The following is a 72,089-nucleotide window of genomic DNA, read 5'->3' as shown; positions in this document are numbered from 1 at the left end:
GATGGCTTGTGTATCAGAAAACAGGTTTTCATTGCAACACTCGTGCTATTGTCAGTTTTGTGTTTTCTGACAGGGCTTTGATCAAATAAACTGAGAACTGTTTCAAAAATGACTTAAACACTGAGTTCATGTTCCTGGATGGCTTCTGTTTCAGAAAAACTTTTTTCATTGCAACACTCATGTTCCTGTCAGTTTTGTGCTTTGTTACAGGTCTGTGATGAAGTAAACTGTCGCAAATATGACTTTACCATGGATTTCATGTCCCTGGGATGACTTCTGTATCAGAAAAACTCTTTTCATTGCAAAAATCATGTTCCTGTCAGTTTTGTGTTTTTTGACAGGTCTGTGATCAAATAAACTGACAACTGTTGCAAATTTGACTTTACCACTGATTTCGTGTCTCTGGGATGGCCTCTGTATCAGAAAACCTCTTTTCATTGCAAAACTCATGTTCCCGCCATTTTGTGCTTTTTAAGATGTCTGTGATCAAATAAATTGTTGCAAAAATGACTTAAACACTGATTTCATGTTCCTGGGATGGCCTCTGTATCAGAAAACGGCTTTTCATTTGCAACACTCATGTTCCTGTCAGTTTTGTGCTTTTTGACAGGTCTGTGATCAAATAAACTGTTGCAAATATGACTTAAACACTGATTTTATGTTCCTGGGATGGCTCCTGTATTAGAAAACAGTTTTTCACTGCAACACTCACATTCCTGTCAGTTTTGTGCTTTTTGATAAGTCTGTTATCAAATTAACTGAGAACTTTTACACATATGACTTAAACACTGATTTCATGTTCCTGGGACGGCTTGTGTATCAGAAAACAGGTTTTCATTGCAACAAGTCAAGTCAAGTCAAGTCAAGTCAGCTTTATTTATATAGCGCTTTTTACAATTTTCATTGTTACAAAGCAGCTGTACAAGAAAACATTGACTATAAGTAAAACATAAAAGGTTTTGGAAGTCAAAACACAGGTCAAATATCAGATAAATTCTTATATGCAGAGTTAATTAAATAAGACTATCAAATTCTAGCAGCCCCCCCGGCCAGGCAAACAGTATGCAAACGGTGGTGAGGAACCCAAAATTAATGGAGGAGAAAAAGAACCTCAGAGGGAGACCAGGCCTAACCAGGGGATTCCAGTTCCCCTCTGGCAAAAACTGCTGCCTCTGCACAAGCTCGACAGTGCTTGCACAACAAGGCAAAATAAAAAACAAAGTTAGATTTAAAATTATCATTAATAATCTAATAGCGATTGAAGTTTTGTAGAGTCGCCACGTCCTTCGTCCAGCATTTGTCAGGTCTGGGAATGGATTGCGCCCTGCCCGCTCCGGTAACCTTGGACTGCATCCTGCCCGCTCTGGTTACCTTGGAACAATGAGACAAGACTGACTGAGAGTAGAGTACTGTTCTGCACTCTTTGATGCAACAAATGCATCAGTTGTCCCTGGTTCCGGTTGATCTAACTAGTGCAGCCTAGATCTTTGAAATATATATATTATGATAGTGTAATGTATGCAAGATTAAAAAGATGCGTCTTTAGTCTAGATTTAAACTGACAGAGTGTGTCTGCCTCCCGGACAGTGCAGGGAAGACTGTTCCAAAGTTTAGGCGCTAGATAGGAAAAGGATCTGCCGCCTGCACTCGATTTTGAAATTCTAGGTATTACCAACTGACCTGACACCTGAGAGCGTAGTGCACGTGATGGACTATAATACGTTAGAAGTTCTCTCAAGTAGTGAGGAGCTAAACCATGCAAGGCTTTATAGGTAATAAGCAAGATTTTAAAGTTTATGCGATGCTTTACAGGTAACCAGTGCAAGGTTGACAGAACCGGGCTAATATGCTCATACTTTTTTGTTACGCGTAAGAACTCGAGCTGCCGCATTTTGGACCAGTTGGAGTTTTTGTAATAGGCCTGCAGGGCAACCCCCTAATAGTGCATTACAGTAATCTAGTCTTGATGTCATAAAGGCATGTATAAGCTTCTCTGCATCTGATGGTGACAGCATATGACTTAGTTTAGATATATTTTTAAGATGGAAAAACGCAATTTTACAGGTGTTGGCGACCTGGTTCTCAAATGACAGAGTACTATCGAATATAAAGCCAAGATTCTTAGCTAAAGATGAGTGTTTTATGAAAGATCCATCAATAGTTAAGCAGTTTTCTTGGTTGTTACGTAGGGCGGTTTTCGGTCCGATAAGTAACACTTCAGTTTTGTCCGAGTTCAATAATTAAAAATTGCTACTCATCCACTTTTTTATAGCGACTATGCATTCCACTATTCGATGGAATTGATGTGTTTCATGAGGCTTCGAGGAAATATAAAGTTGCGTATCATCAGCATAACAGTGAAAGCTTACTCCGTGTCGCTTATTATATCTCCTAGGGGTAGCATGTATAATGCGAAGAGCATAGGCCCTAAGACTGAGCCCTGTGGTACACCGTACTGGACTTTCGATTTGCGTGATACCTCATTGTTTATTGCTACATATTGAAAACGGTCGCATAAATAAATCTAAGCCATTTCAAAGCTATTTCCTTAATACCGACATCATTTTCGAGTAACTCTAATCAGAGCAGTCTCTGTACTGTGATGTGCTCTAAATCCAGACTGGAAATCTTCATTAATCTCATTCCTTTGGAGGAAGGAGCATATTTGAATTGAGACTACTTTTTCCAGAACTTTAGATAAGAAAGGTAGATTCGAAATAGGTCTGTAGTTAACTAGTTCTCCAGGGTCCAGATGGGAGCCTGAGATGGTGCGTGAGGTTGTGAGGTTCCGACTAGAGATAGTCGGATCACCTCTACGCATGGCTTGGGCTTTGGAACCACACTCCTCGAGAGAGGATGGACACTTCATCACTCTGGAGTTGCCCATGGGGAGAGGCGGCGGGCTGGTGTGGGTCTCATTATAGCCCCCCAGCTCTCCCGCCATGTGTTGGAGTTTACCTCGGTGAACGAGAGGGTCGTTTCCCTGCGCCTACGGGTCGGGTTAGGTCTCTCACTGTTGTTTGTGCCTACGGGCCGACCGGCAGTGCAGAGTACCCGACCTTCTTGGAGTCTCTGGGAGGGGTGCTGGAAAGTACTCCGACTGGGGACTCCGTCATCCTACTGGGGGACTTCAACGCCCATGTTGGCAACGACAGTGACACCTGGAGGGGCGTGATTGGGAGTAACGGCCCCCCTTCTGTGCTAGTCACAGTTTGTCTATAACGAACACCATGTTCAAGCATAAGGGTGTCCATCAGTGCCCGTGGCACCAGGACACCCTAGGCCGCAGGTCGATGATCGACTGTGTGGTCGCTTCATCTGACCTGCGACCATATGTTTTGGACACTCGGGTTAAGAGAGGGGCGGAGCTGTCAACTGATCACCACCTGGTGGTGAGTTGGATCCGATGGCAGGAGAGGAAGCTGGACAGACTCGGCAGACCCAAACGTACTGTAAGGGTCTGCTGGGAACGCCTGGCCGAGTCTCCTGTCAGAGAGATCTTTAACTCCCACCTCCGGCAGAGCTTCAACCAGATCCCGAGGGAGGCTGGAGACATTGAGTCCGAGTGGACCATGTTCTCCGCCTCCATTGTCGAAGCGGCCACTCGGAGCTGTGGCCGTAAGGTCTCCAGTGCCTGTCGAGGCGGGAATCCCCGAACCTGGTGGTGGACACCGGAAGTAAGGGAAACCGTCAAGCTGAAGAAGGAGTCTTATCGGGCCTGGTTGGCTTGTGGGACTCCTGAGGCAGCTGACAGGTACCGACAGGCCAAGCGGACTGCTCCCCGGGTGGTGGTGGAGGCAAAAACTCGGGCCTGGGAGGAGTTTGGTGAGGCCATGGAGACGGACTATCGACTGGCCTCGAAGAGATTCTGGCAAACTGTCCGGCGCCTCAGGAGAGGGAAACAGTGCCCTACCAACGCTGTTTACAGTGGCAGGGCTCTACAGTGCGAGTGTTTCACTCGCATTTGCGCCTAAAAATAGTTATGTGCGAACTTGAAAAATAATTTACGAGCACAGTGTGCGAGTGACGGGCTTTCCTCAAACTGAACAACAGCGCGATGAACTATGGAAGGCCATTTAGGCAGAAATGTCTTTAGACGTAACGTGTACACATGCTATAACGCGTGTACGCGTTATTGCGCCTAAAGACGTAATTACGCGTACAGACGTTAGACGCGTGGACGCGTAATTGCGTGTAGACGCGTAAACCCCAAACTTCCGCTGTCGAACTAAAAGTCACATTAAGAAATGTAGACCTTACCATATTTCATTTTAACTACACCTTCCTTTTGACTCTTTCGACCTTTATTTTGCTTAAAAGCATGGCGTAAAAGCATGGCGAAAATACAGTTTAATATTGTTATATAAATAATTTAATGTATAATTACTAAACATAGTATTTTGTGGAAAAAAACTTTGTTTTGCGTACTGGTTAACCAATATCATATGCTACATTTATTTTGCATTTCAAAACAAATATTTTAATAAAATATATTATTCACAATGCAAAACTCAGTATATACAGTACACTTATAAAACAGGAAGGGTCAAGCCCCAAGAGAACATGATCAAACACAAATAGGGCAAGACTCACAGACCAGCAACTAGGCCTGGCAATGTTTTTTTTGGACACTTTAGTCAATTAAAAAAAAGATAACAGCCTTTTTATACAAATAGATCCTAACAAATGTTTATGTTTAGGGAAATACCAGTAGATGTCCCACTATACAAGCGAGATGAGAATTACGCTAAGTGTGAACACTGTGAGGAGTAGCAGATCACTTGGTAGCATGATGACGCGCTTAACATTATGCAAATGAGAGCGACAATTCGCAACCAATGAGCCAATCACTGAATTAGTGTGGGAATGTGCGGGAACTGCTGGATTTTAAGCGGAAAGAGAGTCGAGTGAGGTAAAAACTGGAAAGATAAAATTGGAAAGAAAATGAAGAACATACGTTTTTATTTTAAGCAAAAAAGAGATGAGGAGAAAGAAGAATCAGGGGAGGGGGATATGGAAGGTTCAACTAACTTTAACGAGGTTTCTTCACAAGATTTACAAGAAGTTGAGAACAACTTTAGCGAACCTGTGGTGACTAGCGCTGTCACGTCAACATCCACTGGAGCCGGCAAAGGGAGATCATATACATTTAATGTCAATTGGCTTAAGATTTTCCCATGGCTGGACTTTGAGAACAACCTCATGTTCTGCAAATATTGTAGAGGGCAGAAACAGTATATGCATGAAGTATATGCATGAAATTTGTTCAGTTGTTTAATAAACTAATTAAAAAATAATAATTTTGTACTGTGCTCCTAAATTTCTTTGTGTGCTCCTAAATTTTTTCATTTAAGAGCACATGTACTCCTCGGGAAAAAAGTTAGCGTAGAGCCCTGAGTGGTACCGGTCCGTCGTGGTGAAGAAAGAGCTGAGCCGCAAGGCGAAGTCCTCAATTTACCGGTCAATCTACGTTCCTACTCTCACCTATGGTCATGAGCTTTGGGTCATGACCGAAAGGACAAGATCCCGGATACAGGCGGCTGAAATGAGCTTCCTCCGCAGGGTGGCCGGGCGATCCCTTAGAGATAGGGTGAGAAGCTCGGTCACCCGGGAGGAGCTCGGAGTAGAGCCGCTGCTCCTCCACATCGAGAGGGGTCAGCTGAGGTGGCTTGGGCATCTATTACGGATGCCTACTGGACGCCTTCCCCGGAAGGTGTTCCGGGCCCGTCCGATCGGGAGGAGACCCCGGGGAAGACCTAGGACACGCTGGTGGGACTATGTCTCCCGGCTGGCCTGGGAACGCCTCGGTGTCCCCCCGGAGGAGCTGGAGGAAGTGTCTAGGGTGAGGGATGTCTGGGCATCTCTGCTTAGACTGCTGCCCCCGCGACCCGGCCCCGGATAAAGCGGTAGAAAATGGATGGATGGAATAATGATTTTAGAGAGTTCATCGTGATCTATAGTAGACAATAAACGTAATTTCTCCTTAGAGGCGCTGTAGTTAGTCGTTTGTTTAGCGGGATTCACTTCTGGTTGCATAGTTATAATTTTTTCTCTAATATCTTGGATTTTATTTGTGAAATAGTTCATAAAATCATCACTGCTATGCTGGTATACAGAATCAGAAGTCGCTGACGATTTATTTTTGGTTAATTTAGCCACTGTATTAAATAAAAACCTAGGGTTATGCTGGTTTTCTTCTATTAGTGATGAAAGGTAGGCAGATGTAGACGTTTTTAGGGCTTTCCTGTATTTTTTAATACTAACCTTCCAGGCAGTACGAAATACCTCTAATTTAGTTTTCTTAAAGTTGCGCTCCATTTTTCGTGCCGCTTTCTTTAGAGCCTGAGTGAGTTCATTATTCCACAGTGTCGGTCTGTCATTTTTAATCTTCTTTAACCGCATAGGAGCTACTATGTCTAGCGTTTCCGAGAAGGTGGCATTAATATTTTCAATGGTAAAGTCAAGATCTTCAACGTTATTACTCTAGAGATTTGAGACAATTCAGGCAAAATATAAAGAAACGCATCTTTTGTAGTCAAAGTTATTGTTCTACAATATTTGTAACTTGGAGTTTGATTTGCCACCATTGGGTAGTGAAGGAAGCATGATACCAGATAATGATCCGAAATGTCTTCGCTCTGCTGAAGGATTTTTATGTCGCCCACGTTTATACATAAGACAATATTAAATCTAAAGTATGATTACGAAGGTGAGTAGGTCCCGACACATGTTGACTAACGCCCATGGAGTTAAGAGTGTCTTTAAAAGCCATTCAAAGCATCTGTATCATGAATCTACATGAATGTTAAAGTCACCAACAACAATGTCCTCCTCTGCCTTTTAGGCGAGGCTCGTGTTTATAATAATAATCTTGGGGGACAGACTCATTTAAAGCAATATAATCATCTGGCTTTAGCCATGTTTCTGTTAGACAGAGCATGTCTATTTTATGATCTGTTATCATATCGTTAATAAAAAGTGCTTTATTAGAGAGAGATCTAATATTTAGCAATCCGAGTCGAAACAGTTGATTATCTGTATTATGTTCATGTTTAGTTAGTTTAACGTTAATTAAATTACCTTCAGAGGTTTACGCATTATTTTATGTTTGTTAATCCGGGGGACAGACACAGTCTCTATTTTATGATGTTTGGGAGAAAGTATTATCGCATGTTGTGTATATAGTGTGTTCTGCAATTTGAGACGGCAAGCAGACCATTGGTTAAGCCATTCTGTCTGCTCCCTGACCTGGGCCCCAGTGAGTCAAGTTTTAGCATTAAGACTATGTGCCCTATTTCTAGACAGGAGGGGTGGAGACCATCACTTTTCAACAGGTCAGGTCTGCCCTCAAAACTCTTCCAGTTATTTATAAAAACTATATCATTCTGCAGGCACCACTTAGACAACCAGCCATTTAGAGATGATAGTCTGCTATGTATCTCATCACCACGATAAGCGGGGAGGGGGCCAGAGAATATTACAGTGTCTGACATCGTGCTTGCGAGCTCACACACCCCTTTAATATTATCTTTTGTGATCTCCGATTGACGGAGTCAAACATCATTTGTGCCGACGTGAATAACAATCTTACTAAATTTACGATTAGCCTTAGCCAGCACATTTAAATTTGACTTGATGTCAGGCGCTCTGTCTCCCGGTAAACATTTGACTATGGTGGCTGGTGCCTCCATGTTAACGTTCTGAACAATAGAATCACCGATAACTAGGGCACTTTCAGCAGGTTTCTCAGTCGGTGCGTCACTGAGCGGGGCAAACCTGTTCGAGACTGTAGTCGGAATGGTTGAGTGGTGTTTTGACCTGCGACTACACCGTCTCACAGTCACAAAGCTTCCCAGCTGCGGGGGTTGTTCAACCGGAACCGAACTGTGCGCGCTAATATTGCTCGCATCCAAAGTGTTTTCTATGCTCCTTACATTCTTACTATCCTCAGATAAAGATTGGTTGCGAGACTCTAATTCTGAGATCTTCTCTGTCAGCATAGCTATTTCCCTGCATTTATCGCATGTAAAGCCCTCGCCGCTGACAGAGAAGGCTGAGCTAAACATTTGACATGAGGTGCAAGTGACAATAATAAGAGAAGAAGCCATAACTCACCGGGTTTGAAGAGTAATTCCAACTTACCAAGGCTGCTCGGTGATTCTTAGTATATACGCTTAAGAGAGAAACCATTAGCACACAAGAAAACTAGAAGGCGAGATGATATTTAGCAGTGTAAACAGAAAGCCCGCTAGCACGCTTGTGCTATGCTAACGGCGCTGAGTGTTTTGGTTTAAGATCTTCAAGTCAATAACCAGGAGATGGTCATTGAGATATCAGGATAAGTTTAGCAACAGCAGTGATAAGTAACAATGTATGCTTTGAATAAAATACACTAATATGAAAGAAAGTACAAGTGCAGTGATACAACAAACCGATTCCCCTGCAGTGAGGTGAAACTCCGTGAACCGGAAGTTGCTCAACACTCGTGCTATGGTCAGTTTTGTGTTTTCTGACAGGGCTCTGATCAAATAAACTGAGAACTGTTTCAAAAATAACTTAAACACTGAGTTCATGTTCCTGGATGGCTTCTGTTTCAGAAAAACTCTTTTCATTGCAACACTCATGTTCCTGTCAGTTTTGTGCTTTGTTACAGGTCTGTGATGAAATAAACTGTCGCAAATATGACTTTACCACGGATTTCATGACTTCTGTGTCAGAAAAACTCTTTTCATTGCAAAAGTCATCCCACCAAGCAAAAAGTCGTCGAAAAGACGTTGAAAAGACGTCACTGCCAGACGTCCAAACCACGTCCAAATATGGTTGAAAAGTGAAAGGTGAAAAGACGTGCGTTTTAAGACTATATTTGGTCGAGGTAAAGTCCTGGTATTTTTTAGACTTGAATTAAGCGTAAATTCATTATTTCATTATTCATTATTATAATTCTAAAATAAGACAACTGACAAAAAAGTAAGCAACAACAAAAAATGTATTTTTATTACATACAGATGATTGAAAATCGAATATAAACCAAAATTAAATACAAAATTAATTTGCAGTGTTCCCACTACAGCCGGATTGTCCAGGGGCATGTTTAAGGTGGTCTCCCATGGCTTTGGTAATGGTGGGTTCGGTGGCCTTGCTGTCCCACTTTTTGACTGCATCTGTAATGACAAAGATACACTTGTGTTGTTTTCACTTTGTTGCATAAAATTTTTTAAAGTTGATACATGGTTTATTTCGCATGTAGTAGCCAATACATGAAATGTCTTTATCCGCTGTTTCAGTTAAAAGTAAGCCGCGACTTCCGTCAACTCACAATATAAGCTGTTTTGTTACTTTCCTGTTTTGTTATTTTGCGGAACACCGTCTCGTATTCTTAATAAATAGAGAAATTGAAACAATTAATGCCGTTTTGACTTCAGTATCTTCTGCATCTTTTAGGCATCTTAGAAACAAACTGGGGAGCAGCAGTGTTAGTGTAGATTTTTAGTTAGGCTATTTAAACCATGCGAAACAGACTGAGAGCTAATGTTTAGAATTAATATTTGGAGAAGTAAGGGGCCCGGTAAGGCCACAGGTTGCATGTTACTTTTAACATTGTTACTTAAAAAATTTTTTTTTCTACGACAGCTGAAGCTGAATGATGTAAACAGACTCGTGCCCACTGTGCGTTGAAATCCACATATTTGCCGCGGTTTGCAATCAAACTGCGTTCTGTGCAAGCAACATACAAACGATCAAAGAATGTTTTATAAATTATAAACGTCTTGATATGTTTATTGATGTATTAAATGTTTGTTAATGTTATTAATTTAGTTGTTCACTGTAAAGAAGCTGAAAAATATTACAAGCATGCTATTGGTACCTTCCACCATTGCATATTCAAAAGCACTTGGCTGTGTTTTGCGATAACGTTGTCTCTTTGCGCACCAAGAAGACTCCAAAGGCAACCTTAACTCCAGGTGTAGGCCACCTTTTGTAGGCGTGTTTCCCGAACTATACTTTAACAGTTTCCACATTACCATGTGCTGTCCTATTTTAACACAGTCTGCTTTTTTAAATTCTTAAAATTTCATTTCATTCTTGAAATAAAAACAGCAGTAAACTTAAACTGTTGATATCAGCAAGTTATATCTCACAAATGTTTACATATTAAAATGGCAATAAAATGTAATTAGAGAAATAAAAAATATACTACTTTAAACTCTGAATAGAGATGAGGGCTGAGTTTTTTTGAGATTCTATGAGTCCTTACAAATGAAATTTAAAGCATTTCTGTAGCCCTTCTTTCTGCTACCTTATATAACGCAGTGTCCAGCGATCGTTATTCAGCACCACCGCCATGGAAAGCACCTAATTAAGTGGCATGTAAGAACACATAGAAAAGGTTTACCTGGGGTTAAGGTGTAGCCTACATCTTCGTAGCATGCTAAGAGACAACGTTGTCAGGAAACACAACCTAATTTTTTATCTTTATCAACTAATAATGAGTGCCGTTTTCTCACTAGAGAAGCGTTAAGTCTTTGCTCTTGCAAAATATTTCATGGCGTCAGCACAACTGTCTCTTAAAGGGAATAAAAGATGAGACTCTGATTGGTTTGTTGCACATTTTGCTGAAAAAACACCAAGAGTTTTGAAAACTTTATTTTCCTGTTGTTAAAATAGCAAAAGTCGATTTGGAAACACCCCAAGCGCACTTGCGCCTTAGACCGTTAGATCATTAAAATAAGGCCCCTTAGTCAATTGTCTCAACATACAGTATGCAGGAATAATAATGCTTTATGACTATCTACAAATATACAAGACAAACTAGTTACTGTACATGGGCATTGGAAATACATTTATTCTGTGGCCAGTTGGAGCCCCTGGTGTTTCTAAAATAAACATTTAAAAGTCAATTCATACCAAAAAAAGATTTTAAATAACTGCAAAATTTTCAAGACAGGAACTAAAAACTTTACAGATGTAGGTTGCATCTTTAAATGAAGGCTACTATATCAAAACAGTTATACAGACATCTTTTTTAGTTTATTTGATTTACAAATTAATCTTAATCTAAAGTCAGATAACTTTGATAGAAAGGTATAATAAGGTATTAAAATTACAACTGTACGTATATCAATATTTACTATCAGCTGTTTAATATAAGTATAGGCTACAATTAGATAATACCAATTTAAGTCACCCAATTACCAATCAATGCTTAATTTTTTCTAAGGTGTAAAAAGGTTGAATTTGCTTTTAAAAGGAAAAGTTAATCAAAAAATGACACCATTTACTCATCCTCAAGTTTTTACAAAACTGTACACATTTCTTTAAGCAGAATTGTTTCTGGTTTGTTCAATTATCTGAAAGTTAATGCACACCTGAGGTGTAATTCACAGCACAATCAGGTATCCAACACATTTTATCTAACAAGTTGATTATCTTACCATGTCTAGAAGTAGAGGTGGAGTGCCTTCTGTCACTTCCATGGCCCGATCGCTGACTGGAAGTGTTGGAGCGCTCCCTTATTGGGCTAGACTGTCCTGTAATACCAACATTTGCCATATATAATGCAGCAGCATGTGTCTATGTATGCACCACACTATATTTGACTGTTTCTGTGACACTGCAGTGTATTTTAAAAGTGTTGTCTTTCTGTTTTCCCTTTCGGATAAATAGGAAACCTACACAACAGGCAGGAAGCCATACATTTTATCTATACATTTTAGTTGATTATCTTACCATGTCTAGGATTAGAGGTGGAGTGCCTTCTGTCACTTCCATGGCCCTATCGCTGACTGGAAGTGTTGGAGCGCTCCCTTATTGGGCTGTGATCATCTTCAGCATCTACAACCAATTCACACCATAATGAGCTTTAGAATAACATCACTACATCTTACATTATGTTGCTTAATTAACTTTAATAGCTTATTCTTATAGAACTGTGCAATGGTGTAAGGATACACACATATCCTAACATTACCTGGAAATTCACTTTCTAAATCTTCTGAGGACAAATCTTGTAGTCTTCTATTCCAGGCCATCTGGCCATTCTGATCCATGGGAAATTCTGGAAGAAAAAACATTAAATGAAAGGTTGTATTGAGACTAGATTTGAAATTCATTGGTTTTAATTTAACCTTTATATTACATTATATTATATTACCTTTAGAAGTGGTTTGAACGGTGGTGGCGAGGGTTTGGATATTTGGGAGTTCGGGAGGCTTTGGAAATGCATGCAATTCTGTATTCTTGTCTATTTAAAAACAGAAAAAGGCATTTATACATTGCTCTGCGCTCTATGTTGTGATACACCTGTTATTTTTGCAAAAAAACTTACAAAACTCTAATATCTAATAGGTGCAAGAAGTGTATTCTCCCTCACTTTGCTTTTTCTTGACTTTTAAGACATCGTCTTCTGAGGTACATGGCCCTGTAAATGTTACATTATTAAGCAACATACACATTTTGCAAGTAAAATAATGTACAAAATATTTCTAAGTATAATTAATGCACTTACACTCAATATAATGATTATATTTCCTTTTTTTTCAAATCTCTTCCTTTCCTTTTCTGGCACATTGGTGATCTTTTCATGGTCAGTTTGGGCTGATGATGTGTAGTCATAAAGCTCACAATCTTTCACATTCTCTATAAAATAAATAATCAAGATTAATAGAAATATAAAGTAATTGGATTGACAAACATGCAGGATGATGGATGTTTAACAGGTTTAATAACTGTAACTTCTCCAACAAGTCCCACAGGTAACTATCACAGGTAATACATCCCCACGTGAGTATTAGAGATAGGGCAACTGGGCTAGCATAACAACATGAAACAACTTGATCTGACCAAAAAATACAGAACAATGGTAAGTGTAGTCCTGGGGAATGAGCTGCAGGTGCAGTCAGTAGTCCGGTAAGTGTAATGTTGCATCCCTATTTGCCTACTAATACTATACATTAAAAGTATGTACAGGTTTAATTATGGAAAAGTATACATTTTAGGGCATAGCAAAACTGTACACACTCACAGGACACATTAAATAAGACATACTGTGAATAAGCTCATGCATATTTTTTGATTTTATAATTTTTGTTGTATTTTTAAAAAAAATCTGTAAAGCACTTAATAAACACTGTTTTTAAAATAATCCATATTGATAAGGATCGGCTAACTTATAAATTGAAAGGAAGCACAACTTAATAATAATTCTGGGATCCCCAAATATTAAGAGAGTTATCATGCCTGATGTCAATTTAATCTTCACCAGCTTGAAAGTGAGCCAGTCCTCCATTTGTTACGGACACACAAGACACGGAGATCAGAATATACAAAATGGAGGATTTATTGACAAGATACTTAAATTGGAGAAACCACTGGAGTCAGGAGACGATGGAGACGATGGAGACGATGGAGACGATGGAGACGATGGAGACGATGGAGACGATGGAGACGATGGAGACGATGGAGACGGAAGATAAACTTGCTTCAGGTAGGGAGATCGTGAGAGTCCTTGATGTCTGTGAAGTATTAACGAGACCGGACAGTGACTTTGCTTGGGGTATAAGTAGAGGTGGTGACGAGGTGACGATGATCTGCAGGTGTGGATGATTAATACTCCGGTGAAGTGGTGCGTGGTACTTGTGAGTGGGTGGAGACTGGCGTGCTTGTGACATTACCCCCTCCTCCAGGGCCCGCTCCTGAGGGCCGAGGACCCCGACAACGTGGTCGACCTCTACCTCGGGGTGCGGGTCGATCCGGACACGCAGCATGGAATTCCTCCAGCAGATTGGGGTCAAGTATGTCATCTCTAGGTACCCATGAACGCTCTTCGGGAAGTGCTCTAGTCGGCCACCACATCGCCGGGAGTCCAAGATCTCCTTGACCAGATAGGCAGTGCCGTCTTCTAGGATGAGTGGAAGGGGGGGCTCCTGGGTTGTGTCACACTCTGGGGAAACAGAAGGATGGTGAGGTTTTAATAGAGACACATGAAAAGTTGGGTGAATCCGGTAGTGTGGTGGGAGTTGTAGTTTATAGGTAACAGGATTGAACTGCTGGACGATGGGAAACGAGCCAATGAACCTGGGACTCAGCTTTTTACAGGGCTGACGCAAGCGGATGTCCCGGGTGGACAGCCAGACCTTCTGTCCTACTTGGAAAGATGGGGATTCTGATCGACGAAGGTCCGCTGTCGTCTTCCGTCGGCGAAGTGCACGTTGTAGTTGTTGGTGAGCTGAGTCCCAGACCCTCTCACTCTCCCGGAACCAGTAATCGACAGCTGGTACATCAGATGTCTCTCCATACCAGGGGGATAATGGAGGTTGGTACCCGAGTACGCACTGGAATGGAGTAAGCCCAATGGTAGGTTGATGAAGGGAATTCTGTGCGTACTCGGCCCATCCGAGAAACTGGTTCCAGGAGTTCTGGTTGCCATGACAGAATGTGCGAAGGAAACGACTGATTTCTTGGATCTTTCTTTCCGTCTGCCCGTTCGATTGGGGATGATACCCAGATGATAGGCTGACGGTCACACCTAGGAGTTGAAGAAAGGCCTTCCAAACTCTAGAAATGAATTGAGGACCCCGATCCGAGACGATGTCTTCTGGGATCCCGAAGTACCGGAAGACGTGGTTGAATGGAACTGGAATAAGAGGATGAAGATCCAATCTGAAAAATAAATAAACAAACAAATAGACTTGTTGCAGGGCATATCTTTAGGCATATAAACTTTAAATCTTCATTCTTTTAAAATATTGCCATGTTCACTACATTCTGATTAGTCTGTATTTATTGATGAAAGATAGTTTAATAATTAGTAAAAATCTGAATTTACAAAGCCAAAGGACAGACTTTGTTTTGGCTTTTAAAAAGCCTTTGGGGTGTATATAGCAGCTGCTGAGAAAGGAGAGAAAAGGTGGAAACAAGCCTAAATCCAAGTGTGATAGGCCTCTACTAATAAAAATCTTTCATTAATGATTACAGACTTATCAGAATGTAATAAACATGGCAAATCTAAGGAAAACCAACAAACAAATAGGCCTAATACTTTTCTGATAGTTTGTGAAAACCTGTACTTACAAAGCCAAAGGACGGACTGTGTATATAAATACATATACTGAAACTAAATAATTAAAATGACGAAAATTAAATGAATTAATATAACTGATAACAAATATATTTTGATATTCAAAAGGTTGCTGGTGGGCTGATGGAGATCAAAAAAATTGTTGCAAAAATTACTTAAACACTGATTTCATGTTCCTGGGATGGCTTCTGTATCAGAAAACTGCTTTTCATTTGCAAAACTCATGTTCCAGTCAGATTTGTGGTTTCTGAAAGGGACAAATAAACAGAACTGTGGCAAAAATGATGTAAACACTTATGACACAGAAAACTGCTCATGATTTCAGTGTTAAAGTCACATTTGCAACAGTTCGTAGTATGTCAGAAAACACAAAATGATCATGATTTGGCAAAGTGTTTTGATAGTATTTCGGTTCCCCAAAGGTCAAATTCTTTATCATAGTAAAATCTACTGAAAATAAAACATTCATTAAAAATATAGCAAAATTGGTTTATTCAGGTTAGTGAAGCTTCTCTTCTCTGAAAAGAAGCACGCTTTTCAAAACTGGTCTCTGAGGCGTTAGCATTTAGCCGTGACGCTTTGGCATGAGCCTCTATGGCTGCCGTACTCACACGTGTGCGCAACACGGATGTAATTTGAGTCGTTTTGGATGGATGTGGGGAAACAGCGCAAAAAGAAATAGTGGCTTTGGCCCGGCTTCAATTATAAACACAAGCGATCTCTGTAACCATACAATATAATAATATATATATATATATATATATATATATATTGATGGTTTAACTATTTGCAAAATGAGTCTCTATCAGATGTATTGCAGGACTGTGCGTTTATGTAAAGGGCTGATGATCCACATAGCACGCAAACACTCAGCAACAACAGCGCAGTTCTCAGAGAAGAAACTGGTGTGTCTCGCAACTCCTACTGCACATGTCTTATTTTTGTGTTTCTGACTCCCTTGTGTCTTCCCGCAGAGCCGGTATTTTGTGGACAATCGAAGGGTGAGGGTTGTGGCAGGTTCAGGGGGTAATGGAGCTTCCACTTTCCACAGTGAGCCCAGGAAAGAATGGGGTGGCCCCGATGGCGGTAATGGAGGTTCTGGAGGAGACATTATCATTAAAGGTATCCAAGTAAAGAGTGCGAGTCTAGCTGATGTTTCAAGATATATTTTCTATGGGTTCTATTTTCTATATGAAATAATGCTTTGGTTTTTGAAAGTTGTTGGATTTTCCCCCCACAATTGCTGAAAAACAATTTTTGAAACCATCACTCACTTTTCCAAACCCAGACCACAAAACCAAACCTTTAAACTACATTACCAAAACCTAATTTTTACCTGACAAAATTAAGCAATCTCCTCAAAACCATGTATCTGTGCCTAAAATCAAACACTTATTTCAGATGACTTACATAGCTGGTCAACATAAAAATAACACACTACATGAAATAATGGAAAACACAGCATCCAGGATGTAGTTACAGAATAACAACAGAAGCTTTTCCAATAGCCTAAATGTTTATTGTAGATGAAAAAACACACTACCCATCTAGTAATCACTATGAGTATGCAATATATTAACTCAAATAACTAAAGGTTTTGAAATTGTACATTTACAATTTGTAGCACTTTCATCCTGTAGGCCTACAACTGCAAAAGAACAAACATGAACTGTAAATGAAAAACAGGTTATTTTACTCAAAAGTGTTGTATAACTGCAAAATCAAAGTTAATCATTAAGTTAATCATGACTGATTTATTCTGTCCCAGTTTCATGTTTTCATGCTGGGCCTGAAAAAATGAGTTATTGCCCATCACAAGATGCTGCCCTGCCAGACAACAGAGGAAAAACCCTCTGGTGTGCCTGATTCACCCTAGACAAATCTCTACACGTGTCACTACAGGCAAATTTCATTGCCTGCATGGTCTTCCTCTTCTTTCTTATCCATCACCTCTTCATTATATTAATTCTTATCCACCACCTTTTTTACATACGTTTCCATCCATTCCAGCCTTATTTCCATCCATTGTTGGTGTTCACATACAACACACACCTACACAACCTGTCCACTATGAATTGGTTTATATTGTGTGAAAAAACATCATTAGATTAAAGCCTCATTAGAAACGAGTGTGAATATTTTTATTCTTTGGCGTTGTGTAAACAGAGGAACAACACAGAACACAGTTGTCAAAGTTATCACTGTCTGATCTCTCATTCACTCACATTGTTTAAGGTGCCAAATGAGTAATTGATTAAAAAAATATCTTTAGGCCAACTGGGCATTTGAGTCCGAATGGACTTTAGTGAGTTAGCAATTCCGAAAACCATAACAAAAAGGAAAAGAACATGTATGTTTATATATTTTCAAGTAAGCCCTGATTTAAATTAACATTTTCTGCAGTGGACCCACGTGTGAAATCCCTTGCCTCAGTATCAGCAGTGTATTATGGAAAAAACGGAGAAGCAGGGCGCAGTAAGGACCGCTGTGGACGCTGTGGCATTTCCACCCACATTTTTGTGAGTTTCACCTATCATTTACACCATATCTCAACAGCTTGAAACCAATTTAATTACCAAGCTGAACTTATTTTCAAAAACTCATAAATTTACCAAGGAGAGCCAGGGTAGATGTCAATAACTGAAGTCAGTTCTTAACAAAATAGCTATTGTATGCATTAAGCAGATTCCAATGACGTCGCCATGTGGTGATGATGACAATTTTCAAGGTCTTCCCTTTTGTGGTCCATGGTAGCAAAATAAAAAATATTTGGGCGAACTATTCTTTTACGGCTGTATTAGTGTTGTTTCTTATGAATTTTAACAGGTTCCCTTGGGTACCATTATAAAGGAAGAGGGTAAGACTGTAGCAGACCTCTTATGTCATGGCCAGATGTATACTGCTGCATATGGAGGAGCGGGAGGAAAGGGGAACCGCTTTTTCTTGTCGAATGAAAACAGAGCTCCTATTACTGCCACGCATGGAGACAGGGGACAGGAACGAGTCTTTCAACTGGAGCTGCGGACCATGGCCCATGCTGGACTGGTATGAGCAAATGCTTGCATTTGATATAAAATCAGTTTTATTTTGGCTGGATCATATATTAGTAAATCGTGAAAAAAAATGTCATGCCTTGAATATCAACTGAATATTCAACTCAATCTCAAAAAAATTTCTAACTATTTAATGAGACTGCTAATTCATTTATTCACACATTTTAGTATGCCTTTACGCTTGTGAAGGTTAGATTTGTAGAGGGGCTTTGGTATTGGTTTTCTTTGATAATTGTACATGTTTGTATGATTCACATCAAGAATTAGCAATCCTGTAAAATAGTTACAAATTCCTGCGGGATCAGGTTGGAATATTATACATGCGGTGGGCTCTTTTGTTGTATTTTACAGAAACCCCAAAATCTGATGTGCAATCTCGTAGTAAATAACTGTTTCTCTGAGCAGGTTGGTTTTCCAAATGCAGGCAAGTCCTCTCTGTTATGTGCCATATCTAATGCCCGGCCAGCTGTGGCAGCTTACCCCTTCACCACACTAAAACCTCATGTGGGCATTGTTAAATACAGAGACCACGAGCAGGTGGCAGGTGTGTGTTTCTTAAGTATAAAAGAGCCACAATTTATCTGCCAATGATGCCATTCAAATCTTGTTCTTATTGAATTGCAGTAGCTGACATTCCTGGGCTGACTCCAGACGCTCATTTGAATAGTGGCCTTGGCATTTCTTTCCTACGCCACATTGAGCGCTGTCGTATTTTGTTGTACATACTGGACATGTCTTCTGTTGAACCCTGGAAGCAGCTGGAGCAGCTGTGTTTTGAACTGGACCAATATAAAATGCATCTGTCACACAGACCTAGTGCTATCGTGGCCAACAAAATGGACTTGCCAGACGCCTGGAACAACCTTAGGGCTTTGAGGAATCATGTCCATCAGAGGGTCATTCCCGTTTCTGCACTGACAGGAGAGAACATAGAGCAGCTCATCTTACACTTGCGAGAGCTGTACGATGGCTACCCACTAGACAGTGATTAGTTGAGATTCATAACTTCATAAAAATTATTGTTTTTAAAATAGCAAGTTTCATGTTTCCTTTTATGAATTTCCTTTTAAGCTGCTTTGAATGATTGTCAATTAAAAAAATATGCCATTTTCCATTGCTCAAAGTTGAATCAATAGCACAAAAGTTTATTTTATGATGATGCTGTAACAAAGTCTTCTGTACGGCCAAATATCAGTGTACAGCAAAACCTTGAACTGATAATACGATCTGAATAGTATTCACAAGGCTACATAATAAGTGTAAAGCAAATCCCTGAGAACTTCTCTATAAATGCTTTGTACTGTTATACAAAATGGTATTGAAAAAAATAAAAGTATATAGTCTACAAAATCATATATGAGCTCCAGTGTACGAAGTCTTCTCACAGTAAAATGAATAGTCATAATACTTTTCAGGAAAATACGAGTATCATGATAATAAATGAAAAGTAAATAATAAAAGATATGTTGTAAAGGCAAAATGTAACACTTTGGGTGATCACTGAAACAATAAAACAATTGCAAAGGAGGACATGACGGTTCCCCCATTGTGGAGTGGATCAGTGTCAGATCTCCCCTTGCATTTAAATATAGGCAAAAGAGAACAACAGAGATGCTACGCTATAAATAAAAACATTTGAAACCTTTTATTCCCTTTAATATAAAGACTTCCTGAAAATTCTGAAGATTTGTGACCTACCATTTGTTTATATTTTTTATAGAATAGCATAATTCTTTAAACAAGAAAATGTTACATACATCAGAAAAACAGTAAAGCTGTTTAGAATGCAAAGTTTTCTCCCTAAGCTTGAAAAAGCTTGACTTTAACGTTACAACCAGTCTTTTTTGGCGTTTTATCTGAAATTTCAGGATCCTCATCTATCTCACTGTCTTCATCATCCCAGTCTTTTTTAAGGGGGGTGAGCTCTGGAGCAATAACATCTCCATCCTGGAACAAAAAGATATTTAAGTTATTTTCATTTAGCACACTTAGTTTTTTTTTCCCTGTGGTACCTTACACCTGTCAAGTTCCTGCATCTCTGTCAAGATGTCTTTTTTACAGCAGCTCGACTAAATTAAAACCCATTACACATTCATTTCTGTAAGATTTTGAGATGAATAAGGATGGACATCACAGCATTTATTTGCCTGTCTTACCTGTGGTTTGGTGAAGTTTTTGTCCATGCACCACTGGACGAAACACTTGCTGGCAGCTTTAAGGCTTTTGTCATCAGTCTTTTTACAGTAAACCCTGATCAGCTGTTCTGCAAACTGCTCAGGCAGGAGTTTGGACACCTGCCATAGATGTGAGCATTAAGATCAAATGAAACTTGGTCAGGGTTAATAAAGGTAATGCTAAAACAGAATGTACCTGTTTTTTCCGAATTTTGATGGCTTTGGTAGGATCGTTCTTGCAGTAGAAGTGGACGTTGTTGATGGGGTTTTTCTCCTTCATTCCATAATCCATGTGAATGACCTTATGAATAAATAAGGGTTATTGACAATTAATTAATTGTGTCAATTAAGACTGCATGAAATTGACAATGATTAAATGAAAAACTTGAAAAGCTAGTAAAAATTTATTAAAAATGAATGGGAACCAGTTACAGGTCTAAAGACATACATTTCCCCATATAAATCCACATAAATCTTGATCAATTTTATCAACATTTCCTATGGCAACTATCCATGATTGAATGATCAAAGCAAAAAAATAATCCACGTACGCTGACCACAAAGTCCTCAGCCATCAGGTTTTCATCTATGCCACTGGGTTTGGAACCAGCTACCTCTTTTGCCCAGTCAAGCAGTTTTTCCTGCAAGAGGGTGCAGAAGTTGATTCTTTACACAGCACTTAAATATAGTTGAATGTTATAATTAAGAAAAAAGATCAAAACTTTACAACATTGCATTTTACAATGCAGATTTAATAAAGTCGGGTATGGTATATTCCTGCCTTTAACTGCCTAAAAGTATATGTTTTCTAGAATATTTTAGTATTTTTAACACCTCAATTTATCAGAACTAAATTCTATGCACAATAAATATCCTTGCAAGGTTATTCTAAGCTTTTATCAGCAGCAATCTATAGTACACCAAAAGCAGAAACTAACAATGCAAAACTGCTTAAATCTGGTTAAAAACTGTGTTCATTTTGACAGATTTCTCACCTGTGACACATCCATATGTGTCTCTGGGGTGGTCTGACCCACACACTTATACAAACGTCTACATACAATGTTTTGTAAGATTCCTCGGGCATCAGACAGCTCCGGTGTGGATGAGTACAAAATCTGCTCAAAGATATGATCTAAAAACACAAGAACCCTAAAGTTATAAATCGGCAGACATTTGAGTCTGCAACAAACGCTCAACTAAAATCAATATGGAACGCAATTACAATGTTTTATGCATGCTTTTCTTGATATTGTTCATTTTTATTTCCTTTGATGATTAAATTACTGTGGCTTCATATAATGCTAATATTACAAATAAAACATCAATAAATACAATTACATTTGAGATTGAAAGACCTCACACAGCAGTCTGAATTAGCCTCCAAGCCAAAAATAAATCCCACACTTTGGAGAAAAACTACAAATAGGATATTGTGTCCAGCAGTTAAGACAACCACACAGTAGTAGGCAGACCAACAAATTAAAGGAGCACATCTTCTGGATTTCATGACAACTGGAACCCAAACAATTACATTACAAAACGGATATCAGGCTTATAATAAAATAGCAATTTATTGAGTAAAATTTTGCTTATTGCCTATAAAGCCCTACATGGTTTAGCTCCTCATTACTTGAGTGAACTTCTCTTGTAATACAGTCCTTCACGTGCACTACGCTCTCAGGCGTCCGGTCAGTGGATAATACCTAGAATTTCAAAATCAAGTGCAGATGGCAGATCCTTTTCCTATCTAGCACCTAAACTTTGTAACAGTCTTCCTGAAAACAATTATTAACGCACAAGTAAGATATACATGCCCTGGTCCTGATCCCACTGTATATGTTGATCGCGGTGTAAGCTTTGTCATTCAGAAACAGCTTTTGACCGCAAATTGATTCGCCGTATCCGAGAGACGGTTCATTTTCGGAGGACGGAATCGATCTGGCAAAAAGGATGGTGAAATACGGGTGGGGTGATCCGAATTGGGATTATACATACATGATTAAAGATATATGGAAAGATTATAAAAAGGTTTGGGATGAAGGTCCTGAGAAAAAAAATTCTTGCTTATGTGTAGCAAAGCAGGGTGCATCTTAAATGCCACCGTCATACAGCACTTTTTGCCAACCCGAAACTTTGCCGTCAGCCCCTGTGCATCAGAAAAATGGTCCCCAGAACATTCAACCCAGTGCACAGCGCAACGCAATTGAAAATGTGAAACCTGTTTAAAAGACAGGAAAAAAGTCAGAAGACGAAATTGTTGCGTGTGACGCACCTAAGAATTCAATGGTTTTGATCAGAGCTGGCAATACCGTAAATATAAGACCGCAAAAAATGTCTGATATGGAATTAATTTGTAAGAGTCAGCCATCCCCACAAGAAGTAGGGATTTATGTGACTGTTTTAAAGACGCATACAAAATATGCACATTTTGCAGGGAGCGATTTCAGGGCCGTTTTATTGAGAATGCTCGAGGGAGATGTAACTGAGCAAATGTTAGTACAAAAGTGCCCCACGTTATCATCCGACAACGATAAGATTACCGGCAGTGGTACGTCTCAAAACCCGCATGAATTCTTTTGGGAGAAGGTTGCTAATGTTGACACATTTTTCACAGAGTTGAGAGTTTTTCTTGATGAACGTCTAGGTAGCAGACCAGATTTATCGTTTGCTGCCAGCACTAAGCAAAGACGAAAGAATCTGTGTCTGAATTCTTTGTGCGTTTTCAGAGAGCGTGGACCGACGGTTCTAAACTTCCCTTAACCAATGAGTTAAAGCCTCTGGTCATGAACACAATGTTGAATAACATGAATGCGAAGCAAGCGCAATTAATCAGAATCACCACATCGAATTTGCACGAGATGTCCGTAGAGACTCTAGGAAAACGAATAAGGGAACTTGACGCATCAGGTGGTTTCACTGTTAAAATTGAAAATGCCATGTTCACATTTAACCGCAATCAAACTTCTTATCCCCAGACGAGCACACAATAAAGGGGGAAGTCAGATATGGTATGTTATCACTGTGGAAGGAGGGGCCATTTCAAACGTCACTGCAGGCAGTTGCAGAGGCACATGATGCCACAGCTGACCTCGGGTGATATTCGGCCCCATCACGTCTTGCAGAGTATGACTCTGCTGATAGGAGACGCTCACCACAGCGGAGTAACGAGAACTCGGGTGCAACCTTTCAAACCCAATGGCGCCCCAACCAAGCATAGGGGTGCCCACAGAGTGATGTCAGTTCCGAGTTATGTATTTCAAATAATGGAGAGGATTTGCCTTTACTCTTATGGTGAATGGGCAGCTTCTAACATTCCTGCTTGATAAAGGTGCTGATGTTTCATCGATGACAGTTTAAGAATATGAGGGTCCTTTAACTAACCAGATAATTCACTCTGTGGGAATTACAGGAACTGACATTGCATCATTCAAGGATGACACTGGTTTAATTGATATGGAACCTTATAAAGCAAAGCTTAAAACAAATAAGCCTGTGTACATTAAACAATACCCTTTGTCAAAGGATAAAGAGGAAGGTATTAGGCCTTTGATTGAAAATTTTGTCCAGCAGGGTGTCCTTGAACCAACACATCCACTATACAACACACTAATTAACCCTGTAGTGAAAGCCGATGAGAAAACTTGCCCGATTAACTCAGGATTTGTGTGCTATTAATCAGTTAATAATACCACTCGCACTGATTGTGCCTTATGTTCCGACTGTTATGAAATCTGTGCCTTACACAAGTATTTTACTGTCATTGATTTGTGTGCAGCTTTTTTCTCTGTGCCTGTTCATCCTGAGACTCAGCCATTGTTAGCTTTAACATATAGAGGGCAACAATATTCGTGGAAGCGCCTTTTACAAGGCGATGCGGACTCGCCCGCTGTCTTTTCGGCAGCAGTGCGCAAAACATTGGCCATAATGACTGATTTGCCATCAACAGTGTGAGCTTCAGTTTGCAGATGACATTCTGGTGTCGGGGGAGACGGAGGAGGACTGTGAAAAAGCATCTGTGATTGTTTGCAATGTGCTTGCGGATGCAGGTTTCAAGGATGCAGGGCCTCAGAGCAATATCCACAGACAGGATCCAACTGATAAGAAACATGAATTACCCACGAACAGTACAACGTTTTCTGGGACTAGTGAACTATTGCAGAGCGTGCATACCTGACTGCGCGTTTCATGATTGGGACCTGAGAGGTCTGATTGATCACAAAACTCCGCCCAACACACGTCTGGACTGGACTGCCGAGGCAGATGAACATTTTGATGCATTAAAAGCAGCCATCGTTAAAGCACCAGCATTGGGCCTACCAGATTATTCGAAGCCTTTTAACTTGCATGCTAGGGAGGCAGAGAGTGAGGCCGTTGGAGTCCTGTTGCAACTGCATGGTTCCACATATAGGCAATTTTAGAAGGTGCAATTTTACACAACATGCAGACACACCACATGAAAACGCAAAGACGATCAGGGTACGAGGCTATTTTGCTGGCTACGAAAAATCTTAATATACAAACGACAGCAAGCATTAATCCCGCTTTGCTGGGATTTTTGGGTATGATGGACATGGCAGATTTGACTGTTGATCATTATTGCATCTTTGAACTGACAACCTCTTGTTCTTCTAGGGTCGATCTGTTGGATACGCCCCTAGATGGGGGACCAAACATCTATGTTGATGGGTCTTTTTCAAAGCCCTGTGATGGTGTCTACCTTTGTGGCTATGCTGTGGTTTCAGACTCAGGCGAAGTAATTGAAGCTTTTGCTCTAGACTACAATTCGGCTCAAGCAGCAGAATTGGCAGCATTAATAACGGCCTGTGAGCTGATGACAGAAGCGAGCAACAACAGACTCAAAGTACGCGTGGAGTGTTCTTCACCATTATGCTAAAATGTGGGAAGCAAGAAGTTTCAAAACAGCTGATGGTAGCCCATAGCACATGATAGGACAGCTAACTGAAGCAGTTCAGCTATCGCTCGAAATGGCCATAGTGAAGGTCAAAAGTCATGCTTCAGGGGAGGATGAACAAACGTTAAGAAATCGCAGGACTGATGAAGCTGCAAAGGCAGCAACCAAAAGTCAGATTAAATCGGCGTTTCACCAAAAAGACAAAACACAGATAGCGATGACCTTGCATGTAACGAATATACCTGATATTGACATGAAAATCATACAAAGTAAGCAGACACAGGCAGATTTGGAGCATTGGAGCAAAAGTGGTTGTGCTCCAGATAAAGGAGGGATTATAAGGGACGAAAAGGGTACAATCGCTATACCAAAGTTATGATTAATTATTCTACTAAAGCACTATCATGGCTTGTCTCACACCAGCTGTGCAAAAGTGGTTCAGGCAATTAATTAATTAAAAATACCTAGATATGGCATAATTTCGACTATCGAAATGGATAATGGGACGCCGTTCACGTCAAAGGTGACACAGCTGCTAGCAAAAGCATCTATTGATTGGCATTTTAAAATTCCATATCATCCGCAGAGCTCAGCAGTCGTAGAATGCTGCAACAGAACGCTAAAAACTTGCCTAACAAAAGCCGCACTCGAGATGGGGAGAAAATGGGTAGATTTGTTGCCCGCCGTGTTGACCGAAATACGGATAACTCCATCTTCCACTACTAAGTTTTCACCTTTCGAGGTGCTAATGGGTAGGCCTTTCCCGACCCCATGGGTCAAAGGCCGGGCCGGCATTGCTTCCTTAGGTGACATGCAGGTGATACAGCAGGACTACGTAACTTCCCTAATCGAAAAGCTAAATATTATATGTTCTGATGTTTCTCTTTGTCTCCCTCTGCCATCAGAAAACCCTACTCATAGTTTTGTTCCAGGACAAAGAGTGTTTGTGAAGAGTCTAAAGCCTACCAAGGTTGGAGAACCAAAGTACCACGGACCAGCGACTGTGATTGCCATAACCAGGACAGGAGTTCTGACAGACTAGCAGCCGCAGTGGATACACGCTTCTAGGTTAAAGTCGTGTTATTCAGGAGAGCAGGCATGCTCCAATTTAAAATAGAATCTCAAAAGGGGATTCACCTTTCTGCATCTAAGCGTGGGTGAAGCACTGACTACGCTAAGGAAAGAACTACCTTTCGTGAGGTGGGGGCCACCCAAAGCAAGAAGATATATGACCCTCTAAAGTTCATGGTAAAGACAGGGGGACAGGCCAACTTCCTCTGTGAGTGTATAGAAGCAAGAAGCAGTTATGGCCACAGTTTATATTTCTGTAAATATTCTTGTAGTTGGTCAGAGGTAAAATATTACCAAGGCCGAGAAGCACAAATCCCAGAATCCAGATTTAGTATATTGATTGAGAAAAAGGAAAAAGAAACAGAGTAACCCCAGCATATACTGTAATAGGGACGATACCAAACCTGCTCTTTTTGGGAGAGAGGAAAATGGGAGGCATGCGTGGTTAATAAATGTTACCATAACAGACATGCAACCAGAGGAGGAGTGAACCTATTCCCATGGACCAGCCCGTGGGAAACTATAGGATGGTCTGTGGCGGGTTACTTTACAGGCATAGGGAGAGCCATTGCTTTAAACAAGATAAATGGTCTGGCATGGCAAGTGCTATCTTTGGAAAACGATACAGCACAGGCGTTGAACCTGATTAGTACTCAGTTAAGAACAATGAGAGAAGCAGTTGTCCAGAATAGACTCACTCTGGACATATTGACAGCCGAGAAAGGGGGAGTGTGTAAAATGTTAGGAGTCTCTTGTTGTTTCTCAATTCCAGACAACATCACAGACATTGACACACACATGAGGCAATCCATCCCGAGACCTGAAACAGCTAATTCCTCATGGGTTGAATGGCTGCACGGGCTAGCAGGAGGATGGGGTGGCTGGATTTTCAGCACAGTGATGCCATTAATTGTTTGTCTATTAATTTTCATACTGTTTGGGCACTGTATTCTACAGTAAAGGTGTAATGCAATCTTTTTCTCCCTTGACAAGGCAAGGAGCGTATCAGGGGATAGTATCACGCCACATGATAGAAATGAACCGGATTAGGATGGCTAGAGCCACACCTGAGGGTCTCGCTTTTGAGCATAACCCTAAAGTGTGGGGAACCGACTTTGATAGTGATAATGACGAAGACGATGATGATTATGGGCACCCCTGTGAAGAGGTACTTGAGCTTGAATATGCTAATTGCAAGTAAATGATACATTACGAACACATTTGAATATATATTTTGTTTATTACAGGGACACATGTTTGTTTGTAAGACTGTTGGTCTTAAAGTGGCCATTGTGAGAATCCAGAATTCTCTGTGTCCCAGCTGTTCCGACATGCAAGGACAGATATATGTTTAGTTTAAGGGATCTCCATTAGACGGCGTGCTCAGTACACGTTGACCTAACAAATGTCCGATTTATTGTGTTATCTTGTTATTGTGTGAGATGTTCAGAGATAAGTGATATGTTCGTCACGTCCTCATTTATGCATATATATATATATATATACACACACACCGAACCCATCTTTAGTAAACTTTGACTGAGTGAACTACACTTCTGTGTGTGTGTCATTCATGGTCCCCGGATCCGGTTCCTCTGTTTGCTCCGTTGACTAGAGCCTTCAACTCATAAAAGCTGTATACCTAGGCAAAGTAATAATCTTACAGAAATGTTCCCACAGAACTGTGTCCACTACCTGTAAGTTTGGTGTACGCATCCATGTCATCTATAGCTGAAGAGATTGTAAACATCCTGCCAGAGGAACCCTGGATCTGGATATAAGGATCAGCCTTTACAAAGGCCTCTGTGATCCTAACAAAAATTCCCAAGGATCATTTACATGAACCAATAAGCTTTAAAACTGAAAAACAACATTGTTTTGTAAATTGTATTATAAATTATGCTTTCTGGTAAAAGATACTAACATGGTCTCAATGATGTTGCCCACTTTATGCTGATACGCCCGTCGATGGAGGCAGTTCCGGGTGTGAAACATGTCATAGAGATTACCAACTTCCTGAAAAGAGGAATAAGGATTCAATAAAAACATTTCTCCACAACATTTTGTCATATTCTTGCCACTGTTGCTCACTTGGAGACTTACTGGAGTTTATACTCCATAAACATAAACATCCTATATTTGACTTTAATATATATTCTATTTGCATTATATAGTATTATCGCAAATGTTTCATTCTATTTGCATTATATGGTATTATCACAAATGTTTCATTCTATTTGCATTATATGGTATTATTGCACATTTTTCTAGTATATTGTGAAGTTTCCTGCGCTAATAAATGTTGGCTGCTTATTATATTATAATATTATAATAAACCAATGTCAGTAATCAGTAGTTTTTTTAAAAGTGATGGCACTATCATTATTAAGCAAATAATGTTTTATTATTATTAATGTACTATTAATGTACTATTTTGCTACTTTGCACTGTGGTCCTGTGAGGCACGAGATTTCGTTCCACTCATGTAGCGTGTCTTTTGTTGTCTATTATATATTATTATTTTCTTTGAATTATAATGTTGCAACAATTAAAATTGGGGGCTGTCCTTACATCATTGGTTGACAATTCATATAGGTGGTTGATTATAAAGTTACAAGAAACCATCTAATTAACCGTCCAATTAAAATCAATTTACAGTTTGCTTTGCGTCATGCTATCAGCTATAAAATGTCAAGAATAAGAAGTTTTCCGCTTGGCTCGCTGGTGTTCGAAAAAGTAATATTGGTGCGCAAAAAGGAGAACGTGAGGCCTATCTTACAGCTAAAGTTCCAACACTAACTACTTCAGATCACTTTAGGATAAAACATCCGTGACCGAGGAAATTCCCGGAAATACTGTAGCTTATTTAAAGCATAAAGAACACAAAAAATAAAAATATATTATATCTGTAAATAACATATATAAGACACCATCAATAATTTACAATTGTTTTTCAAAAGAGGGAGAAGAATTTACGAGTCAATAACCAGTAGAGTTCAAACAATATTTGTAAATATTCTGGCATACCTGTCAATTCATCAAGTCTCTTGATACATGACGTTTTTTTTGTCCACATTTTATACTGATTGAGGAAATACTGCAGTTGATTGACTTAAAATGCCCTTTTATACTATCATATGGCATGAATAATGTAGAAAAATGCCACACTAGTGTTCTATAGGTTAGCAAGTCCCACAAAATGATGCTGTTTATAAAGAGGAAGCAATCTTGATGAAGTGAAGAATTTAGGATGCATGACAGTTGCAGTCAAAATACAGAACCTTTTAATTGTGCAAATTTAGCAAACAACTTGTAACTACACAATGTTGACAATCCCCTTACCCTATAATAACTGCAAAGATTAGACTACATTAATAACTGAATAAGCATGCAAAGGTAAATTGTATACATTTTTAAGCAAATAAATAGAGATAAAAGCTCAAAATTAACTTTTTTCTTGGTAGCACCATATCTATGGGAAGCACTGGTTCTCCCAACTTCAAGAGAATGTGCAGCCACTCGAAAATTAATAACATCTGTCTGAATAGTTCTATACAAAATAGTAACAATTTTACCATTAAAACATGCATGTGATGTCTACTGTGTTTACATAGTCACAATGTCTTCATGATTTTCTGAAATTTTAAATTTCTTAAATTAGATATGTGAGAGGAAATCAATCACATCACACTGTCAATCCTCATCATAGCATACAGAGAAACAGGTTAAACTCATCAGAAACACATTATGTTATATGCTTATTGAGCAGGTACACGCTCGCTTTTTTTGTTTGCTCGTGAGTGAATTTAATATAACGTAATGCAAATTTGCAATTCCTACACATGTTACAGTCATATGCTATTCAGCAGAGCGGTGCACGCTCCCATTGCGACATGAACGGAATATGTAACGTTACCGCTCATGCGCGAGACGCATTTGAACCTCCAAACGAGTCCGTTTAGCGCAATCAAGAAGTTCCGTGACATAGAAAGACGCCTTGTGTTTGAATGGCCGGTCATAGTGCAACAGTGAAAAAGGGACCCCGCTGAAACTGAGTCGTGCTGCGCCGCGTTCCGCACAGCTTCATACAATAAGTAATGCGGTATATAAAAAATTCAGCTAAACCCATCTTTCATGAGAGTCAGTTGTAATTAAAGGCTTCATTGAGGAGGAGTGACTGTTCAAGGCCTACCTGGAGTCCAACATCCACAGCTAGTGGATTTGTGGTCTGGCCAAGACAAAAATGAAACTCACTCAAGGTTACAGAACTCCAATCACACGTATAGTTCAAAACAAAGCTGATTAACGAATGATGTAGGGAATATCCGAACACTGGTCCACTGTGCATCCAGAGAAACTCCTGTAACACGGTAATCTTAAATCGAGTTGTCTTTTTGTCGGAGGCTTAACTTCACAGCGCTTACTTTTATCAGAGGTCTATAAAATGCACTGTATACATTGGGGGTTGCACAAACTACTCAACATTAATGCTCTGACGCAACATATTAAAGCTTGATGTCGACTAGTCGCGGGTCATGTGATTTTCACATTGTAACTTTAAGAGAGTTGCACTCAGGACTGGTGTCATTTCAACACTCTTCAGCGGGATTCTGTCACATTCCCGGCAATAATATATGTTATCTTGTTCTGCCTCAAGTATCATTCACAATGTCCGGTTTTCGTCCCCAATATTCACGATTTGTTTTGACGCTGCAAAAGCTCACAGGTAATGTTTAATCATAACGTTAAAAAACTTGAAAGAACCAGAATAATATATCGCTGCAAGTAGCAATCTCGGGTTCGAGCGATTTAAGGCATCTAAAGCAGCTTTGCCTTCCACGAGTAGGCTCAGGACTCGCATCCTAAGTCTAGATGCCTTAATGGATGGAATTGTGGCCAGGTGACTGGCTGAGTAGCAATTTGATTAACAATTATACATTCATTATAGACATATATATAAAAAAACATTTAAAACTATATTTCACATTTTTGACAGTAATAAACTTATCTCTTCCATCAAAAACCATAAAATTTTCCATGCTTGTTTAGTGAAATGAGATGTATTGTTGTACTAAATGGCAAGTCAATTGGATTATTGGTTAAGGACTAGCGAGTTTTCAGGGACACTTTTTACGTTAATATAATAAATGTTATGGTCACGCAAATGAAAAAGTTAAACATGTTTTTGATAATTAACGTCTGCCTTGGATTGGTTCCGACCTAGGACTAGTTTGCAAAAGTAGGTTTCGCATAAAATGCTAATTTGCTGAAAAATGTGCATACCGGAAATGAAATTGGAGTTTTGAGCCAGTGCTTACATTGATATAAAACACTTGGGCGTGCGACAAACGGTATAGGGGTTACGAACGCAAACGCGTTCAGCGTCACTGTAGCACCCCCTATGGCCCGAAATGGCTGGCTCAGTGTATCGGAGTAGCGAGCAAGACTACAACCATGAGACTCCTCTCTGTCGGGCTTACGGTTAGTGGTGCCCGATCAGTTTTATGGCAGAATAATAAAATGATAAAACTGACAATTACAATGGGTTTCTAGCACTAAGCGCTTAAACCCAAATCAAAATGTTTCTCATATTTGCTGGCTGCTATAGAGATCCACCTGCTGCTCTTTTACTACATAGCCCCGCTACCACAGAATTTACACAGAAACAAGGGACTTCACTGAGATGGGGATCGAGGAGGAGCACGACTCACCACCGCGCACCGTAACCCCGGAAGCACCAAAACTGTACCTCTCTCTATTGTTTATCACCGGCCGTTGGCCTTCCCTTTTAATAAATTCCCCTCCGTGGCATTGAAAAGCAGAAAGAGTTGTGTGTATTGTTTCTCTACTCATGACACCCACAAAACCAGTTTTATGCAATTATGGTATACACTCACCTAAAGGATTATTAGGAAGACCTGTTCAATTTCTCATTAAGGCAATTATCTAATCAACCAATCACATGGCAGTTGCATCAATGCATTTAGAGGTGTGGTCCTGGTCAAGACAATCTCCTAAACTCCAAACTGAATGTCAGAATGGTAAAGAAAGGTGATTTAAGCAATTTTTAGTGTGGCATGGTTGTTGGTGCCAGACGGGCCGGTCTGAGTATTTCACAATCTGCTCAGTTACTGGGATTTTCACGCACAACCATTTCTAGGGTTTACAAAGAATGGTGTCAAAAGGGAAAAACATCCAGTATACGGCAGTCCTGTGGGCGAAAATGCCTTGTTGATGCTAGAGGTTGATGCGGATGGGCTACAACAGCAGAAGACCCCACCGGGTACCACTCATCTCCACTACAAATAGGAAAGAGAGGCTAGAATAGGGGTGACACAGAATCGTCAAATCACCGAATGGTGATCATGCCATTTATATTACAAATCAATCTGCTATATTCAGAAATGATGCTGTTAAAAACATTTTTGTAGACATTTTAAAATTTATTAGTTATAGATTATCTAATGGTCTGTTAATGGTGGAGGCCTCATGGTTTAGGTAAATTATCACACTGCATAATAAATACTTGTGTGTGTGATGAGAATAATGAGATAATAATGCTGTCTTTATTTCTTAAAATAAATAAAAAAACGAAATCGAGAGGTTTGTAGTAAAGTACCAAAAAAAGCTGCAAGCCGCAAATGAATGTGTACATCATTAACAAAACATTTGTCACTTAATGTTTGCGCATTTAAACATGAATTGACACTTTTAATGCACGTAGTCCGTAACTTAGACTGAACTTTTGCGTTGCATGATTCCAAAAAAATAAGTAAAATTACCCAAAGCAACGCATTTTAGCATGCACAGATTTTCGGAGCTTGTCATTCACTGCACTGAAAGCAAGTGTGGGTGTCAGGAGGATGGAGAAAGAGTGCACAGGAAAAAGGTGAAATTGACTTTTTGACTGATTAAATGGCAAGATGCTTTATTGCATTCCTCTTTAACATGCGGTAAAAAAAGTAACTTTACTGGTAGTTCATTGGTAATAAACGTGGTGTATTCCCATTTGTGAAAAATATTAAATAAAAGTAAAACAATTATTTGGTTTAGTAGTTTTAAAAAATAGTTTTGAGGCGAGATATGGTCTAGTATTCTGTGGCACAGCATTGTTAGGTGATGTTTAAGGAAAATGTCCATTCACTTTACTATGTGACTGTGTTTTGAAAATGAAGTTCCCTTGCATTTCAGGCATTTTACCTAAACACATTTATTTTGCACATTGTGACCTGATTCTTGCTTTTTTTATGAAAGGTATATTCTGTTCTAAACAAATTCTGTAAATGAATGTGTTTTTTTGGTGCATCATTTGGTGCATGTGTTTGGTTGCACTTTGCGCTGTACCCGTAACCACCTGGTGTCATCACCACAGTGTGCGACAGAATCACAGTGTCTGATTCAACTATCAGTCCACTTAAGGCAAGGCGTGACAAGTCTGATTCTACTATGTAAATCCTTAGTCGGGGACACCCCTAATATATAAACATAGATCAGGCATTTGATCATTAATTAATGAATGAATCACAACAGCTGTGTTTGGCATTCTGAATGAAGTGGCCGCTCTGCATTTATAACAAGCGCATGACAGAGAGCACAGAAAAGATCCTGCTGGCCAGGTGTATGAGGAATGCGCACATCAACAAACCCCCCACCCCAATCCTGTCATGAATAGAAATCAATCGAATGGAAACAGCGATCCCAGCGAGGTAAAAAAATACGGAAAAGCCATATCCCTGATATATTAACATATCAAATTAAACCAAATACATCATGAAAGAAATCCTTCTTATACAGTGGGTACGGAAAGTATTCAGACCCGCTGAATGTTTCACTCTGTTATATTTGTAACAATCACCAGCTGGAGTGCCATTGAGAACCACCAGAGGGCACTCCACATCAGACCATCACTCACTCACAAACTACATTTCCCAGAACTCACTTCCCGGACTCATCCTCACTGATTACCTTCATCTGTATCTCATCACCCTGTTAGTCTCACTCTATATATACCATGTTCACTTATTCACACAATGCGAAGTCTTGTTTAGCCAGTCTGACATTTCCGAGCGTTTCCCTGTATTTATTCCTTCCGTGTATTACCTTGGACTTTTGATATCGACTGTGATTCTCTGCTGCCTGCCCCGACCTCTGCTTGTGACCGTTGATGATTTTGGATATTCCCTAACATACCATACGCTGTTGTTGATCTCTGCCTGTTTGACCAATCTCCTAATAAATACTGCATTTGGATCCGTACGTCTCTGACTCCACGTTACAATATTGCAGCCATTTGCTAAAATCATTTAAGTTAAAAAAATCTCATTAATGTACACACAGCACCCCATATTGACATAAAAACACAGAATTGTTGACATTTTTGCAGATTTATTAAAAGAGAAAAACTGAAATAGCACAAGAAAAGACAGGTACATTTATTCCAGCATCAGCTCATCCAAACAATGGCACAACAAAACAGCAAGATTCTTCATCAAACAACGTTTTATATTCCGTTAAAAAACAGAAACTTTGTGAGAGTGTGACAACTGTTGGTGCGATTATTTGAAAATTGAAGAAATACATAAAAACTATCAATTGCCCTTGGTCTGGAGCTCCCTGCGAGATTTCCCCATTGGGGTAAAGATGATCATGAGAAAGGTTAATGAAAATTACATTTCATGCAGTGTGTTATGTTGCCTTGTTTGAAAGCAAGCAGACTGCCAAGTTCTAAGTCCGAAGGAAAATGAATAAAGTTATTGGCTTGTAAAAAGGGATTCGACTCTGACTAGGTCACGTCTCGTTTGCCGTCATTCTGAGTCTCTAACCGCCGTGTATCTACGTCACTAGAAAAAGTCCCCGCCTACGTTTTGCTGGGACTGCCGCGAAAACTGTTGCTTGTTTCGTGATGCGTATGCATCATGTCTAGAACCGGTGTTCTACGTTGTGAAATGAAGTCCATCTTATTTAAACTACCAAAGGAAGAACTTCTATGGAAACAAATGTTTACAATTCATTTATAAAACAACACCGAAGGAGTATAACCCCAGGGTTTTACTGTGTGCGCGTTATTTCACCGAAGATTGCTTTAATAATCTTGCCGCGTTGTTAAACAACTATCCTTGAAAGAGGGGAAAATACCAACTTTATTTAGAACTGTTAACTCCACCGAATCACAACCTGAAAGTGTGACTTAAATTAAGACAATACACAGTTAAGACAATAATTAAGTAAATATTTGTGTACCTTATGTCTGTGTTTAGCTAATGCATATAACACTACCATTAACATGTACCATTATTTCTGGGGTATTGCAGTTTGTTTATCTAGCTATGAACTCTGCCAATTTAACGACATAAGTGTTTTTACACCTTGTATGTACATAATCTTGTTGATGGACACTCCATAAACCAAAGTAGGACCTTAAAAATGCAATGTTACCCAATCTAACTATTGTTATGTTTCTTAAATGTCATAAAATGAAAAAACTGTACTTAAGGTGCGACAACAAAAGTTGTGATTAATATGGGATTTATGGACCATCCGACAATCGTCAGTATAGGCAGGTAGGACAGCTCCCTTCCAAAACATGAATCCACAGAAATATAGAACTGTATATAAACTGATCTAGCAAGATTGTTAACTCAAGTGTTCTGAATTAATAAACACATATTTTCAGTGCGTCTTTGATATTCTAAGTGGTAAAATGAGACAAATATACGTGGCTTGGCTTCCGCAGATGCCCCATGTTTTTCCAATTGTAAATCTGTGGTGAGAAATGGAAGTGCAGCCTGGTTGGATAGACAGCCATATGGGAAGAACTGAGGCTGCCCCAATAGTTTTTACGTTATGTGAATGATGTTCCAGACAAAGCTATATAAATCCTTGTTAATAACGTGTATGTAAGTCTGTACGAGTGCAGGAGTTCAGCAAATTAATCAGACCAACACAGCGAGTGATGCAAATCTTCTCGAAGCTAATAATAATTCATGTTTCTCCCTTTAAGAAATTATTGTGAAAGTGCATTAACCCTGTTTTTTTTCAGACTGATTGCCATTTATACACAGTTTAAATACACGTAAAGTTTAAACTATGCTTTCTGTGGAATAATGTCAAACTTAAATTTGCTAACATGAAGCTGCTAACATGAAGCAGCGACCAAATGCTTATGATTTGGGATTTATAATTTATAATGTGATGGGCGATTTATTTATATAATTCCTCTTGTGAAAAGCTTGTAAATAAATATAATGTTAAGCCTGTAGTAAATATACATAAGATCTACAAAAATAAACAATAAAAGACAATAACAAAATATAACAAAACTAAAAATTGTATATTAAATATTTAGTAAATATCTGTAAATGGCTCGTTTGTTTTTACCCAGTCCCCAATGGAGTCAGTTACAGTTAATTGTTCAGAGAACTTTTTTTCCAGTTATCAAACCCAATAATAAAACATTGTTAAATGTGTATTTTAAGATTTCATTAAACATGTGATATTCAAGCCAGCCAATCAACAATCAAGACACAAAATATTTGAAAAAACGGTCTGTATTTCATATATATCTCATTTGAATGTTAAATTTAGACTTCAAGCAGTTCAATTTATATATCCTACACTCTAAAAAACATGCGCAAAAATAGGTATTAATATGAAGATATTTTCGGAATAATTTTTTCAGTTGTTTTGGCTGTATTTTACATTTTGCACTGCATTAAATAACATTTTAGCATTAACGGAATTGTCCGTAAAATTAAGGAAAATGTACTGGTCATTTTCTGCCAGTACTTTATTCATTTTTTTACAGGATTCTTAATTCTTTTTTTTACAGGATTCTTTTACAGTGTATGATACGATCCAGAATCTCCCCCAACTAAATTTATATTCACGAGCCGTACTGATTTCACCACGCTTCCATGGTGAAAACGAAAACTAGGCAGGGGTGGGACCGAAAGGGAAAACCGGAATGACAGATAGACTGCAATGGTTTGGACAACCAACCTGGAATTATAAAAACAATTTAAGATTTTAAATGGGAAAATATAAGCATAGGATGCCTGTCACACAAGCTGTTATAATTTGACCACCAAAGCCGCACTAAAATGTCATCACATATTAGTGACTGTTTAAACTGCCATAAACGGGTTTCATTTGCACACACACAGCCAATCTTAGGTTATTTTTAAACGCATCATTTGTTTATTCATGTCCAAACCACTGCAGTGTAGCTGTCCTTACGGATGTCTCAACATAAGAAATGCAAAACATACCTTGTCTCTGGTACATATGTGTTTTTTTCCTCTGACTTCACACACTCGTGCAAACTTGAGGAAACGTTGATAGTCAAAGTTGTTTTGAATACCGAGATGGTAGCAGTCTCTGCATTAGAGTACAAACAAGCATTTCACTAAATGATCAACATGTCAAGATATTGGGAATATATTAAATTGTATTTTTAGTTGGTAGCAACTCATCTTACCGAGCAAAATAATCCCATTTGTCTACATCAATGCCATTCCTTTTATTAGCCACAATCTCATACAGGAATGATTTCTCCTTCGGCCTGCCCTTATATGGCCACTGCAGTTTTCAAATGAAAATAGGATGAATGTTACAATAAGCACACGCAAGGCTGGGACAGAGTTATACTTCAAAATATAGAGAATTTTGATCCACGTAATAGCCTCCAAACACTATCCAAGTTTTACACATAAATATTTGCATTTATAGTTTATAAATACCATGCAAATAATTGACCATAAAGGACACGCAGTTTCTTTTTTGTAAGCCTCTGTTTACTGCTGTGAGCTCTGGTGTTTAAGATTTAGCTACACCTAATGCTGGGGCTACACGAAAATATTTTTTAAAATCTTACAAGAGTTTTAAACGACGAGAGACCACAAACATGAGAAAAATCCTAGATTTAATCATTTTGCTCCTATAATGTGTGGTGAGCCTTGATGTGACGAATACAGCACACCACACACAAACAGATTTTCAAACAGAGTCCTGACTGTGAACACATGCAGGAAAACTCGCAAATCCTCTGGAGACTGAATTATTTATTATTGCACTGTCAGCTTTGTTTAATATATATGTGTTCAATATAAACAAATGTGTACATATAACCTTTTATAAAATGTAAAAAATATTATTCATTGTTGAGAAATTGCTCAAGCAGCGTCTTCTAAAGCATTTAAGGCACTAGATATAATTTTATTGCGACTCAAATATTGTTGTATTTATGTCTTCACAGTAATTTAAAAAGAATATTAAAACGTTATGTAAAAAAAATACAGTGGGGCAAAAAAGTATTTAGTCAGCCACCAATTGTGCAAGTTCTCCCACTTAAAAAGATGAGGCCTGTAATTTTCATCATAGGTACACTTCAACTATGAGTTATTATCCAGAAAATCACATTGTCTGATTTTTAAAGAATTTATTTGCAAAATATGGTGGAAAATAACCACACCTAGTGAATGACCTGCAGAGAGCTGGGACCAAAGTAACAAAGGCTACCATCAGTAACACACTACTCCACCAGGGACTCAAATCCTGCAGTGCCAGACGTGTCCCCCTGCTTAAGCCAGTACATGTCCGGGCCCGTCTGAAGTTTGCTAGAGAGCATTTGGATGATCGGGAGAATTTCATATGGTCAGATGAAACCAAAATAAAACTTTTTGGTAACTCCTCAACTTGTCGTGTTTGGAGGAGAAAGAATGCTGAGTTGCATCCAAAGAACGCCATACCTACTGTGGAGCATGGGGGGAAACATCATGCTTTGGGGCTGTTTTTCTGCAAAGGGACCAGGACGACTGATCCGTGTAACGGAAAGAATGATTGGGGCCATGTATCGTGAGACTGAGTAAAAACCTCCTTCCATTAGCAAGGGCATTGAAGATCTGGGTCTTTCAGCATGAAAATTATCCCAAACACGCCACCCGGGCAACGTAGGAGTAGCTTCGTAAGAAGCATTTCAAGGTCCTGGAGTGGCCTAGCCAGTCTCCAGATCTCAACCCCATAGAAATATCTTTGAAGGGAGTTGAAAATCTGTAATGCCCAGCGACAGCCCCAAAACATCACTGCTCTAGAAGAGATCTGCATGGAGGAATGGGCCAAACTACCAGCAACAGTGTGTAAAAACCTTGTAGAGACTTACAGAAAACGTTTGACCTCTGTCATTGCCTACAAGGGGTATATAAAGTATTGAGATGAACGTTTGTTTTTACCAAATACTTATTTTCCACCATAATTTGCAAATAAATTCTTTAAAAATCAGACAATGTGATTTTCTGGATTTTTTTCTCATTCTGTTTCTCATAGTTGAAGTGTACCTATGATGAAAATTACAGGCCTTTCTCATCTTTTTAAGTGGGAGAACTTGCACAATTGCCTGATTTTTATTGAAATTATTCATAATTCCAAGATAGAGTTTGTAATGCTTTTGACAGAAAATTGACAGAATAAAGAAAAGGGTTTGTTGAAGTAATAACTACAGTTGTTATACTTCCGTCAGCTGGCTTTCTGGTTGGGGATTGTTTTACTCCATTTGACAATCGAGTTCTTTTGATCAGGTTAATTCACTCTTAACACACATCACACAACAGCAGTTTAAGATCATTGGGACTCCAGTGGTTGCCTCTGGGAAATAAACATATGAGTGCAGCCAGCATTGCTGCAGAGGTTGAAGGGGTGGGGGGGGTCAGCCTGTCAGTGCACAGACCATTCGCCAAACACTGCATCAAATTGGTCTGAAAGAAAGCTTGCAAACAGTTTGTTGAACACAAGCAGACTTAGGGCATGGATTACTGGAACCATGTACTGTGGTCTGATGAGACCAAGATAAACTTATTGGTCCAGATGGTGTCAAGAAAGTGTGTCTTGCCTACAGTCAAGCATGGTGGTAAGAGTGTCATGGTCTGGGGCTGTATCAGCGCTACCGGGACTGGGGAGCTCAGTTCATTGAGGGAATCATGAATGCCAACATGTACTGTGACATACTGAAGCAGAGCATGATGCAGGGCAGTATTCCAACATGATAACGACCCCCAAAAACACCTCTAAGACGACTACTGCCTTGCTAAAGAAGATGAGGGTACAGGTGATGGACTTGCCTAGCATGTCTCCAGACCTAAACCCTATTGAGCATCTGTTGGGCATCCTCAAATGGAAGTTGGAGGAGCGCAAGGCCTCTAACATCCACCAGCTCCATGATGTGGAAGGGGACTCCAGTGGCAACCTGTGAAGCTCTGGTGAACTCCATGCCCAAAAGGCTTAAGGCAGTGCTGGAAAATAATGGTGGCCACACAAAATATTGACACTTGGGGTGTACTCACTTTTGTTGCCAGCCGTTTAGACATGGTTTAGGCTGCGTGTTGGGTTATTTTGAGAGGACAGCAAATTTAAACTGTTATACAAGCCGTACACTCACTGAACATTGTAGAAATTACACTTTGCTGCAATGTAATCATATGAAAAGATATAATAAAATATTTACTAAAATGTGAGGTGTGTACTCAGTTCTGTGAGATACTGTATATCATGAAATATCAGAAGTCAGGTGGTGGAGGGATGCCAGAACTTGAGAGATGTCATAAGAGTAAGGTGGGAAAAAGATTTGCAGGACCATACCTTCAGACTCCTTCAGAACCTACATTTACTTGAAAAAATACTTATGTATTTTATTCAGGTGTAATTTTTTCGCATTTTTAAACTTTCAATTTATTCATAACCTACTATGCAGAATGCCCAGTCTCATTGACAGAAAATCGAATCAGGATTTGTGGTTACAATGGCACATTTACATACCGTAGTGTCCAATATAGAGGTATCCAGAGGTCCGGCAATCTGCTCTTTAATGAAAATAAGATCATCGGGTAGAGTCATTCCATGTTGTTTCATCACCTCTTGAAGACCATTTTTTCTTACAAGGTGGTCAAACATCTGAACTGAGGCCATCTCGTGCTTTTGAGAAAACAAAAACGTGCATCAGACTACAAGCAGAAACCTTAACATTTTTAACAACATGTTTGAAAAACAGCAAGTCACATATTATTACATATCAGAATAAGCTTTACACACACACACACAAATAATTAGTTGTGGTCACAGGAGCTCTTACTAGTAAACATTCAGTACAGTGTGTACATAATTATTATGAACAATGATTTTCTGATCATATTTTTTTCCAGGCACATTGTACCAATTCCTAACCACATCAGTCTTAATAATTACAATTAATTTAGCTTATAATTACTTGTTAGTGATATATTATAAATAGTAAGTAAAGGCTTGAAGTGAAAAACGCTTTTTATTTAGGTGTGAAACTATTTGTTTTACAGGTATACAGGTTATAGTTCAAAGAAACATTTAACATACAGTACACAGAAAAGTAAAAAGTATCAAATGCCCATTATAAGAATGCAATACTAGCAATACCTGCCGCTTCCACGGACACGGCTCTGAGGCAGGCACCGCTGAAGACTTTTGAAATGTCCGAAAATCCTGATCTGGGTGTATACGTTTTTCCTCTGTCATGCCAGATCGTATGATTATGATACTGTCACCATTGGATAACAGTCCACAATTTTGAAAATTTTAAAATAACAATTATTCTTTTTTTTTAATCAAAATAAGTTTTGAATACTGATTCAGACTGAATACTGTACAATACCGTATAACATAGTGTCACCAAATTTGATACAAATGATTGAATAACTAACCCCAACGTATCTGTAAAGTTTTAAGACAGCGCCACCTAGTGCTTATAAGATATAACATTTTCTCTTTCTCATATTAACCTATTCTGACTGAATGTAATGTGTTGTGTAACACTATACATAATGATTTTCTTGAGTTGATTGTCACTTCTGATATCCGTTTCACTTGTACATTTTATTTCTGTTATGTGGACCTTCCTAAATCTTTCCTTATACAAAGGATGCGTGTCGCATGTGCGTCTGACAGTTTGGTATCGGTTTTAAAACAAGCAGGATTGAGAAAATATAGTGCGGGACTGATGTTTAAAGAGTTATTAAAAGAGATAGTGTAGGAGTGGATTGATGAGTTATAAGAGCTCAAAAAAAAAAGAGTTACTAATAGCTTTCATAAACAAAGTTAAAAAAGCAGATACAAGCAATATAAAAGTAATCGATGGCGCTCCTGACGACATAATGTATTAAGCAAAAATTTGGTACAAATTAACTTTACAACACGTTTTTCCTGCCATATCCACACCTGATGCTATGATGTTGCCTGTATCTGTGAATTGAATATAAGGCTCACTAAGAGAGTTCCAAAAAGTACCTTGCATTCTCAAGTAGAATCATATTTAATCAATTAAATATACAAGGTTAGATTGAGATTGAAGGATAATAGAATTTAAGTCTTAACTTCCTGATTAGTTTCCAAGAAAACTAAGTAGTTTAACCACATATATTTATCAATCCTATCAATCCTGTAATGCACCAGCTGGCCTCTATTACAGTTCAATGAAGTAATCAACTTTTTTTTAATTACAAAAAATGGTCCTATATCTGAAATTCTGAAACAAAATTCTCACAACACAAATTTGAGCCTTTGAATTAACATCATCATTAAACTGAACTTAAAAACAATCCTTTAAAACCCCTGTACTACATTGCACTGGTTATATAAGTGTCTTTATATATAGTAAATAAACAGTCTTGTGCTCTTCTGCATATTCGAGTTTAGCTATAATATATAGCTTTGGATGGTCTCAAGCAAGATGTGCTCATGTTGGTCAACACCAGTGCATGACCGAGTTGGCATCTGTCTGTGCGAAATGTCAATTTGTGATGAAAGATTAAAACACTTACCTTCCATTTCTCACCAGGCCGAACTTTAGGGATGAACATACCATCGTACATATGAGAGAATGGGCCATGACCTGAACAAAAGAAAATTAACAATCTCTCAACAAATGATCATAACTTTCTTGGCAAAAACAGATTAATTAATTTGCAAAATCTAAGATTCAGTCATTGGTTTTCTTCTCATGGTGATGGTAAAATTTGGTGATTTGAAAAGCTTAACTAAAATAGAAGCTGCTAGGGCTGGGACAATATCGTGAAAATCTTATGCTCAGTTTCTGAATGAATTTAGGGTTAAATGCCCCCACATCCAAAAGCCAGAGGGTTTCCTTATTCAGAAACTCAAAATATGGGCCACAGATAGAGAGATTTACACACGTATGGTGCGTCCCAAATCATGCACTCATGCATTATTCTATGGCATTTTGTAGTATAAATAGTGTGAGTGGTGCTTTTACATTGAAAATTCTCAAAAAGAAGTGCACTAAGTACCCGGATGATGCACATTTTAGGTATGTTCCACTGATTTATCTTTGTGAATGTAGTGGAAAGGAGGCCTACGTGTGGTTTTGGTAAAGGTCAAAGAACAAACAGGTTTCAAGAATGAATGATATCTTGTGTTATTGAGAAGGGAAGATGTGCAGTGGACAAGAATAAAAGATAGCATGGGATGATGTAAAATGAGACTGATGATTGGTGGAGAAAGGAGGAGTAGAGGGTATCAATAATGATGGCAAGTAAATAACAGTGTTCCGCTCTCTGCAGACTGATGATTGTCACTCTGTTTTGAGTTGATCCTGCTTGCAAGCAAATCAATATGTTCAAAGACTAATCTTGGTCTCATCTTTCCACAACTTGCAGGTTGATGTTTATTCACACGCAATGTGAAGTGCGATTAACATAATTTGCGCTCGTCTGGGAAACCAGTATACTTCCTGTTAGTATAAAACCGTTTAGTATCCCATTTGGGACTAGGGATGCTCCCATCCATCTTTTTTGCTTCCGATACCGATTCTGATACCTGAGATTCAGTAGTGGCCGATACCGAGTACCGATCCAATACTAAGGTAACATTTTTAAAGTGCACAATTTTACTTAATAAACTGTGTGCATTGCTGTGCAAAGACATCAGTCTCGACTTAACATAAATTTCCTGACCCCGTAAAACAAAATAACAAACTAATGATTCACAAATGTAGTTAATAGTTTATTAAACCAGCACTGGTGCAAAACAAATGAAAAATAAAAAGTGTTCACTATCTTAAACTTTCAAAATTTAAGATATAAGCTGAATAAAACAACAGCTTCACTGGCTTGATAAAGGGGTATAAATAAATGGAAACAAAATCTCTTAATTTTTAAGAAAGTACAAAAAAGTTTTAAAAATCCATTCGCAATAAACAATAAAGCAGCTGATATTGAGCAAAAAAAAGCAATAGCTTTAGATATTCAAAATAACATGAATCAGATCTTTTTAATGCTTAAGTCACTAAAGCAAAGTCCACTTAACTAAACTAAAGTTTAGTGAAAATAAAATTTAACATCCAACACAGAAACAGATAAATAAAACATTAGCTTCCCTAGCTTGGTAAAACTGCACATGTTTGTTGCATATAACATGGCATTTTGTGGCACAAAATTCTCATCCAACCAGTATGCGGTTAAACTTAAAAGCGACACAGGGGACACGTCGCAGCTCCAGATATATGTTGTAAAACTCACCACATTGACATCTTTAATTTTTTCGGATATGTGTTTGCAAACTTTTCGGTACAGTTCAGGTAGAGCAGTCTCGGATAAATATTTACGCTTCGGTGTGTCGTACCGCGGCTCCAGGTGGTTTATAAGGAGTCTGAAGCCATTATTCGCAACGACGGACAGCGGTTGCCCATCCATAACAATGAAATTCAGTATGCTTTCAGTGATTTTCGCTGCTTTCACACTACCAGATGGAAATTTCTGAATTCTTTCCGCTGTCTGCTCCAAGGTTAGCTGCTTCGTACAGTCTCGTTTTAGTTTCTTTCGCTTATTGAACTCTGCGTGCTTTTGGAGATGACATCTCTGTAAATGTTTGATTAAATTAGTAGTACTGTAATTAAAAGCTTTATCACCACCCCTCGGAACATTTACTTGCATGTATAGCAAACAGCGGTGTAACTTGTTGGCGTAGCTGTTGTAAAATAACTCTATGTTCACTTGTTCACGTGCACTACGTACAGAGCACGTTGCTAGCGTATGATGTCACACGTTGCGCAAAGCACAGCCACGAGAGAGTTTAAGCGCCGGTGTCTCCATGAACTTTTACATCGCCTAGCTCAAATTTTATGTCAGATCGGGTATCTGTGACAAATTGCACGATACCCGATCTAGAATTAAATTCAGTATCGACGCAGATACCCGATACAAACATCGGATCGGAGCATCCCTATTTGGGACAATGCAACCCGTTTAAATGTCCTACACTAAATTGTTGAGTACATAGGTATAAGTGCATAGTGTACATTATGTGATGTGGGACACAACTGTAGTTCCAGGAAATTCCAATGGTCATATTCTATAGCTGTTCTTGTACCTTTTCAGGTACTTTCATGATAATAAGGGTATATTTATAATGATGAAGTTTGACAAGCGATGCTTTTCATCGTGGCTTTGAGGAAGGCGAAAGGAGGCACACACGACCCCATCCACATTAACGGGATGGCTGTGGAACGTGTTTCCAGTTTTAAGTTCCTGGGGACTCATATTTCGGGGGACCTGTCCTGGACCCCCAACACCTCATGCCTGGTCAAGGCGGCTCACCAGCGTCTCTTCTTTCTGAGGACACTGAAGAACCAACTGTCTTCAACTATCCTGGTGAACTTAAATCGCTGCACGATAGAGAGCATCCTGACCAACTGTGTCACAGTCTGGTACGGGATCTGTTCTGTTGCTGAGCGCAAGGCACTGCAGCGGGTGGTGAAAACAGCCCAGCGCATCACAGGGACTACACTTTCTGCCATTGAGGACATCCAGAAGAAACGCTGTCTGCGTCGAGCTCGCAGCATTCTCAAGGACTCCTCTCACCCCGCTCATAGACTGTTTACTCTCCTGCCTTCCGGTAGGCGCTTCCGGTGCCTCCGGACAAGAACCAGCAGACTAAGAAACAGCTTTTTTCCCAGAGCTGTTTCATTATTGAACTCTGCCCCCCACTGATTCCACTACCTCTCTTACCTCTCTTTTGTTCACTAATCTAATCTTGAACTCCAAGCTGCTATAACATTGTTTACATTGCACTACAGGACTGCATGCATTACTGAACTGTACACACCAGTACTTCATGTTATCTGCTCTACTGGACTGTTTACACACGCACAGCATCATTTGCACTCTATACTGCTCACTTGCACATCTGAAATATTTAACTGAATGCTCATTTGCACTAATGGACCACTTTCATAACTGCACTAACTTATCTACTGCACTGTAACTCTATTAACTGCATTTACTCATCTATTGCACTGTAACCTCAATAACTGCATTAACTAATCTACTGCACGGTAACTCTATTAACTACATCACTCATCTATTGCACTGTAACTTCAATAACTGCATTAACTCATCTTCTGGACTGCAACCTATTATTAACTTGTATACTGCACCGTAACTTTAATAACCGTATTAACTCATCCACTGCATTGTTACTTCAACAACTGCATTAACTCACCTATTGCATTGCAACTTTAATAGCTAATGTCAATAATCTATGCACATTTAAATCACTTGCACTATTGTTTACTCTGAATTATTATCTGCTCATATCCACCTGTACATTAATGTTCATAGTGTTAATGTTCATAGTATATAGTCATCTGTATATATTGTTCATAGTATATACCTACTGTCATATTTTCATAGAACATACCTACTGTGAAATATATTCATAATCCATGCCCACTGTATAATATTTTCTCAATATTGTATTCTGAATTTATTCTAACTGTATATCCTGCACTTGCTAATTGCACTTCTGGTTAGACCTAAACTACATTTCGTTACACTGTACTTGTATATGTGTAATGACAATAAAGTTGAATCTAATCTAATCTAAAACGACTCAAGCTCGTAGTGATTTTCGATAAAACCGTACTTCCTACTGAGCAAAGATCCATAGTTCACGGAAGAGCTATGGAAACACAGAATCGAAGCCTTTGCGATTTCAGAATCGTAGACAGGTATAATTCGTGTGAATAGTGATATATCATCCCAGCCCTACACAAAACCAATGCAATTGAACCGGTACCGCAATTGTTTTGTTATTTTTCAAAATATCTTCTTTTGTGTTTTACAGAACAAAGTAGCGGCCGAGTAAATAATAACAGAACTTGCATATTTGGGTGAATCATACCTATAAATAAAAGCATTAAGCCCCAAGAAGCAGTGTGTTACAGTGAATTTTATATGCAGCTGTTATAAAATGCACTGTAACCTACTGCTTTGTAGGGCTTATTGCTTAAATAAAACTGTTATTCCATATGCGTAGCAAGGTTTCATAAAATAAAGTAAATCAATTTATATTTAGACAATGCGGTGCTGTCAGCTTCTATAAATCCTAATAAAATTGAGAACTACACTCAGCCAATCAGAATCAAGGACCAGAACTGACCATTTTATAATTAAATTTTTTTAACCTTTGGAAAATATAACAATTTTATCACAAGTCTCACTGAAAAATGCTGGAGAAACAATGAATGCTGAAATATACGTACATGAATCAAGGTGTTTTGTTGTAAGGAAGGAAAACCTAAAGTATTTTTCTCTCACCTAAGTCATGGCACAGGCCAGCAATCTGGACACAAAGAATATCTTGCTTTGATATGAGTAGCTCTGGCTGTCTTGCATTGAGAGCCTGGACTAGACATCCTGCCAAATAACCCACTCTGCAACACAAAAACAAATATGAAATGTTTAATTTAAATTGAACTAAAACCAATTTATCTGATTTTTTTTACAATTATTATTTGACAAAAAAAAAGGTAATTCACACCCTGTTTTTCCAAAACGTGTTATTCAAACATGTAATGCATGCAGAGGTGAGCTTCTCTATCATACAAGTTTCCTAATAGTTAAATTAGAATATTCGATAACATTTATACATTCAGTTAATAAACAATTTTTCCCGTGATTGTCTACATTTGAATACTTTCGGTTTAAAACAATGCTTCAGTGTACTGCCTCTCCCATTGCATCATCAATAGGGTTGGGTATTGTTTGAATTTGAGCGATTCCGATTCTAATCGATTCCCAGTTTTGATTCCAAATTTGCAGTTAAACACTTAAGGGTGTCACACAGCGGATGCGGAAGAGCCGAGCAGCACCATTGTGTGTAAAAATGAACATATTGTTTTCTATGAGTGAACACAAAACGTACAGCCTGCTTGTTTGCATATATATATATATATATATATATATATATATATATATAAACACAGTATGTATGTGTGTGTGCGTGTGTGTCAAGTCATGTCAAGTCAGCTTTATTTATATACCGCTTTTTACAATTTTCATTGTTACAAAGCTGCTGTACAAGAAAACATCGACTATAAGCAAAACATATAAGGTTATGCAAGTCAAAACACAGGTCAAATATCAGACAGACTATATATTCCTATATGCAGTGTTATTTAATTAAGACTATAAAATTCTAGCAGCCCCCCGGACAGGCAAACAGTGCAAAACAGTATGCAAACGGTGATGAGGAAACCAAAACTCCATTGGAGAAAAAAAACCTCAGAGGGAAACCAGGCCTAACCAGGGGATTCCAGTTCCCCTCTGGCAAAAGCTGCAGCCTCTGCACAAGCCCGACAGTGCTTGCACAACAAGGCAAAATAAAAAAGTTAGATTTAAAATTATCATTAATAATCTAATAAGTTTTATAGAGTCGCCACCTCCTTTGTCCAGCTCTATCATCACAGAATTTGTCAGGTCTGGGTCGAAATAAAGCCACATACATATCGGATGGCTTGAGGTTGAGTAATTGATCAGTAAGGTAAAGATGTGTTTTGTTAAAAATAAATCATTACAAATCTATTTTGGAGATTAATATAGAAAATAGCTAGTTTTTGAGAGGAGTACTTTTTTCATTTACTCAATTACAAGTAAAAGTACTGATGTTAAAAATGTAATTAAGTACAAATTTCCAGTACTATTTCCTCCACTGGGAATATTACAACGCCTTGTGTGAACAAAGGCAAGAAGCAAAGCCGTCAGGGGTAGGTAGTAGGGCTGTGAGATCTGGGGGAAATATCGAATTGCGATTTCTTTTTTATTGACAGACAGAATGCGATCTGATTTGCAATAGAATTTTTCTACGTCAAGCTTCAGCTCAATATTGTCAATAGTGTGAAGCACAGTATGGGTATAATTACCCTGCTGAAGTAAAACAAAAACCAATACAGAAATTCTAATTGTTTCCATTAAAAGCATTACAAAATTACTTTTGGGCATTATTCAAATAGGAATAACTGTTGTTCTACTGGTTCCTAGCTGCCAGATTACATCACGTCAATATAATCCAAATATCAGTACTAGAGCTGCACGGTTAATCGTTAAAAGATCGCGAACTCGCACCCACATGATCTCATTAATGAAAATCAACGATTCTCCTGCGTCTATTACAGCTCAGACTTAAGTCGACACCAATCTGTGTTGGTGCTGCCACTAAAGCAGAGAAAGCATTATACGGCATTCCTAACAGTCTATTCAACAACACATTATCGTTATTTCTGTGTCAAATTATCTCAGAAGTACTGTGATTAAGGCAGAGAGTTGCCACCCCTCACGCATGAGTTAAAAAGTCTATGGTGCTGATTTGCGCAAATAGAGAAGCTGTATGTTGTTTTTCATTAAACTGCTCTGCATTCCATGTTTTCAGGTTATTTAAAACTCTTTATATGTAAATACTGTGTTGGTGTTAATCAGTTGTATTGTTCTTTAAAGACTTCTTCAAGCAATCTGTAGATGTCAGGGCAAATTTATAAATCTTTCTAAAGACATTTAATTGCAGGTGTCAGCTTATGAATTAGTTTTACTGTAAAAATATTTCATATTTATACAAGTCACTTCAATGCATTTACACTTTTTAATTAAGTTTAACTTTTACATTTGAAAGTAACCACTATAATTTACCTATGGTAATTGTAAAAAATCCTTAATTACTTTTAAACGCTGATGGATTTCCCTAGTGCTTGTAAGAGGCATTTCATTAATAGATAAAAATATTGATTGAGCTTCGTGAAATTCATTCATATTGCACTTTTGCTTGTAAGAGTCATTTTAATAATGAAGGCCTACACTCTAAAAAAAAATTGTAATTTTACAGTAAATTACTCTAAATTTTTACAGTAGTTTTTCCGTTTTTTTAAAATAGTATAAAAAACAGTAAAATTACAGATATTATCTGTAAATTAACAACCTGCCTGTTATTTTACATGTTATGCCAATAATGAAAAACTACAGTTATTTCCTATTTTTTTACAGAAAATTACTGTAATAATTATGATATTTGCCTGTTTTTAAACGTTTTGCTCGTTATATAAAGGTTTATCTCCATATTGTCAATTTAAGATTTTTTTTTTTATTTTACGGTTAATCTCATTAGTTGTATGTGGTTTTACATTCAAGAGAGAGAGGGACAGACAGACAGATGGAGAGACATCAAAGCTCTGTGCAGTTTTACAATGAAATAAGATTTTACCCTCTGCAATTTGTAAATGAGAAAAAAAGTGATAAAATCCAACATCAAGACAGCAGTGCAGCAGAAACTTTTTTGCCATTTGTGATTTAGTGTGGACTTACTGTTAAGTGTTCACAAAAGGCAAGATTCAGAATAACACAAATGACAGTGGTGCAAACACTTTATTTTTAGACTTGGCAAAAAAGGCACATTACAAAATACAGCCTTGGTGTTAACACTCCTGGACCAACCAGGGAAAAAATAATGAACCACAGATAGAACCCCGGGCGTTGTGATTGGCTGCCCACTGCTCCCTTGAGGGATGGGTTAAATGCAGAGAATGAATTCTGCTACATGTATGTGTATGTGACAATTAAGTACCTTTACCTTCACACACACGCTTAATATTCGTTTTTTTAATATATTTACTATTTTAAAGTATTGAATTGAATTATTTATTTTATTTTAATATATTAGTTTCTTCTTATTTGTTATTACTGTTATATTGACAACAGACTACTTGTTTTAACTGTAGCCTGTTACTTTACTACTGTTTTAATGACAATTGTAATTGACACAAACTTATTGATAGATTGATTGATTCATTGTGATTAATTACTTATTGACTGAGATTGATTGATTGTGACTGTGATTGTGTCAATCGTAGTAACAGTTATACAAACAGTATAGATTATAATTAATTTATTGTAAATATTGTTTTCTATTATTGTTATTATGTTTAAATCCAAACGCTTGCTTTTGCAATATGTACAATGTAAAGGCCGTTTGATAAAGCCATTTGAATTTGAATTTGTATGATTGGTCAATGCGCCTGTCATCCAGGAAACTGGCCAATGAGCACTGAGCGCGCCTTCATTTGAAAGTACGTCAGTTTGAATGCTGCAGCTGCAGGACTTCAGCGCTACTCTGTCGCTCCACTCCTAATGAATTACTGGAGATATCAGGTAAGAGAACATCTCCCTGTTATTTTTCTAAGTTAATAACCTAAAGTAATGTTTGTGTTCATATCCATAATTTAGACTGTAACGTTGTCAGACTGTTAGGTTAGATAGCAAAATGCAGAGTAATTACCGTTAACTGATGTTACAGGTTAATGTGGTAACACAACGTTAATATTGAGTGTGGTTTTAGTCGAGATGGTTTGCTTGTTCTGTTTGCGGGTAGCAAATATGTATAATGCCATTAACGTTATGTTACTAACATTACAGACACTTGTTGCTGAGTCAACCTAATGTACAGCTCAGTAATAGCGTTAACTTACGTTACGTTGTTATAACGTGCTTGTGTAATAACGGTAGCAGTTTTGGTGAGTGGAGAGAGAGAGAGAGAGAGAGAGAGAGAGGAGGAGGAGGTGGAGGAGGAGGTGGAGGAGGAGGTGGAGGAGGAGGTGGAGGAGGTGGAGGAGGAGGTGGAGGAGGAGGTGGGGGAGGAGGAGAGGGAGAGGGAGAGGGAGAGGGAGAGGGAGAGGGAGAGAGAGAGAGAGAGAGAGAGAGAGAGAGAGAGAGAGCAGATATACTTTATTGATCCCAAGTTAGGAAATTGCAGTGTAGCAGCGGCATTACACACAGTAACAATGAATGTAAATGTATGTTAAGTTCTATGTACGTGTTTACATAATACATACATTTACTAATATTATTTTAATTCCAGAGAGATGCTCATCAAGACAAGGTGATGATTGCCAGAGGGAAAAGTCAAAGTAAGTTAAAAAATATACAGCCTATACTACAAAATATTTTAAGGAAGCATTATTTGAATGTTTAAGAGGTATTTATATGAATCATACTATTTGCCTAATAAATCCTGGTGAGTCTGAGAGACTGAATGAGATTGAATGCTTATCTCTTATTTGGTGTTCCTTATCTAGTTGAGAGTGTAAATAATTAGGGCTCCCTCATGAGTTTCCTCATGGGTTGGCACCCTGGTAAAGCCTGCCATCAGTGTGTGAATGGGTGAATGATAGACATGTATTGTAGAGTGCTTTGAGTGGTTGATAATGCTAGAAAAGCACTATATATGCAAGAACAATCCATTTACCATATTCTTCACTGTGTCCATCTGTATTTCACACAGCAAAGAACCTGTAGTTGTGCATCACCTGTGTGATCATGAGAAGGCTGAAGAACCAGGAGTGACAAGATATCACCGGCTGCTGGGGTGCAGCATTAAACCCAGGGACAGGTAGGCAAGCAGAGGCACAACATACAGAGAATGAAACCAAGTTCACATCAGTCATAATAAGAATATTATGTAAGAATGAATGTATGTGTGAGGCTGTTGATTAACAGTTTTGCATGCCTATGTCTTCAACAATAAACTGGCTAATATTCTTTGTTTGTCTGTGTGTTTTCCCCTCATGAAGCAGACATTTTGGAAATTAAAAGTCTCCTGCCACAAGATCTTAGGAGCCAGTGAGTATTCATGTTAATCCTGACATAAAGACTGTGAATGTATGTGTATACTAGTGGCCATATTACTGCCAGTTTGTCAGCACAAAGACAAACAATATTGTACTCATCTACTATATGCGCGGTGTATGAATCCAGTGGTGCCAAATGGTTAACAATGGTTAAACAACTTCTTTCAAATATGAAAATGTACATAGTGGCACAAACATGAATTCCATTCCACACATAAACATGAATTCCTGTTTTCTATGACTTTTCCATCATGCTGACCAGTAGTATTTGTAACACAATGGGAGTGCACAGTAATGCAAGTTGGCTGGTCATTCCCCAAAGTTATCCAGGAAATAGCTTTAACTAACTCTAACCCTAACTGACTTTAACATCTTTTCTGGGTAAAAACCTTTAACTATAATGTCTCATAGAAAATGTAAATGACGTTTGTTTAAAAAGGTAGCTCACTTTAAATTAAAATTCAGTCATTACCTAACTCTCATTCTGAAAGAAGGTCAGGTTTTTTTTCAATTCACAAAACACTCATTTACACCATGTGTTTAGCAGAAATCCCTGTAGCTTCTTAGCTGGGAGCCGTGTTAACGTACACACTGCTTGATCTGTGGGTGTGGGTTTGCTTGACCACAGACCAGAGCTAAGAACCTGAGGATTCTTGAGTAGTTTTTTGCATTTAAAACGTAGTCACTATTTTCTGCAGTTGTTTGGGAAAATGCTACAGAACTGATTTCCTGTGAAAGTCCAGCAGTGTTCATTTAAAATGAACTATAAATAAAATCCTACTTTTTACAGTAAAGACATTTCAGTAATATTTTCTCTCTGTGTGTGTGTGTTCCCTCCAGGAGCAGAACCAGACGATTACTGGCCATTTGGAGGAAGTCTGATCTTTCTGCTGGGTTGCACCTCTGTTACAGTTTCATTGACCTTTTGTGGTATGCTTTAATTTTACTAAATAATACACTGTATAGTTAGGAATCTTAAATTTTATCAGAACTACCTTATACAGAGCCCCCAAGGGTTAGGAGAATGAAGAAGACCACAACTCCCTCAGCTCAAGCACAATTTGTTGCTTCCTCCATCCATTTCAAAGGGGAAATCTTGACCTCATTTTGATAGAAATGCTTACAGACACACGTTACACACATGGAGAAGTACCATTTTTAGTTTTTCAGTTCCTCCTGGGGGGTTCTAAATAACTGTTTCTGAATAATTGGTTGATATTGTAAATTGACATCTGAATTCATTAAATAAAAGGATTTTAGAATCAATAGTGGTGTTTACTTTATTTGTAGTTAATTTCCTACGACATTTTAATTGAAATAGTGAAAATTATGTATATATTTTGTATTGCTTGCTTGAGTATGTTTGCAGTTGAGGATATTTCACAGCAATTTTGAAGATCAGATTTTGGTGTCTGATCGTAATAATTTAGCAAAAATCTGTAAAATAATGGTATTTTTCTGTAGAATTTTTAGGATTGTCCCGTTATTGAAGGTGATTGATCATAATTATTTGGGAAAAATCTGTAAAATGACGGTATTTACCTGCAGAATTTTTAGGATTGTCCCTTTATTAAAGGTGATTTATCATAATTATCTGGGAAAAATCTGTAAAATGACGGTATTTACCTGCAGAATGTTTAGGATTGTCCCTTTATTAAAGGTGATCTATCATAATTATCTGGGAAAAATCTGTAAAATGACGGTATTTACCTGCAGAATTTTTAGGATTGTCCCTTTATTAAAGGTGATTTATCATAATTATCTGGGGAAAATCTGTAAAATGACAGTATTTACCTGCAGAATTTTTAGGATTGTCCCTTTATTAAAGGTGATTTATCATAATTATATTAATTATATTTGCCCTTGAATATATTAAAGCTTATAACACTTGCTAATAATAAACTTTCATGACGATGTAGCACTTGGCTGATCGGTAAAGTCACAGATTTGTCAACTGTCTTGAGCATTATTGGTGAGCACTGTGTTTAGCGGGCACCTTACAGAGTTCATGCGGGCAACCAGGTGCCCACGGGCACCACGTTGGAGACCACTGGTTCACACAAAGCGCGAATGAAGCGTTAGGCGACCTGATGACCTACTTGCGGTGCGAAAAAACTTTTTAGTTCAGCGTTAACCAATCTGGAGCTTGCTCTAGTAGGGCCGTGAGCAAGCCGCAGAAGCCCCTGCTATGACACGAATTCGCATCTGTAAGGAACTTAAAATGTTCAAGCGTTTTTTACCGCATTTGGTGTGAACACTCTATCGTCACACCCATCATACATATTAGGAACACTAATGTTTAATTGTGATCATTAAGTATTGTCATTGTGACTTATGTTTTTTGTAGTGTCGAGTTGAGTTCCAGTTGTCTTTACTTTAACCCTAGCCCTTGAGTTATCCTAACCATTTATAAGCAGCTTCTAAAAATGTGGAGCAATGCCAAGTCCAAGTATGTAAGCCGTTTTATACTTGCCACACGCGAAACTTTTGGCTATATCGGAGTCAGTGAACATGTTTTGGAACAATTCCTCAATGCCCTGATTCGAATTATATGAATGATGTTTCAGGCACCAGATCAGCCCTGAGTTAAGGTCTGCTGTCTGGCTATCGCTGCCGTGGTGGTTCTGGTGGCACTGGTTTGCTGCTGAGGTGGTGCGACGACAGCTGACTTTGAGTTGGCATGATTTGCCGCGACATGTGTAGTGCTGCTAGTATCGCATAACAACGAAATAGGGAGCTGCTCTCCCTCACGCGAAGCCGCCGCTGCTGCTGAATGTTCGATCCACTTTGTGACTTCATAGCGGTAATGCCGTTCCAGGTAACATTCATAGTTTTTTTGAAGACAGTGCAAAAAGCTTCCCGGTCATTCCCCCTGACAGGCTTTAGCCAGTCTTTAAATGACGGGTCATCAACCCAAGTTCGCGAAAACTTACATTTCCCCATTTCCCACTGTAAATTTGGTAGAAAATAGAAGCAAATGGCAGAGAAGGCGGAAAATGTTGTTGGCGTCGCTGATAGCCTATCAACCAAGGAACTCTTCACAGTTTACTTCTACGTCATTGCTATCAACTCCGACTCACTCAGGGTCCTGTTAGCACCGTATATATTTTTAAACTAGGCTAGATGAAGATAAAACATGGAGACAAATATTTAGCAAAAATGGAAACTCATTATATATTGGGGTGGTGATGAAATTTACTACCAAGTCAAATTGCGTTTGTTATCTTTTACTACCTTTAAAGGGCCATAATTGTGGTAGATTCTTTTAACTACATTTAAATTTCGGTAACGCGCTTTTGACAGTTTCCTTGCAACCAATGTTAAATTATGATCAGAGAAACCTGTTATTTGAATAAAACTTTGTTAATTAAAAACTAAATCAATAAGAGTTTGAGATGTCTTAGTTATCCGAGTTGCTTTTTCAATTATTGTGTAAAATTACATTTTTGAGTAATCTCCTTTAATTTTTTTCTACCATTTTTATCGAACCAATTTATATTAAAATCCCCCATAAGAAGCATTTCTTTCGCATCACATTTTTTAAGAATGTCAGTTAGGTGATCAAAAAATACATTATTTGATGTCGGATGACTATAAGAGTCAGGAGAGCGTAATTTTTATCCTCACACATTCCAAAATATCTCCCAATGATTCCATTTTTACACATTATTTGCAAAGATGCACTTTCTAGCTAGGTGCACTTTTACACTTACCCAATCGAATGCTCAAAGCGGTTGTGGGAAGCCCCAGGGAACACCAGGTAAGTTCCTCCAAGCTGTTTGATGTGACGAAGTCTCTGAAATTGTTCTGTGTCTATGATTCGGACCAGTAGAGGATGTATCTCAATATGACCATGGATAGGATCATTAAAAACCTGTGACAAAAACAGATCATTCAAGGAAATTTTATCTGTACGAGTGCTAAGAAAAGTTTAATGTTTTAGGCATACCCTCATGGCTTCATTTGAGATTTGCCAGAGCTTTTGAAGGCAGTGAAGAACTCTCAGGCGTGGTCCTAAAGGGCTAAGAAAAGTTATATAACATATTAGACCAAGGAACTTGATGGTTTAATAGAGATTATATAAAACATCCTCTTTTAATTATGGCTTGGACATTTAAAAGCAAGCACCAAATAAGCATTCATTAAGAGTGTGGGAAACAGCAACGCCTGTTAATACAAAAATCAATCAAATGACAGGTTTACAAACTGGGGTTGGGAATTGCAGGGGGTTTGTAAGTTGATGACAAGAAGTTATGTAAATAATAATAAATAATTAATTTAAATAAATAATTAGCCAAGTAATTTGCTAACAAAAATAAAGGTCTAACAGGTTATAACAGGTCTAACAGATATTTTGTATTGTTCTCTATTGGGCACTGAGGGGCGTTTTTGAGCGTGTAAAGGCGTAACCAGGAGGAAAATTATTTAAAGCTATAATGAGCAACATTTTGACCTTAAATGAATGTCTCAAATTATTTGAGTGGTAGGAAAACTTTTAACTGGACGAAATTTACTGCTGTTGCTACCCAAGCAGCCTCCTATCGGCGGAAATTGCACTTGTAACTTTGGTGATCGGGACAGTACAAGCCCCACCTATACCCTGCTTTATGGCATACTTCGAGTTTTACTTGTAGCTTAGCCTGGGAGAAGTTAGCCAAAAGCAGAGCTAACAGTAAGATGAAACAAACCAAAATATGGTATAGCCAGCCAAAAAACCAAAGAGGGTTTTGTTGGAGGAAGCAAAGAAAAGAAAGTTCTTACACGTACAAAAAAGTATGAGCATATTAGCCCTGTTCAGTCTACCTTGCAATGGTTGCAAGAGGCAACGGGTTGCAAAATGGATGTAGACCTAACGGCCCTGCTCCTGGATTTATTAGTGTTATTTGTAAAAGTTTTTGTTACTGTCCTGTACTTTTGAATGTATTTGTTATTAGTCTGTGTCATTGCCGCACCACCGGTTCACACTATATAACTGTAAGGTAGCTGAGAGATAATATATTGTTGCCGGTGTCTATAGCTAGCATGTTGTCGTGTCTCGTCATGAATGTGTGTAGTGCATGTAAATGAAGACTAAAAACCACAAAAATTTTTACATTTATGCATACAGCATCTCACAGAAGTGAGTACACCCCCACATCTTTTCATGTGAAAACACTGAAGAAATGACACTTTGTACAATGTAAAGTAGTGTGTAAAAGACACTAATTAGTAGGGATGGGCGATATGGCTCGAAAACTATCACAATATTTTCTGGTAATTGTTGTGATAACGATACGAATGACTATAAGTGAACTATAACACCATCCACCACTGTTTTTGCTACAAGTGATAGTCAAATCAAGTCAGCTTTATTTATATAGCGCTTTTTACAAATTTCATTGTTACAAAGCAGGTCTACAAGAAATAATTGTCTATAAACAAAACATATTAGGTTATGAAAGTCAAAACACAGGTCAAATATCAGACACTATAAATTCATAAATTCTAGCAGACCCCCCGACCAGGCAAACAGTGCAAAACAGTAAGCAAACGGTGGCGAGGAACCCAAAACCTCAGAGGGAAACCTGGCCTGACCAGGGGATTCCAGTTCCCCTCTGGCAAAAGCTGCTGCCTCTGCACAAGCTCTACAGTCCTTGCACAACAAAGCAAAATAAAAGAAAATTGATTTAAGATTATCATTAATAACGGCTGAAGTTTTGTAGAGTCGCCACGTCCTTTGTCCAGCTCGATCATCACAACATTTGTCAGGTCTGGGTATGGATTGCGCCCTGCCCGCTCTGGTAACCTTGGACTGCTATATCACGTGAAAGACTGTAATACGAGAGAAGCTAAACCATGCAGGGCTTTATAGGCAATAAGCAAGATTTTAAAGTTAGTGTGATGCTTTAAAGGTAACCAGTGTAAGGTTGACAGAACCAGGCTAATATAATCATACTTTTTTGTACGTGTAAGAACTTGAGTTGCCGCATTTTGGACCAGTTGGAGTTTTTGTAATATGCCTGCAGGGCAACCACCTAATAGTGCATTACAGTAATCTAGCCTTGATATCATAATGGCATGAATTAGCTTCTCTACATCTGATGCTGACAAAATATGACGTAGTTAAGATATATTTTTAAGATGAAAAAACAAAATTTTACAGGTGTTGGTGACCTGGTTCTCAAATGACAGTAGTATCGAATAAAAGGCCAAGATTCTTTGCTGAAGATGCTACGTATGGCGGTTTTCGGTCCAATAAGTAACACTTCTGTTTTGACCGAGTTCAGTAATAAGAAAAATGTTACTCATCCACTTTTTTACATCGACTAAGCATTCCAACTCATGACATGAGGCTTCGAGGAAATATCAAGTTGTGTATCATCAACATAACAGTGAAAGCTAGCTCCACATTGCATTATTTTATCTGCTAGAGGTAGCAGGTATAATGCTAAGAGCATAGGCCCCAAGACTGAGCCCTGTGGTACACATTACTGGACTTGCAATTTGGGTGACACCTAATTGTTTATTGCTACATACTGAAAACGGTCAGATAAATTAGATCTAAGCCATTTCAAAGCTATTGCCTTAATGCCGACAATGTGCGAGTCTATGTAGGAGCGTGCTGTGGTAAATGGTATCGAATGCAGCACGGAGATCTAGCAGACCAATAAGGAAATACAACCTCGGTCAGACGCCAAAATCAGATAATTTGTAACTCTGATCAAAGCAGTCTCTGTACTGTGATGAGTTCTAAATGCACACTGGAAATCTTCATTGATGTCATTGCTTTGGAGTTAAGACTACTTTTTCCAGAACTTTAGATATGAAAGGTAGATTCAAAATAGGTCGAGATGGGTTTTTCTGACAAGGGGCCTTATAATCGCCACCTTATATGCTTCAGGCACATGTCCTAGTGTCAGATAGGGCTGCACGGTTTGAGGAAAATGTCACATTGCAATTGTGATAAAAATTGCGATGTGCGATTACGATAAACTGTGTACAATGAGTCAACTTGGTTGCTATCCAGGAAAATACTAAAATTTGTATTTCTCAACTGAGATATACAGTTCAAACTAGCAACAAGAACTAGAATTGCACAAAGTTTTCAAATTAAAATAAAATGTTATGAAATTAAATAACAGTAACATCTTAGCATTACTCAATTAAATTAACAAAAAATATACACTCACTGGCCACTTTTTTTAGGTACACCTTACTAGTACGGGGTTGGACCCCTTTTGCCTTCAGAACTGCATTAATCCTTCGTGGCATTTACATTTAGCAGACGCTTTTATCCAAAGCGACTTACAAAGAGTTCGGGGGCGCAATAAGCGATATGTCATACAAAGAGCAATAGTACAATAGGTGCTAATACAAAGTTACTAGTTTCAACAAAAGCTCGACCACTACCTGTTGAGAGAAGAGGGTTAGTGTGTGTTTATTTTCTTCATTTGTTTGTCAAGTATTCGCCGAAGAGGTGCGTTTTAAGTAGTTTTTTGAAAGGTTGTGAGAGACGTGGTTGACCGGACCGCATTGGGAAGAATGTTCCATCAGGAAGGAGCTGTGAAGGAGTATGAGCGGGAAAGGGATTTAGTTCCCTTATGAGAAGGCATTACAAGGCACCTCTCGTTTGCTGAACGCAGGGTTCTTGATGGGGTGTAGGAGTGTAGTAGGGTGTGAAAGTATGCCGGCACTGATCCAGTGATAGTCCTGTATGCAAACATCAGTGACTTGAATTTGATCCGGGCTTCAACAGGTAGCCAGTGGAGAGAGATGAAAAGGGGTGTCACATGAGCCCTTTTAGGCTGTTGAAAGATGAGGCATGCTGCTCATTTTGAACCAGCTGAAGTGGTTTGATAGCCTTTGCAGGAAGACCAGCAAGGAGAGCATTGCAGTAGTCCAACCTTGAGATGACCAGTGCCTGGACAAGGAGTTGGGCCGCATGCTCAGTGAGGTAGGGTCTAACCTTGCGAATGTTAAATAAGGCATATAGGCATGTTCGCTAAGCATTCCTAAGGATGACAGGGTTGCTAGCAGTATCTGATGATTGACAGTGTCAAACGCTGCAGAGAGGTCTAGCAGAATCAGGACCGAGGATTTGGATTCAGCCTTGGCTAGCTGCAGTGATTCTGTGACCGATAGCAGTGCAGTCTCAGTGGAGTGGTTGGTTTTGAAGCCAGACTGCTTGTCATCCAGTAGATTGTTCTGGGATAGGTATGAGGAAACTTGGTTGAAAACTGCCCTTTCAAGAGTTTCGCAATAAAAGGGAGACAGACAGGTCTGTAACTGTGGGTAAAAGTAGGGTCCAATGTGGGTTTCTTGAGTAGGGGCGTGACCTGGGCCTGTTTGAATGTGGATGGAAAAGTGCCGTGAGCAGGGAGGTGTAGATGATGTGTGTGAGTGCAGGTGTGAGTGTGGTGGATGTGGCCTGAAGGAGATGGGAGGGGATTGAGTCAAGCAGACAGGTGGTGGGGTGGCGAGAGAGAAGTCGGGTGACTTCATTGTCAGACAGTGGGGTGAAAGAGGAGAGTTCGGTGTTAGAAGTGAGGTTAGTGTGTACCGAGGTCTGTGGTGCTCAGAATTGTTTGCTGATGGCTGCGGTTTTCTCAGCAAAAAGCCAAGGGCAGGTGGGGGTGCCACAAGCTGGTCTGGAGGACAAAGTACAGAAATTATCTAGACAGGATGTAAGTGTAGAGCATAAGGAGTCGGTGGCAGCATCTACCGATGCAAAGTTGGAGGGAAGAGAGGATGACACTTTAGCAGAGAGGGTGCTAAGGGAGAGAGAGCGAAGGTTCCGTTTGAAGTAAACAGGTGGTGGTGTTTGCGTAATGCATGTAGGGAGGGGAAGGTTGAAAGTAATGAAGTGGTCAGAAATGTGAAGAGGTGTGACTTTAATGTTGTCCGTGGTGCAGTTACGGGTGTAGATGAGATCAAGCTGGTTTCCTGATCTGTGAGTACCGGCTGTGGTGAGGCGTGTGAGGTCAAACGAGGCAGTGAGAGAGTGGAAGTCAGAAGCGTAGGGTTTGTCCAGGTGGATATGGAAGTCCCCAAGGACTACGAGAGGGCCACCATCCTCCGGAAATGATGAGAGCAGAACATCAAATTCTTCAATGAAGTTGTGCAGGACCTTGGGGGCGGTAAACTGCGACAATACTGAGCGGAGTAGGAGAACTAATATTGACAGCGTGGTATTCAAATGACTAGTTGTTGCATAGGGAAGAAAGTGTGGAATACATCCAATTATTGTTAAGCAAACCTGTGCCTCCTCTTCCAGTTTGGCGGGGAGAGTGAGAGAAGGAGTAGTTGGTAGAGAGAGCAGCAGGTGTGGCTGAGTCTTCAAGACGAATCCATGTCTCAGTAAGACCTAGAATGTGAATGTCAGACTGGCCAGCAAAAGCAGGGATGAAGTCTGTCTTGTTCACCGCTGACTGGCAGTTCCAGAGACCCACGGACAGAGTCAGAGGTGTCGAAGTGGAGGCATGAATGTGACGAGCATAACAGATAGCATAAGAGATGGCATAGATTCAACAAGGTACTGGAAAAAATCCTCAGAGATTTTTGTCCATATTGACATGATTTGCGAATGATGATGCGAATCTCCCGTTCCACCACATCCCAAAGGTGCTCTATTGGATTGAGATCTGGTGACTGTAGAGGCCATTTGAGTACAGTGAACTCATTGTCATGTTCAAGAAACCAGTCTGAGATAATTCACGCTTTATGACATGGCACGTTATCCTGCTGGAAGTAGCCATGAGAAGATGGGTACACTGTGATCATAAAGGGATGGACATGGACAGCAACAATACTCAGGTAGGCGGTGGCGTTGACACGATGCTCAATTGGTACCAATGGGCCCAAAGTATGCCAAGAAAATATCCCCCAAACCATTACACCACCACCACCAGCCTGAACAGTTGATACAAGGCAGGATGGATCCATGCTTTCATGTTGTTGATGCCAAATTCTGACCCTACCATCCGAATGTCGCAGCAGAAATCGAGACTCATCAGACCAGGCAATGTTTTTACAATCTTCTATTGTCCAATTTTGGTGAGCCTGTGCGAATTGTAGCATCAGTTTCCTGTTCTTAGCTGTCAGGAGTGGCAACCGCTGTGGTTTTTGACACCAAACCCTATTTTCGATTTTAATCGATTTATTTTTTTCTATTTAAAACAAACTACAACTGACAAAGAAATTGCTCAAAACAAACGTACTCTTTATTTTGTTCTGATTTTCCTTTATGCAGTTTAATCTAAATTTCCACAGGTTCGTTGTGGCGGCTTAAAACGACACCCCCTCCAGCTCTCTAGCGATCTTTTTACGAGTACTGTTGTAAAGGCGAGGCAAGGCAACTTCGGCAAAGTATTTGCGGCTTGGTAGCACATACCTGGGGTCGAGAACTTTTAGCATGTTAATAAACCCCGGCTTTTCCACAGTGTATATGGGCACCATATCTCTTGCAATATATTGGCCATGTCTACATGCCTAAATGCATTGAGTTGCTGCCATGTAATTGGCTGATTAGAAATTTGTGTGACGACCAGTTGGACAGGTTTACCTAATAAAGTGGCCAGTGAGTGTTTATTCTCAACAGTACAGGTAAATTAAACAAATAAAACAAATACGGATGTACACATTTTTAGGAAAATAATCCCAACAAACGGACATTTAAACAGATTGTAACATATACTTGTATGAACCATTTTGAAAAATAAACTTGATATAAATGTGTGGTTCAATCTTTGTTGTTACTTTAAATGGTTGTTACTCAATCAACTGGTTGAATCCTCTTTCTAAAACATTCCATTTAGTACTTTATTTAGAACTTTAGTGTTTGCAAATCCTGCACAGTACCTATCTCTGCTCAGTGTCTGATATCCTTAAACCAAAATATCGCCAAATAACAGAGATTTTGTCTGAGCACTAGTTCAGTGTCAGCCTGCTCTGCATCCATTTCTCCCATCTCCACTCTGTGCCCCGCAAGTCACGTGACCAAGCACACGCACCACTGCCACACAAGACAACTTTTTTTTCTTGCATAGAAAATGTACATATCTCTTAGAATGGATGTTTTTTTTCTCAAATAGAAAATGGACATCTCTTAGCACGTCCACGAATGCACTTGTTTCTTCAACATAATCGCAACATTTTGCCATCATGTAATCGCATAGCCTGACATCGCGATTGTGATATGATTAATCGTGCAGCACTAGTGTCAGAGATAAGTTAATAATACTAAGAGGATCTATAATTTCTGGGAGCATCTATTTCAGTAGATTTGTAGCTACTACTAATAGAGTTGATGAAAGGTAAGCGGATCTAGACGTTTTTAGGGCTTTCCTGAATTTTCGAATACTATCCTTCCATGCTGTATGAAATACCTCTAATTTAGGGGCCGTTTACACGAGACCGTTTTCAAGTGAAAGCGCAAAACAATTTACGCGATTTAGCTGTCCGTTTACACAGAAACAGCGTTTTAGGGGACTGATAAAGCCAAATTTTTAAAACGGGTTTCAAAGTGCAAGTTTTGGAAAACCACGGCGTGCTCATTTACGTGAAAACCCTGAAGTACGCAAGAATGAGAAAATGACATCGTGCGCATGTGTATTCGGTGTGGTATGCGCTTGTACATCCGAACACAACGAAGGAGAAATAAATACATCAATGGCGGATTACATGGGTTTTTTTGAGCAGCGCAATAGTTTGTTAACGCTTCTCTAGCAAAGTGTAGATTTACTACACCAGTGCTATTACCACCAGCGGAGACAACATTTTATCTACAGCAAAATCTTACCACTCATTCACGGCGACGAAGGGTTTTTAATTGGCGCTTTTGGATCAGACCCGGGAGGACGAGTAGATGGTGGTACAACTTTGTCGATGGCATTGTTGACGAGCTTCAATGGAAGGAAACCTTTCGAATGTCCAAACTTTTCACCATCTTGTTTATGTGCGCACGCTTCTCTTCACTATGAATGAGGAGAAATACAGCGCTCTGTATTATGGTCTCCTTAGCGACAGAGGTCCGCCATCCAATAAACCGTCAATCAGGGACACCGATTTTTTTCTTTACGAAGTAATGTCATAATACAGCGGTTTAGTCATTGTGGCGGATCTGTGTAAACGCAGATTTTTTTAATAACGTTGAAGCGTGTACGTGAAACCGCAAAAGAAAAACTTTTCTGTTTTTCATCGTATAAACGTGGCATCATTTTTCATAAAGTTGCACTCCATTCTTTGTGCCGCTTTCTTTAGAGCCTGAGTATGTTCATTATACTATGGTGTCGGGCTGTCATTTTTAATCTTTAAGCGCAGGAGAGCAACTGTGTCTAACGTTTCCCAGAAGGTGGCGTTAAAATTTTCAATGGTAAAGTCAAGATCTTCAACGTTATTACTCATGCTAGAGATTTCAGACAATTCAGGCACCTTTTGTAGTTATTGTTCTACCATATTTGTAACAAGGAGTTTGATTTGCAGCCATAGGGTAGTGAAGCAAGCATAATACAAGATAATGATCCGAAATGTCTTTGCTCTGCTGAAGGATTTTTACGTCATCCACATTTATACCGTAAAACAGTATTCAATCTAAAGTATGATTACAAAGGTGAGTGGGTCCTGACACATGTTGTCTAACACCCATGGAGGTAAGAGTGTCTTTAAAAGCCATTCCTAAAGCATCTGTATCATTATCTACATGGATGCTAAAGTCACCAACAGCAAGAACTCTGTCTGCGGCCAGTACTTGTTGTGATAAGAACCCACGAAATTCTTTAATAAAATCTGTGTGGTGCCCTGGAGGCCTATATACAATAGCCAGAATAAATGTTAAAGATGTTTTATCCTTGGTATTAGGTGTTGATACATGAAGTACCATGACTTCAAAAGAATTGTATTTAGGATTAGACTTCTGGGAAATGCTAAAAGAGTTCATGTAAAGTGCAGCAACACCTCGCCCTCTGCCTTTTAGGCGAGGCTCATGTTCATAATAATAATTTTGGGGGAAAGACTCATTTAAAGTAATATAATCATCTGTCTTAAGCCATGTTTCTGTCAGACAGAGCATGTCTATTTTATAATTGCTTTATTAGAGAGAGATCTAATATTTAGCAATTCGAGTCATAACAGTTGATTATCTGTATTTTGTTCATGTTTGATTAGTTAACGTTAATAAAATTAACTTTGAAAGGTTTACGCATTATTATATGTTTGCTAATACGGGAGACAGACAGAGTCTCTATTTTATGAAAGAATTATCTCATGTTGTACATTTTGTGTGTTCTGCGACCTGAGACTGCAAGCAGACCGTAGGTTATGCCATTCTGTGTGCTTCCTGACCTGGGCCCCAGTGAGTCAAGTTTTAGCATTAAGACTATGAGCCATATTCCAGCCCAGGAGGGGTGGAGACCATCACTTTTCAACAGGTCAGCCCTGCCCTCAAAACTCTTCCAGTTATTTATAAAATCTTTATCATTCTGCAGGCACCACTCAGACAACCAGCCATTTAGTTAAAATTGTTTTTTTTAATAATCTCTCATTTTGAAAAATAATCTGTGTTAATTACATGATATTAATGGTTTTACTTTAGAATGTGTTTAGAACTCTCCAGAATGATATTTGCATTAGTGTAGTAATAGTAGCCAATAGGCTGTCTTCCCTGGGCTCCAGTTCGCTCAGCCCTACAGTGCTGGAATTTAAGCCAATGGTTCCCCGGTTGCTACGCAAAAAAAGTTTATATTTCGCCAATCATCGTCGTCTAATTTTAAGGTTTAGGGGCTCTGAAAATATCGCCCGTAGTACCAAGATTAGAGCAGTGCACCACGGGACATTTACCTCAGAGCGGAGTGCGAGTGCAGTATGGCTGCGCCGGCGACGTTGAATAGCATTAATGTAGTCGTGGGAGTTAATCTTGCCCCAAATTCAGTTAAATCTCTACACCTGTATCCATTCGAAAGAAGAACATTAGCGGAAAAACTAATTGTAAAAGAACTCGGACCAGACAAGCCAGAAGTGAATATAACCCAACAGGCGCGAGAAAAGGAGAAAACCTACAAGAGAACCTTTTCCCAAGTTTGGTTTGATCGAAAGGTTTGGCTTACTAGCTGTGGTTACCCCAATGCAATATTTTGCTTCCCTTGCTTATTGTTTAAAACAAGTGCTTGTGATAGCTCGTGGACACAGACAGGGGTGACAGACCTGAAACATATGTCAGAACGCATTATGAAACATGAACGGGCAAGAGTGCATATGGACAACTCTGTGAAGCTAACCATGCTAGGCCGAATTAGCATAGCCACACAGCTAGATGAGGGACACCGCATTGCATTGTGCATAAGAAGGCACAACGAGGAGGTGGACATGAATCTGCATATTTTGTCAAAGATCATTGATGCCGTGAAATTTTGTGGTGCCTTTGAACTTACTTTGCGTGTTCAGAATTAGAGTGACTCATCAGAAACCCTGGCATTTTCCTGGGTCTAATTGATCTTATGGCCTCAATCGACCGTGAGTTGGAGGTGCACCTGGAGAACACCACTGTTATTAAAGGCACTACACTCACCCCCCCGCATTCACTCCATCTACCTCTCTCTCACACACACACCCTCCCGCATTCACTCCATCTACCTCTCTCATACACAAATCTGTCACAGACACCATATCTTAGTCTCTCTCTACTCTTACTCTCCCTCACTCTCCCTCACTCTCCCTCACTCTCCCACTCACTCTCCCACTCACTCACTCTCCCACTCACTCACTCTCCCACTCACTCACTCTCCCACTCACACTCTCCATCTATCTCTCCAACTCACTCACTTTGAAACACAAACACACACACACTCGCTGTCATTCTCTTACTCACCGTCACACACACCACATTTCACACACATTTGCCATTAAAATATTGATCTCAATAGTAATGAAACTATGCTTGCTTTTTTCACTTTTTCCTATCTGCACACTGAGCAATGTAACTTGTTCATTATCATTACCTGTGAGACTTGATTTTTACATGGCAATTCAATTAATATTGTCTTTTTAGACAATTGGTATTGACTGGGTTAAGTTCTTTTATTGGTATAGGCAAGGGACATGGACTAAAATGCACCAGAATGCAGGAAATCACATCTATGAAATTAAAAAAATTCTGGGGGAGGATCCCCCCCAGATGCCCACACACAAACAGCCCCACCTAAAATATTTTTCACCAGCCGCCACTGGTTGCTGCTTAATAGTCTAGAGCCTCAGAAACACAAACATTAATCAAAAAGAAAAAAGTACCCCAAATCAAACAAGCTCCTAAAATATACCTACAATATTTATGTAACTATAAAATATGATGGTGATATTCAACTTCATGTCATACCTAAACTGTATATAGCCTATATTTGGGTGGAAACGATCGCATCATGCTCTCAATCACTCTCTACTAAACTGTGTCAACCTTCTCTTCTGACAGAAACATACACTGTATCTGTCTATGCCTACAGAAAGAGAACAGAAAAATGTGGATCAAATAAATCAAATTACGCTGTCATACGCTCATAAACGTATTTAAAATAACAATAATAGGGCTGTCACGAATGTTAAATGATCGTCTCATCATGATTGTTTGACCTCATCGCGAAGGTTTCAGATCATCGCAATTATTGCACATCTCTATAGAAGACACTGGGTGAGCTGTAGTACCTGAATATTGTAAATAAAGGCTGGTAATACAACCTCTGGCCAAAATTATGGAACCAACACACTTCATCAAGGTTTTTTACTTTATAGCAAAAAAACTGGCTTATGTTTATACAGATTAAGTAGAGAAAAAAGTATGGAATCATCTTTACTTTCATTTTTACCTGATTTCAAAAACACATACTAGGACAAGTTGAAAAAGTGGAAAGGATCATCAAACTCATTCAACAAGGAATTTCAACACGGACTGTGGCCAAAGAAGTTGGTTGCTCTCAATCAGATGTGTCGAAAATTTGGTGCCAGTATAAACTAAATGGGAAGGTTATAAAAAGAAAACATACAGGCAGACCAAGGAAAATGTCAAAGTGTCAGGATATAAAACTCAAAGCAATATGTCTTGAAAACCGAAAATGCACAACAAAACAAATGAAAAACAAATGGGCGGAAACAGGAGTCAATGTTTGTGACAAATAGAACTGTAAGAAACCGGCTGAATGAAATTGGATTTAAATATAAAAAAGCCAAACAAAAACCAGCACTAACACCAAAACAGAAAAAAACAAGGTTACACTGGGTTAAGGACAAGCAATCGTGGAGCGTGGATAATTGGATGAAAGTGATATTCAGTGATAAATCACGAATCTGCATTGGCGAAGGAGATGATGCTGGAACAGTTCTAATGAAACAAAGATGACTGCCCAGAAGAAAAAATCTAATTCCCCAACTCATTTATGATTTGTGCTTGCATTTCAAGAAAAGGACCAGGGGAAATGGCAATTATTACCTCAACAGTCAATGCAAAGGTGTACATTGAAATTTTGGACACTTTTTCTCATCCCATCCATGGAGGATAAATTTGGTGATGAAGTCATTTCAGGATGACAATGCAGTGTTAAAGCTTTTCTTCAGGAAAGGCAAATCAACTTAATGACATGGCCAGCAAACAGTCCGGATCTAAATCAGATTGAACATTTATGGTTGAAATTTTAAAAAACTTGTCCATGATAAGTTGATCCTGCAAAGCTGATCTGTCAAATGCTATTCAAGAAGGTTGGAACCAGATTGATGGGGAATATTGTTTTTCATAGTGAAGTTCATGCCTCAAATAATTCAGGCAGTCATAAAAAAAACAGAGGAGGAACCACAAACTAATTGTGTTTACTTTTGCTGATGATTCCATACTTTTTTCCTCTACTTGATCTGTAAAAACTTTAACCAAATAACTAAAACTTTCTTTATTAATGGCTTAAGGCATGTTGATGAAGCCAGAATGTTAAATGTTTTGATAAAAACCTTTTAGTGTTTGCTATAAAGTAAAAAACCTTGAACAACAACATCTAAGTGTGTTGATTCCATAATTTTTGCCAGAGGTTGTACTTGTGAAATGTACCACCAGCACACCAAGACTAAAGCATATACCAAAATAACCTGCAGTACAATTTAGTATTATTTAAATTAATCTCAGTGTGAAAACCAGTCTAAATTCTATAAACACAGAGTAAAATTGTATTGTTGTCTTGTAGACAGATTCTGTCATCTTTTACTCACCTTCGAGTCATTCCAATCTGTGTCAATTTCTTTGTTCTGAGAAGAATGCTTTTAAATACAGATTTTGCCCCCAGACAGTTATGTCTTTAAGACTTAAAATATTATTTGTTCCAATTTTTTTTCCCTGTAAGTAATTTGAACCGTTACACCCCTACGAAATATTAAGTAATAATTAATGATACTTACGAAATGCCCATCTTTTCCAAATGTACTTCCGTAATGTATAGTAGCCCCAGCCCTGTTATTTCCTGTTCTGAGAAAGGTGTTGCCAATTAACATTCGCCAACAGTTTACAAGCACAAGTAAAGAAATGAAGAACATGAAACATGCATTACTTAAAGTGAGTTCTGAAACTTCGTGAAAAGTTGCAAATACAGATACCGCATAATGTGGGGTTTTTCCCATGCGGCGACAGATTGTTAAAATTACAAAGTATTTCCTATTTTTCTTTTACATCGTTGCTGATTTAATCGTTTAAATGTAAACAGAATCTATTCACTGTTATAAGTGTACAGCCTATGTAATGTGCCCATCTTAACTGTACTAATAAAGTAGCTTTACCCCTGAAGATGTGCTCCCATTCACCGAGTCCTGATCTCTGCAGATAAGAAACAGTTTCATCTACGCCCCAGTGCCTAAACTGTTCATCAGTAACCCGTTTCACATTCAACACACTTTCTTCATCTTGATCTTTTCTCGGCCGTTTCATTCGTTTATCCATCATAAAAACGTAGTAAACCACCCTGAACTTTCGGTTTCACCGCTGGTGTCATACACGTGTTGTTCCGAGTAGTATCTCACTGCAATTTCGGAAGCTGCACTCTCATGGACGTATTTCTGGAGACGCATTTCTAGAACCATGCGACAACGGAAGTGACGACGAGTAGAGTGAATCCAGTGCCTTTCCGGTCTGCCCTCTGTTACTTCAAATCAATTGTTATTCTTCAACTGCAATAAAAAAATAATAATAATAATAATTAAAAAAAATATTTAAAAAAATGCGACAGAAAAGAAATTGCATTAATGTTGAACTAATAAAAACTAAAACCATTTAACATTTATTGGAAAGTTAATGTAGCCGAAATGAGTTTCTAAATAGTCTTGAATGCAATATATAGCCACAATATAAGCTTCTAATGCTGTAAAACGAGTATATTCGTTTAACAAAATAGAACGACTGGCAGTCTTGTGTTGATTTTGTGACTACGGGATGATTATTAAACCGAGGCCTAGCAAGCACAATAAACTGGAGCACTCTTCGTTGTGAAACCTTGTTAATAACTCATTGTTTTAAATTAATTTAAATTAATTTAAATTAAATTAATCTTAATGTTTTAATTGTTTTATGCTCAGTCAATTTGTTAAACCCACGACTCTTGTCTCTTCATTTTGACACTGTTTATAATGCTGATTGTTACATTTGACATCATAATAATTGACTGTTAAAATATCACGTAGTAGACTTTGTGATGTACTGTGTAGTCTATTCAAGGAAACAGCTCAGGGCAGGGCAGTAGTATGACAAAAGATTAATAAATTAATTAGTCAATTACTAGGCTTCAGCCTAATATTAAATTAACTTAAAGTTTTCTATTTGATCTATTCGACT

At 38.8% G+C, this 72,089-nt stretch overlaps 2 protein-coding genes across 3 annotated transcripts; one reads left to right on the top strand and one right to left on the bottom strand.

The window, feature by feature from the left end:
• The first annotated feature begins 15,738 nt into the window (after positions 1 to 15,738).
• On the top strand, positions 15,739 to 19,475 carry mtg2 (mitochondrial ribosome-associated GTPase 2). Its single transcript, XM_079477943.1, has 6 exons — positions 15,739 to 15,981; positions 16,051 to 16,198; positions 17,480 to 17,595; positions 17,903 to 18,121; positions 18,535 to 18,673; positions 18,754 to 19,475. The coding sequence occupies exons 1-6, from the start codon at positions 15,871 to 15,873 to the stop codon at positions 19,119 to 19,121; spliced, it is 1,101 nt and encodes a 366-aa protein (XP_079334069.1). The 5' UTR covers positions 15,739 to 15,870; the 3' UTR covers positions 19,122 to 19,475.
• On the bottom strand, positions 19,158 to 71,407 carry samhd1 (SAM domain and HD domain 1). 2 transcript variants are annotated; one of them, XM_079477941.1, is made up of 16 exons: positions 71,042 to 71,392; positions 70,667 to 70,733; positions 57,219 to 57,291; positions 56,983 to 57,143; positions 47,919 to 48,034; positions 43,125 to 43,195; positions 41,095 to 41,250; positions 37,766 to 37,866; positions 37,557 to 37,665; positions 28,214 to 28,305; positions 27,985 to 28,100; positions 21,299 to 21,438; positions 20,855 to 20,944; positions 20,500 to 20,604; positions 20,286 to 20,423; positions 19,158 to 20,076 (listed from the first exon to the last, which is right to left on the bottom strand). In XM_079477941.1, the coding sequence occupies exons 1-16, from the start codon at positions 71,202 to 71,204 to the stop codon at positions 19,930 to 19,932; spliced, it is 1,845 nt and encodes a 614-aa protein (XP_079334067.1). In that variant the 5' UTR covers positions 71,205 to 71,392; the 3' UTR covers positions 19,158 to 19,929. The 2 variants fall into 2 exon arrangements, with proteins under 2 accessions (XP_079334067.1, XP_079334068.1); XM_079477942.1 differs by having other exon boundaries at positions 19,241 to 20,076; positions 71,156 to 71,407.
• Positions 71,408 to 72,089: the final 682 nt, after the last annotated feature.

Source organism: Barbatula barbatula (assembly GCF_947034865.1).
Source record: "Barbatula barbatula genome assembly, chromosome: 17".
In the NCBI taxonomy this organism is placed as follows: domain Eukaryota; kingdom Metazoa; phylum Chordata; class Actinopteri; order Cypriniformes; family Nemacheilidae; genus Barbatula; species Barbatula barbatula.
The sequence above is the reverse complement of the archived record's forward strand: the minus strand, read 5'-3'. Positions and strand labels throughout refer to the sequence as shown.

What these genes read in the sequence shown, in the direction of transcription:
- samhd1 (XM_079477941.1), bottom strand. Translation starts at nt 71,204, where the DNA reads ATGATGGATAAACGAATGAAACGGCCGAGAAAAGATCAAGATGAAGAA. An exon ending in TGGCCTGTGCCATGACTTAG is followed by an intron (nt 43,196 to 47,918) that starts GTGAGAGAAAAA and finishes TCTTTTGTTCAG; the next exon opens with GTCATGGCCCATTCTCTCAT. An exon ending in GGCCTGGTGAGAAATGGAAG is followed by an intron (nt 41,251 to 43,124) that starts GTAAGTGTTTTA and finishes TTTTCTCAAAAG; the next exon opens with CACGAGATGGCCTCAGTTCA.
- mtg2 (XM_079477943.1), top strand. Translation starts at nt 15,871, where the DNA reads ATGAGTCTCTATCAGATGTATTGCAGGACTGTGCGTTTATGTAAAGGG. An exon ending in GCATTTCCACCCACATTTTT is followed by an intron (nt 17,596 to 17,902) that starts GTGAGTTTCACC and finishes GAATTTTAACAG; the next exon opens with GTTCCCTTGGGTACCATTAT. An exon ending in CCATGGCCCATGCTGGACTG is followed by an intron (nt 18,122 to 18,534) that starts GTATGAGCAAAT and finishes TTCTCTGAGCAG; the next exon opens with GTTGGTTTTCCAAATGCAGG.